Source organism: Haliotis asinina, chromosome 2, assembly GCF_037392515.1.
Source record: "Haliotis asinina isolate JCU_RB_2024 chromosome 2, JCU_Hal_asi_v2, whole genome shotgun sequence".
NCBI lineage: Eukaryota > Metazoa > Mollusca > Gastropoda > Lepetellida > Haliotidae > Haliotis > Haliotis asinina.
The window spans coordinates 46,077,730-46,146,352 of NC_090281.1; the positions used below are offsets into that span (position 1 = coordinate 46,077,730).

A 68,623-nucleotide genomic window follows, 5' to 3' on the forward strand; every position below is an offset into this window, starting at 1 on the left:
TTGAAACTTAAACTCTATCTTCTATCCTGGAAGCGTGGTAGGAGGCGAACCATTTGATTTAGTATATACCACAGGCTTCCACAACGCTCACTTCGCACACACAAACAACCAATCTAAGAACAATTTACGGAGTCTGGTGGAAATCTGTGCATAGTGACACCATCACCCGACATCAAGGAGCAATTGACGGCAACACAACAATTCGGCATGTCTTTGGTGACGTCGAGAAATCAGCAACATGACGAGCTTCCTACACATTTTCTATACAACTAACTGAAAATCGTTCCTTCTATGACGTCACTGCAGGGCACAGGCGACAGAGTTACGTAACCCGTCTGTGGTTTCGTTTGCGAGTGAGAGAGAGGCAGACGGCTTTTCGCAACTTTTAAGCGCTTGGTATTAATTAACTACATGTTTTGTTTTAAAAAAAAAAAGAATGGTGTTCCGTTTATGACAATTCAGAAATCTTTCATATGCAGTGGTAAAAAGAGTACCAAAAATTGAGTTTAGTTTTTCCTTAAAACCCTCAGATATCGACTTTTGGAGTTGCTCGCTAATCTGAAGGACTGTAACCCGATGTTTTCACAGCAGTTCACTTGCACTTCTAGCACAACTTCGATTTTTGCTTTACTGGGAATAGTGAATATTGAAATTTCGCTTTCCCGGACCGACGACCTCTGAAAGTGCTAGGTTAATTAACTCCCAGTTGTTAAATGGTCATAGCTGGTTCAGTTAGCGGCTCCTGTTATTTGTTCCAGTGTTTGCTAACTGATCGATGTGACACCTGCTCTACTGTTCCTCAGTTAACAAGTTTTCATACTGACACACTCCTAAACTGACATATCGTTTCCAGTGCTCTCTCTCTCTCTCTCTCTCTCTCTCCCTCTCTCTCTCTCTCTCCATCTCTCTCTCTCTCCCTCTCTCTCTCTCTCTCTCTCTCTCTCTCAACAAAGGTGACACAAGCGGAATTCAACAAATTTCCTTTACAAGCCCGATTCTTCAGGAAAAGACAGAGCATGAACTCACCACTTCAAAACATACAACTGGTTGCACATGGTTCACGTCATACAGCATTCCAACATGAGTGAGTATGTGAATTTAGTTTCACGTCGCATTCAGCAATATTCCAGCTATATGTCGGCGGTCTGTAAATAATCTAGTCTCAACCAGACACTCCAGTGACCAATAGCATGAACAACAATCTACGCAACCAAGACAGCGAGCCTGACCACCTGACCCTGTTGGTCACCTCTTACGACAAAGAACGGGTTGCTGGAAACAGTTGAAACTGAGATGTTCAAGAGTACATGCTTGAAAGGGTCAATGATTAGAAACAACTCATCCCACGTGGTCTATGTCATCACGCACTCTCATCTGGTTTGTTTGAAAAACAGGAGGCAAAGTCTCGAATATATAATTATTTAGTAGCAACTAAAGCTACTCGGAAGTGCAAGTAAGCGCTCTGGAGAGAATAGTAGCAAACCCTTTGGGACCAATAGTGCATTTAACGGTGACGACCTGGTCATTGAGGCTGAACCAGAATGTGACCACCTCTCCGGGAGCACCCGTAATGCGAATAGTGACATCGGTGTCCATGCTGATATCAACGACTCTCTGCGGAGACATCGGCACCCACTTGTCCAACTCGCCAAGGACGACGACCACGGTGCTGAAATATATGCATGAAGTGGGTACATAGTAATGTTTGTCAGGGAAAGTATGGTTTTCTCTGAGTAGTTAATGGGACCGTGGGATATCCTTGGAATTAAAGCGTTCGTTCGTCACGCAGGTTCGATTGCCAAGATAGGTTCATTGTCTGAAGTCAATTTCTGGTGTCCCCGCTTTGATAATGTTGTGATATGCTAAAGTGGCGTGAAAGGGATATCGATTAATAACTCTGAGTTTTTGTCTGTGCAAGATTGCATATGTGTGAGTATCAGAACTTGATAGAAAAAAATCATTCACGGATGTCGAACGAGCATTCAACACATATAAATTTCATTAGAATGATAACAAATATTTTTCATGATAACATATAATCATTCACAGATTTGATTCGAACTTCTATCCAATGCTCAGTTACGAAAATCTGAAACATTTCCTACCTGTTGATTATTACAAGTCAATACATTGATAACACAACAGTCTCGTTTCCTGGGCTCCGTCCTATTGCGCATCTTAGTGCATTAGCAAGTCCTCAATTTTTTGACCTCATTCAACTGGATATATAAATATTTATCGGTATTATTTGATACATCTAATCACTTTATATTGCAACACTACGCTTCTTTTAAACATTACAAACACGTCGTGCAGCGTGCTCTGTCGTACAGCGTGCTCTGACAATGGCGGTCTTGTATAGCCTTGATATTCTGTCCAATCAAATTGTCCATGACAAGAATGCACAATGAGCGCGTAACAGGCGTAACCAGTGAGCCATATGAAATATGAATCATTTTACGACCTCACCAAACACGTACAGTCTGACTACTTTCATTTAAAAATGACAAGAAATGAAACATGATATTCATGTTTCGGTTTGCTTCAAATTATTTCACGACCGTATGTTACCTTACTTACTTATATATCTTACTTACTTATCGCCCATGGCTATGGTAGGTGAGGTATAGAATAGACAGTAGTTAACTGTTGAACAGCCAGACAGTTCAAGGGGACTGTCATCCGTGAAGATGTCGATGCTGCTTGTGCTTTTATGGGAAAATACTCTGCTGGTGGGAAACTGCAGCAAAAGCGAAACAAATGTTAAGAGAAGATTGTTTATTTTTACAAGAACTTCAGCATTATTTGTGCACAGGATCTTTAGAGTAAAAGTACGTGCTAAATGTCAATAGCAGATACGGTATGTCGTAAAACGTCATGCTGTTGTTCTGCAGAGATGCGTATGGGTTGCGAAAATACCCACGTGTTGCTTGGAGTAGACAGTCATTGTTTCTTTTGACAGTCATCGTTTAGGGTGTGATTGAGGGCGGTGGAGTAGTCTAGTTGTTAATTTGTTCGCTTGTCACGGCGAACTCACGGGTTCGTTTCCACACATGGATACAATGAGTGAATTTCTGATCTACCCCAGCGTGATACTGCTGAAACATTGCTAAAAGCGGCCTAAAACCATAGCCACTCACTCAGTGCACAATTGTTCATGACCTTCCGTCTCACCATCCCCTTTCTCTCACCTGTAGTTATCAATTCAGTGTAGTTGTGAAACCACTGTAAAAGTTAATTAATCCTTTGTATCTGGTAATATTAAATATATTCATTCATTCATTCATTCACCCCAGTAACCAATGTATATTACCTGTAGGTGTTCTGTGCTTTCTGTTGTGAATTACCTGATTCAGCTGTTGAAAGCCTGCATCTGTTGGGGATATCGTGTACCCTGCCAGGAGATCGGCGGCCAGAATGATACCAAACTTCCATATTCCACCCAGGTCGCAGTAAGTGGTGTATACCTCCCCAGAAGGGCCGTTGAAGTCTGCACCAAACGCGAGCTGTAGTAAACAGGAACAAGACTTACCTTCTGGAGTACTGTTTCACAAATGAAGTACTCTATACTTATTATATTGGATCCTTGGGTTATCAGACATACACATGGTCTGGACAGATGACTGGGTCCATTCATTGTCATAATGACATTTCGGTACATATCATTGTGTCAAGTGATTGATTGTGGTAAACCTTGCAATTTATTGACCAAATTTGTTGTCCCCTGTCGCCCTAATGACTTTAGGACTATAATGGAATTTTTGAGTCTGCAAATACCCGAATAATTAACATTATTTAATGGAGTTGTTTGTGTGGGATATAGTTACTTTTGAGAATTTTGGTAAGAGAGGTAACTGGCAGTTGTACCAGACATCTTAAACTTCACGTATCCGGACAATATTTGTGAATACGTGTAAACGAGGTTCGACCGCAGCGCTGAATTATTTTCAGCCCTCTTGCCTTCAACAAAAGCCCATTTTTTTCATGTGTTAAGAAATCACAAGCCAAGACATTGCAACAAAACCTCATCAGGATAAAATATATATCCATGCGAACATATGCTGTATGCAAAAGAATGCTGTATCTTTGTTTCCAAAAGATATATTGTCGATGTGAGATTCTAGCCGAGAAACAAGTTCAGTCAATACAGGGCGGTGGTCAGAGAACCGCCACACAATACTGTCTACGGCATCGACAATGCGTTAACGACTTAGCAACATGGATAACAAAGGAGTACGACTCAATCAACACGGCGAAAACACTATTACGAGGATAGCAAATAAGTTCACCGATGCACTAACTTTCATTTATGGGCGATATACTGAGAATCGATCAACATATTACCCTTCGTATTTGATTATCTATGGCTGTTGCAGGTTTAGACGGTTTGAGAATCTTCCCTTGGGCATTGACACTCCTGCAAAAATAGTAAAAAATACCAAAACCTTTGATGTACTGTGGAATGCATGAGAAACTGTGTTTCTGCCACATTCTAATCAGCGGTTTGATAATATGATTCATAAAAGTTTCAGCAAAAAAAAATCTAGTTTTCAAGTAAGTAACTCTTTTGCCGGCATTTGAATTGAAATCTACAACCTTACCAACGATTGAAAGTATTTGGAGACATCATGCTAAAATTGTTAATGGTTTCGAGCTTTGTCGTGTCCGAGTTTGTGTTCTAAATGATGCAACCCAACGCAATCCAATTTAGCTGTGGGAGTACCGACTTAATGGTCTTACGTTGTATGGAGTACGTCAAGGTTTACTACTTACTTCATTATTATTGATTCGTTGAATGCCCCAATCATATCCCCTGGTCCTACAGGACCAGTGCTGAGGGTAGCTATCAAGGCATTCAGCTCCGTGTTTGGTTCGGATGTTCCTCCTGAAATGATGAATATCTATCATGTGTGACTCTCTTTCCAGCTAACAATTTCATGTTGTCACAACGATGTCACAACGTTATTCTGTGGAATCCAACGTGGTGGCCTGAAGATGTCATACGTCATTTTACGTAGCCTCAAAGTAGTCACTTGACGTTAATATATTTTTGACGGTGTCTTAATGTTATGTTTAACATTACTAGTTGAATAGTTTGATTTGTTTTATTTGTTTTATTTCAGAAGCGAACAGTACATAAGTAACAAAGCAGAAATTCACTTCAATGTTTATTCGTCAATTTGCATGTTGTTTTGGTTTTCTGAAGCTGCCGCTGTACAATGAAGAAAGAGTCTCAAAGTTTTACAGAAGACTCAATCATGACAAGATGTTATAACGTTGTGAAGAGACAAGAGCATAACATTTCTCAACATAAAGTTGCACCGTTGTTTTAACGCTGTTTTCACACAAAATGACGCAATACTAACGTTGTGACAACGTAGAGCTATGACGTTACCAATCCATGACTTTCCCACAACGTTGCATTAACGTTGTGGTTTTGTTGGGTTTCAACGTGACTGGTTAACTTTCTAATACAAAATGTGTGATAAAGACTACACTGTTCAGTGTAAAGTTCAAAGGTTGTGATCAAATACATATATGTGTTAACTATCAACAATGGATTGTTATATATACACGATATTAGCAATATGGCCTCACACAGTGGTTAGGTCAATGACACACACCCACACATGTGTCTTTAGGAACCTATCTATGTATATTAATTTACCAATATATTTATTTCCTGGTTGATATCGCGTCGTCCAGAAGGTGTCTTTGAATGGCCTGATTCCCATGGCGTGAGCGAATATTGATGAGACACCGATCTTCCATTGTTCCAAGCCTGGGTGATAATCATTACTTACACGGGCCTTTGGGAGAACAAATACACACCATGTAATATATTGTATGTCATGAACTATCACAATTACCACTTCATGCTGGCATATTAGCATCAAGGTTGGAAGAAAGAAAGCTAGTTATTAATGTAATCGAAATATCGGATCAAAACGGACTTTTCATCATCTTCACGGTGCCTTGAGATATTTTTAATATTTCCCCACGGTTTCCTTTGATGACCAAGGCGTTATCTGCTTGTCGCTGTGGTACATAAACATATGCGTCATTTGTATATAATGTGGATATGCAAAAAAAACTTGCTGCCAGGGGACACCATCGCCTTCACTGGGACTACCCTGTGATACATGAGATTCAGCAGGGAATCCTCTTAAGTCAAGGAAAGAGCGGCAACGATAAACAGGTTTAACACCACACCTGTTATCATTTATGAAACGTTATGAGTGAAATGCTTTATGGTTGAAATTACATTAATCAATAGCTGTACTATAATGGGACTGTGGCAGTGACTTAAAGAATAAACAATATCCGAGACAATTGGATCATTACAACAGGCAGACACAGAATTACAAGAAATGGGTGATATAGGTGATTTTGGGTTTTTTTTCATTTAGACGAGTTCACCTTTACACCTGCAGTCAGAGAGTAAGCGTACTTCCAACTGACATGATCGCAGATATTAGCTTTTCGGATTTATTAAATTGATAAAAGTCCTCCTTTATGTGTATTCAAGTCAGTCTCTTTACTGTATGTATGTGTACCCTCAAGTGTATCCTCACCTGGGTAACAGCAGGAATCTCCAGGGCTTGTAATATATGTCTGGAGTTGGACATGCAGTACTGAATGGTCACGTTGTTGTCTTCACCTGCCTTTCCCATCTGTTTTAACCACGTCTCTCCCAAGGACACGTTGGTCTGTAGAGCTTTCACGTTCAGAAACTCGTGGTTCAGCCAATCCTGGGAAATATTTGAACAATGTCTACAGAAACAATCTCACCTGAGTGTGGGATATCAAATATATCAATACGAGTCCCAAACAATTTGATATATAACATAATAGAACAAAACTGTTGATATCAGAAGACATGGGGACAAGATTCTGTTTTTCATACCAAACCATTCTTCCAACGTTTTCAGTTTCTGATCAGTAATTAGTTTTGACTATTAGAATAGCAGTTAACAAGTCCTAGCGATGACATTTGACCGTGCCGTAATGTGCAATGTGACGTAGTGTCCAAGCATCCATGTGGAAAGCAGTCCTGGGGAAAATGTGACACCTTATGGATGTCAACGCCTTTTGTATACAAAGCACGACGTTCATTAGGAAGACGTTGACATTCATAAATTCTGAATCTTCACGAGTATCATTTCAAAAGGCTGTTCAAAGTCCTTATCTCTACTGGATGATCAATGATAAAACAAAAAGAACAGCTGGTTTCGACCTACCTGTTCATAAGTGATCAACCCCCATTCTCGTCCAGATTTAAGAAGGTCGTCCCAAAAGGTCTAAGTGTAAAATAGAACAATTAACATATGTTAAAAACCCTCTAACATTCCTGTGTAGATACTGCAGTCAGGCTGGTATAACACCACAATGACGTGCTACGAATATTGACCCAAAAGGAATACAATCACACTCCTTCCCTCACGTATTCAGTAGCTCAGTAGAATGTTAGTCCAATAAATAACTTTTATGTATTTATGTATCCATATAATACCGTCGCCATATGGCAGGACTGCTGCAGAGTGCGGCGTAAAATATTCAACCAACAAAACGCAAGTAGGAACTAGTATGATCTTTCCACGTGTATATACAGAGACGTTACCTGATCGTCGGGAACCGCTCTTATGCCTTCTATAATGAACTTGTACTTCCCACCGTTTTGTTTAGCATAAGTGGTATCCCCCGACCTGTTCAACAGAGATATTTTCTAGCTGAGGCCACCGCCTTTGTTGACTTATTCACAATAAAGAAGCTGGATTCCATAAATCTTGCTTTTCCTAAAGAAGACCTTGCAGTACATTTGGAAGTACGTGTTGCATTCCGATTGGTTGGGAATGGCATTCTAGATGTCATGGATGCCACAGGAACTTATGTCTGTCTTTAATACTAAAAAGATTTTGTCTATTATCAGAAGGCATCACTGCTGAATGTCTTTGGTGGAATTCCCATAATACCATGTGCAGGTTTTTAGGAATCAGGTAGCCACGATGCCATGTATTCGGGAAGACGATAGTCTAAAACTGAAGAAAACTTTACTAATAACACAACTTGACACTTACACACTCGGACACTCGCACTCACGTTACTATAGACAGAACATGCTCATGTATTCCAGAGTACATTTATTCTATAGTCTACCAGACAACACCGCGTCTCTATTACTGATAAAAACAGTAGAAATGAAATCAAGCGAATTTCATGTACACCAACATTGTTTAATAGCATTTTTCTCTTATTTGGAAAGATCCATAGGTTTATTTCTTCAATACGAGGAACGCTATACTGTTAGAAAATACAAAATAGATCTATTGCAAAGGTTTGCACATGTTTAAAACACAAACATCAACGACGACAATACATTTGGGCATTTCTGACGAACCAATTTTCTTGGTTACTATAGGTCATATCTGTGCTTGAGGGTTTCATCCTTACAACGCACTTTCTTCCGTCTTTCCTACCACATCATGGTGAATCGCCTTGATAAATGAACTTAAAGAAGCAGAAAAATAACAAACTCCTCACTTACCAAAATTTGTTGTGTGCAGACACTGGTAATCCAGTCTTATTGTACAACCATCTACAAGAAAACATTCATTGTGAGATATTCAGTCAACGCATTAAGCTTTAACATCAAAGATACTGATGTATTCACTGCATCAGTATTGTGAGGATGAGGAAGTATCAAGAAATACAAGTATACGTAAAACCGTTGCATTTACAGCTTCAAGAGTTCTGTTCATTTGAATCTGGAATGAGCCATTTTAACTCGTCATGTATTGCATGTGAGCGTATCATAAACCAGTGCCTGTTTGTTCCAATGTTTTCAGTAATTCCTTCGTAAACATCAATATTGCACATTTCTTTGTGTAATAGTTGTTAACCAGCTTCTGCATTTCGTATTAACTAACAGGTATTTTAGCAAAGTCATAAACATCATGTTCGAAATCCGTCATTCAATATTTGAACACCAATCAAGAAACTTATTAACACTTGTTATCACATCCTCAGGACTTGAAGGGCATTTCCCTCCGTGTATCTGTATCCTTGAAATAAACTATATCAGTGAAATATATGAAAATTTAAAATTGTGGTCGACAGTTGATGCTAACTCTGGTCAACTTTCGTTTTCTTCTAATTCAAAACACTAAATAGGAAATGCTTTGCTACTTTGTGTGCTTGACTATGGGAACTGTTTAAGTAACAGCTGTGTTTCGATGTGTTTGACTAGCCATAAAATAACTATGTTTCGTTGTGTTTGACTAGCCATAAAGTAACTATGTTTCGTTGTGTTTGACTAGCCACAAAGTAACTATGTTTCGTTGTGTTTGACTAGCCATAAAATAACTATGTTTCGTTGTGTTTGACTAGCCATAAAATAACTATGTTTCGTTGTGTTTGACTAGCCATAAAATAACTATGTTTCGTTGTGTTTGACTAGCCATAAAGTAACTATGTTTCGTTGTGTTTGACTAGCCATAAAGTAACTATGTTTCGTTGTGTTTGACTAGCCATAAAATAACTATGTTTCGTTGTAATTGAATACGCTAATAACAACAATCTATCGTTGTGACAGGATAGTCAAATAAAAAATATGTTTCGTTGTGTTTGAATGGTCAAATAACATCTATGTTTCGTTGTGTTTGAATGATTATAGTAAAAGAAGTTAGCTATGTTTCGTTGTTTTCAATGGCCAACAATTTTCTTTCGTTGTCATGGAATAGTCAAAACAACTTTGTTTCGTTACGGAAGAATAATGACACAGCAACATTAGGAGTGAAAAACGAAGCATGTTCCGTTGTGTTTGAATAGTCGTCGTTCAGTTGGCGGTTTGAACAGCTTGTGGCAATTCTGCTTGTGCAGCCATTTGGTTCTCTGGTAGTACCTCTTTAATACTTACTGTGTAATACCAGTTTAGTATGATAGGACTGTATTGAGGCAGCAGCATGGTAGGTATGAGCTTGATAACTTACTGCATCCCATGGGGAAATATGTCTGGGCGGCCTGTCCATGTCTTTACTCCGTCCCCGACTCCCTTAAAGTACCACCACGAGTCATACTGTATGTATCTGCAACATAACGCATTATCCTTTGTTGGATCTAGCTGTTTTCAATTATATACAACTAACTATACATGAAATAAGATACGCATTAAAACATTTCCATTTGTGTTGTGTCATACTTTTTTAATCGTTGACAATAATGACATGGTTGAAGGCAAAGTACTTTCTTTGACGTTTTCTGAAACGTAATCCTGACGCTATAACAGACCATTTTGAAGGTTCTGTTTCAAAATTAGCCAATAAGCACATAAATTTCAACATAGATTTAAGATAATACTATTGTGAGTGCAACACATTCAACAGTTGTCGTTTCTGGTTGTTTTGAGCCTTACTTTCATGTGATCTTTTCTTATTTACAGTACACCAAAACCATTGCATAACCAGTGTGGACCGGATTTATGTTGTGTAATGTTGTTTTACGCCGCCTGTAGCAATGCTATATAAATTATAGGTCATATATTATAAGTCATATGTTCACACACGTTTCCCCCATTTAACAGACTGGTTGAAGACACATTGGTGAACACACCTTCTGAGAATCTACAAGAACTTACTTGAATGGAATGCCAGTTTGTGGAAAATAGTTAATGACATCAAGTATCGTATCTTCGTAGGTTTTCCCAGATACAGTGTTATAGTAGTAGTATGCTCCTGGTAAACATAAAAAATGTCAACGCAAAAGAACGAAAAAAACGCGAAATAACTTCTCGCCATGCAGACTTACGTTTTTTTAATCAAAAATGACAATTACTAGTTTAGAAAAACTAGTTAACACATTTAAATATGACTTTTACAAAGGTGCTCCTTTGTAACAGTTATTATGTCTCTGTGACAGTTATTATGTCTGTTAAATCGTGGTGATATGAGAAGCGTCAACATTGTTACAATGAATGGGCACCTGATCGGTAGCCTTGTATTATACTCTTCACAAAAAATATGCAAAAAGTTGTTGAGACTGTTGAATTGATTTATCTGATAATATTGATAACATCCACCGAACACAACCACCCTCAAAAACAACATACAGAAACAAATGTGTGGCATGAATCTGCTCCACACGACACACATAGATTCCACACCAAATACTTTAAGGGCTCATTTGGTCAATGCAAAGACGTGTAGAAGCTTGCATTCGTGCTCGTGATGGTCATGCGCGTAACTGAACACTGCTTCACGGTCCAGTACTGACTTGAACTTCAATGTTACACTTTGCTCCAAAAATGCAGTCTATTATTACTCGTACGTAAGTCCCAAAACAATTGATGTATATTTAAGTTTTCTAGGTTTTTAAATGTAGCATTTTTGTCACTTTGATGTATGGCTAATTCTCTGCATAAAAGCCAATGGCTGAGGGGATGGTGTAAATCCAGATAGGGTCCATACAGGTAGCAAAAGTAATGTAAGTCCCCATGGTCCCTATCTAGTATGGTGATCTACCTTCAGTTGTAGGCAATCTATAGCCCTTTTACATCTAATCACTAGTTTTACATTTTTATCTGTGATATTCCAGTTATTTTTACTGTCCTTCGTTAACAGGTTTTTACATGCTATTGATTAATATGTATTTTTGTAATTAATCGTTCTCGTCCCGATATGGCTGATATATTGCCCTTGTGACGATAAATTTTAACTCACTCACTCACTCACCATTATTACTCAATAACATTTCATTTCATTTTGTTAATCGTATGTGCATATTTGTCGATTACACCATTCCATGATTTGCAATTTCAATAATTGAAAATGTAACATTAAAATATGCGTTGCTTAACTTTTTGTGAGTATATAAATAGACGTCCTTGGATCTATTCACTATATAGCAATTATCTGAAGTTTAATTTTGTTGTGAAACAAACCTACTCACCTACTTTCAAATAAAAAACATTGTTCGATTATTTCTTTTAAAAAAATACATATTTTTCCGTTTCTAAATACATCCCAACAGTGTGTTATCGTCATATATAAAAATGCTCATAAACTTTTAATTACATTGCTATTGCCAACATACTCCGGCTTATTGATGGTTGTTTAATATGCTCGCGTTTGAGTCACAAAATATCTAGTGACCCTTTAACAGTGAGACTGAATATCTACAGCTGGGCGGATAGCTGGAGAGGGCAAGCGTAATCAGGCTATGAAGAACCGTGCCAATGTGTTGTACCGTTATCTGTCCAGTATCCGATATAGTTGACAGTCAGGTCAGTTTTGACATAGCGGTCATCACGCTGATAGTAGTGTTGTAGGAACGCCCCCCAGTCCTCCAGGGCCTTGTAGTACAAAGATAATAGTTCAGCAATTGTAACCAAGATTCGAAGGCGAACAGTGATGATGTCTAGACGATATGAACAGTCAAACAAGTTTTTTAATGCACATGGGTAGATTGATATGAAAGCGGGGTCCCGTCTCCCTAAATCTTCATTGTTTTCGTTTTGTGGAACTTTAGATAGCTCAAAATATTTCATAGGTCCCATCAACACAAAGGTGTTTGAGTTTATGTACATTAGTTAACTTAATGTGGAGGAGTGTATATACGTTCGAGATCGGAGATTTATAATATTATCATCCAAAACTGTGTTCCACAGAAGATCGGACGATATTGCCTAGGAGAATACGTTTTGGCTGTAGATTTTGTACAATGCTATGACGTCATGAAGTTGATGATGTCACAAAGCTATGACATCGCTGCACTGCAAATCTAATGGCATTGCTGTGTTCAGAGATGTACACTTTTCATTGAAAGATAACGAAAAATTATTTTGGATGATAAAGAGAATCTCAACCTCGTGCCTACTGATACCAATTATATGAACACTCGTTGATCCTCGACAAGCCTTGTTTTTTTATCAACTCGTGTTGATATATTTGATATCAGTAGACACGAGGTTGAGATTGTGTTTATCAACCAAAATCATTTTTCATTACCTTTCAATGAAAATTGTGACATTCTATATATAATTTCCAGCAAGTAATACGATCTAACATAACACTATTGACATCACCCGATTTTTACAACATATGGTTTCACTTTCTCTTGTTTGTAACGCTTGTTCTAAAATCAGAGTTCAAAGAGTTTCAGAGCATTTTGACACATTGTTTAGCATAACAATACAATGCAATGAAGTTCGTTTAAAAAATGTGAAATATTAACGGTTGGGGTGGGGTGGGGAGTGGGGGTATCACGAGCTTCTTTTTCCATATCTGCATGAGGGATAGTGCTGATACGCAGTTGATCACAGGATTATTATCACATACCTTGTTTACTCCTTGGTTCCCGCAGTACGCGATGGTCATCATCTCAAAGTCCTTAGGTACATCAGTAACTGTTCCAAGGGGGCCCCAGTGAGCGGCTCCCTGTATATCTAATATTGATTTGTGCCACATGGATGATATCATGAACTTACTGGCTGGAGATATGACGAAGGCAGTGGCTGATTGGTTTTTGTTAAATATTACCAGAGGCCCACCAGTAATGCCCTGATTATAATCAGTCATCACTTCTCCCCATCTGAAACAAAGGTTCATCTCAAAGCATTAATGCATTGAAATGTAGACATTTTACACATTGCATGCGCAATATAGACCTAAAAAGGTTTCTTGGTACCAGGTCCCTTATATAATTTCAGTCACATGAATGAATCCACGTATTATCTTTCTAAGTTGCCATTTCATAATGTTATAACAAATATACACATGGAAAAATCTATCGCAACACTTCACATTTATCTCATCAAAAAAAAATAAATCAATTTGTCTGGTTATATTTATCCTCGCTGAATAATTAAATGACAAATTTAAGCACACGGAAAGGAACAACAAACAAAAAATGTTTTAGATGAATAGAATTGGCTTCACGGGATATAAAATCATAGTGTTTCGTTCCTTTGTCCAATTTTTAAGTTACGAAGTACTCACGGCCCGAACTTCCTTCTCGTGTCGCCGGTCATCATACCACCGTATGACAAGAAACCAAGACCAATGTTTGACTTGTCAACCACTTGGAAGCTTGGGAAGCCAGAAATGGTTTCATCTCTCAGACTGGCACTGGTGCCATGGACGTCATCAAGGTATTTCTGTGAGAAGTGAGAAGTGCGTGTGATACATCCAAGGTAACACGTGGGTCTGTACATTATTGACTTTTAAACAGGCAAACGTGGTTGATAGCATGAGCGTCAGTTATGAGGTCACAAGGGACTATAGTGTGGCCAGTGGAAGCTCATTATTGTTAGTTGAACAAAAACGATGATAATTATATATACAAAATGACTACGTACGTACTCACTACTTAATTGCATATCATCAAAACATTATAAGCATTAAAATGGGGGTTTGGATTGCAGATAGATAATTTTCATAATAGGATATATTGGGATGCCAAAGCATATACTGCGATATTTATTGCAATGTATTGCAAGTAGTTTTTTTAACAAAAAGCTACTCATAATTGAAGTACTCTTTTATTTATAAACCCCAAACACAACAAAATCACAATGCTTATTTAAGCTTCGATACAAAAATAACCTTTTAATATTGACAAAATATAAAATATAAATTCTTTCAACTCAAAATGCTGCCATACTGAAGCCTTTGCCATAGTATTGAGGGGCATTACATTAAATTGCTCGTTGTTGGGGTTGGCATTTTCCACCGAACGTATAACTTTCAGTGTGAAAATGGAAATATTCTAAGATTTCCGAGTGTTACGCAGTTTTCCGAATGCATGTCAAAATACTGGTTTTCGATCAGCGTATGGCAAAACGTATTGTTTCCATGTCTGAAACCGGTAATTTTGCACAGTCCTAATTAAAGACAAAGTTTGAAAGCTGAAATCGTAGCGGAAACACTATAAACGTCATGTTCAAACCACAACCTTTAAATCAGTATCAAATATATCACGATTTCTTGTGGATTTGTTTTCTTCATCTATACTCTATTAAAAACCAAAATAACACTTTCCTTTACAATAGGTTTACTTGCTCTTCACAATTGTCAAACCTCCTTAACGTATACTAACTGATTAGTTTTCTTTCAGGTGTAAAAACGTAAACGTTATACCGAAATAGAAACGACAGGTGTCCTTGAACACCCGAAAGACATCTCTGTCAAAAGCCAAGTTTGATGTGCAACTTTGACAATATCATGAGTGTGAGTTTGTTTACGGTCCCCACGTGATATATTCATTCGTATCTCCCTGACGATCACACAACTCGTGCAGACATTTGGCACATTAAGTTAATGTGGCTTTCCTACCCTTACGAATTGAGCATTGACAGACTGGGTGGACTGGGACACTCAGTCACAGTGCTTTGCCCAAGTTTACTTATGTACCCGCAGCTAGATGTTTGCATGCATTAATGTGGCCACCATCTGGTCATGTACCAACGGATTCGTGGTTTTTTTTCGTGTGCCCAGGTTTGTGTGTTGTACGTTAAGGGTTGTGACAACACGGAAAGGGTCTAAATACGTCTACCTGTTTAAACAACACCAGTGGGTAAATGGGTTGTACGTAGTATATGAGACTTGTCTGCATCTGATGGGATCCCGCCTTGTAAAGGAAGTCAACAGATTGCCACTGACCCATCCTGTTCACGCCGCTCCCATTTGTGACGCTGACCAGGGGGAGTGTCCCTTCCTCCACCGAGTACATCTGACCATCAGCCCTGAAGAACGTACTCTCGCTGAACAACCAAGGGACTCCATTGATGTTTAAGGTATAATCATGATCATCCGTTATTGTCAGGGACAGTTCGGGCGATTTTGAAATCGGTATTGTTCGAGTAGCTGTAATAGAATATATTTGTGTTTAATTGTTTATGGTTTCCAGACAAGAAGCGCAGTACAAACATCGGGGAGTTTCTTGTTTTTTTGTTACAAAGCGTATGTATTGTTGCAAAGAATGGGCGAAAATAGTCTGAATTATCCCCAGAAACAATAATGTACAGGTATATATTACTATTTAATTTAATGATATAGAAAAGTAATTTGAAGACGACGATAAAGATATTTATATCAATATTGTCATACCCACGTCAGAACGAACATCAATGTGCATTTAAAACCCATTATGTGAGTATACGACCTTCTCAGAATTATTTCTGAATCACTATATCGACGTAATTGCCGTTTTGACAATTCTGTTAATTAGCACGCTGTTATTGATTATGCGAGGATACAAAATCTCGCCCTTTAATCAACTTCCTCAGTGAGTCCAAACATCTCGGTCTCTATCATTCACATATACGCACTCCATATATATGTATATAAATACCTGCTATACAAATATATATTCCTATATATTTGACTACGACTTTGGGTGGTCCTGCAGTGAAAAGCGACGTGATTCCCAAAACATACTTACGCATAAAAACACTTTGATTGTACCTTGACACCGAGTCTTGTCCTACCTGTACGTGTTTGTCTCCAAAGTGTTCACGTATACGATATGCGACACTTGAAGTCTCTATCTCTTCAATGGGTACAGCTAACACATATAGTTTCTGATTACGTTCATGTGCTCTCGAGAACCAGCACAAGTGTTAATGCGCCCATGTGAAACCTCCACACATCTGCCATTTTTGAAAAATCGCTTTGTCTTATCTAATATTTTGAAACTGACTGTAAATGACTGCACTTACCAAATGCGCCGACAACAACAAAAATAAGCAGGATTGTTGACAGAATAACATCACGGTTTACGTCCATCTTGGCATAAGAGGTCATGTGTCACCGGGTTATCAGACGCCTATCACTGAGTGAAGTGCATACTGATATGTACTGTCTAGGCAAAGACAATGACAAGAAGATAACGCGTCGTGATATCCTACTGGAAAATGTTTGCGAAATTCAGAGCTAAAGCCGTATATAGTTTTTAATGTCTTACACAATTGCTGGATTGAATGTGCCCAGTCAGTGTGAGAGTCAATCATTACATGGCTCTGAAAAGCATTCGTAATGTTCATCAGTTTAGTGCGCTTTTCCGTCATCAGAAATTATATTCACCCAGAGCACCCATGTGGGGAATAGAACACGGTGTGACGGGTGACCGTTTTAGCAACTAAGCTAACCCGATCGCTCCTTATGTTTACCTTTATGAGTTCCATCTAGCAGGACTTCCCATATTCAAATCGTCAGGAAACCTATATAATTCAAACTAGTTTTTTTGTAAACATGATAATGAAACATGATGGTGAAGCATTCGATGCATCAATGACAAAAGTCATGTTCGAACGGAAGTCCCTATTTTGAATGGTAGTGTGTTTTTAAGTATTGTGTATGGTGGATAATTGACTTTCCTTTGCATGTGCTTGTGACGGAGGGATTTTAACGATCATGTGGTATCATCACTTGTTTTACGATGGCCTGTGCTGTTTTTACGATTGTGAAACTGTTCATGTCGATTTTCACTAAAGGTTTTGTTGATCTATCATAAAATGGATAGTATTCTCGACAGAATAAAACCAACGTATATTTTCGCTATCAGATACAGATAGAGATATCGATGCAAATTAGAGAGGCCATATGCAAATGTTAGAGACTACTTTCAAAGTGTAAACTAACATGGCGTCAAAGGTCGACGAGTCGTGTCAGGACCGACGTCCCTGGTTACGGTACTGTCAGTGCTTTGATTTTAGAAAGATTCAGTTTAGTTAGGTTATGATGGATTGAGTGGATTACAAAGAGTAGTATATACAATGACAGTTCTGGACCACTTTCAAGAAATGTCTCTACAAAGCCTTATTTACTAAATAAGGCTTTGGTTGGGCCCTTAGTTCTTGCTACTATTACCCCTACTACTTAACGTGTGTTGGAGGTAACACTGTGCCGTACGGTACGATCAATAATTCTTCTCTTACAAACCCCCTACCCGGCCCATCCCTCAAGTAGTACAAGTTAGGTTCGTCGGCTTTTATATCCACTTTATCTATGTTGTAAGTTTTGACTGACCATATAGGATCGGTGGCCCGCTTACGGCTATCACCCTCGTGTTCCCCCGGCTGGTATAGATACCTCACTAGGGCCCTATCTGGTATCTGTTTCTCCTTCCCACGCAATGGAGCGGCCGACTCTGCAACTATTGATTTTAGTTTGATAGCGTCTGCCGGTTTCTTACCGGTGAGACGGGTGACTTCATGGTTGATTGCCGACACCACCTTGGGTAACCTCGTGACCCATTCAGTCGATCGTTTTCCAGGGGTGACCATCTCCCTAGCATACTGATGGCCGAACAAGCGCTCAGCCAAAGTCCTATTAAATCTCTCAACTATGGCTTGGCTGCGATGGGCTCCGGCCGTGCCACGCCTGACCTTTGTATCGTGTTTGGCTAGCAGTTGTGACACGGCACCCATGAACTCCCGTCCGGGGTCAACTTGCAGCTCTGTTGGCCACGTCAGCGGGCTGCGTTTGTATATGCGTTCGAATCCTCTGGCTACCTGGGCCGAATCTTTCGTGGTCAAGGGTTCGGCTTCCTTGTAACGACTGGCTACGTCCACTACGGTTAAGGCATACTTGTACCTCTTGTCGTGGGGTAGGAACAGTAGGTCTGCCTGGTGAACGCTATTAGGTATGTTAATACCGAACCTCCTTCTAGGCACGTAGCGTGGTGCCGGCAAATAGATCTGCCACAGGGCTTGTTTTTCAAGCCACGCTGTGGCTTCCTCCGGGGGTACTCGCGCTATTTTAGCTAGTTTATCTACTGCGCTAGCTCCTTTCCAGTACCCACGCGGGCTGTAGTAAATAGCCTCAAATTTTTTCATGTCCATACGCGTATGTGTTTATCCCATCAATACCTATCCAACGTTTCGTGTCCATAGGCGACAGGGACGTCTTGTTTATAGTCAGTCCGTATATCTTATGCCCATCACTTCTAAGTGTGTTCATTTTATGTCTAAAGGTACGGGTCTTGAACAGGGCTTCCTTGAATCTGGCGTGTTTGATGTGTTGTTTCACCACATACTTCTTAACCCCCTTAGCCTTCCGGATCTCACTATTGTCGGCTTTCAGTATGGAGTACATCTTAGGTCTCAAACCTATGTACTCGGCTATGGGCGTGCCAGCACACTCGTCCTTCATCTTACCTAGGACCTTTTTATTTACCGTACTGTGTATGGCATGGGTCTTAGGGTAGTCGCTGGTGTCGTATAAATCGAGGTGTTTTTTCATGTCCTCGTACACGTCCTCGGTTCGAATCTCCATCAGCAGGGAATCCGTGTCAGTGTACAGCACTTCACACCTGTCGCCGTACTGTTTCTTGAGCTCGTTGTAGTAAAAGTCGTACATCAGGTGTTTGGATAAATCGAGGATGCTCATCCCCACGTAAACAGGCCGGTTGAATTTTATGTGGCTTTTCTTCATGTGCAGGGCAACCAGGTTGTCTGTGAATATCTTACTACGTTTGAATGCAGGACTGGCTATCAATCTCCTGAGCTTGTCTTCCTCACTCGACCGAACCAGCTTCACGGTCACGCGTTTCCTCAGGTTCTCCATAGTCTTACCAAACACCGAGTTGTTCATGAGCTTGTAGAGATTTTTCTCAAAATCACTGGTGGCTTTTTTTCGTAGGTCTGTGTTCATTCTGATGTAGGGCTCCATCCATGGGCTCTGGTCGAACATGAGCACCCTGTGTATTTTGGTCAGCCTCATACCCAACGACAGGTACAGCTGTAGGTTGCGATAGTGAACGATGTACTTGGTCTTATTCATTAAGTTAGGAACGAGTTTTTCAACGTCTGTCACACGCCCACCTAACAAGTTATGTTGGTACTCAGACATCCAATCTGGGTTAACCCTCATACGTTCGGGGGCCAGGGGGTAGCTGTTGTGCGATGTGTGTAATTCCTTGGGATACTCTAAGTCAACCTCGAGGATATACCCTTTGTTCGAATCTGGTGCAACCCCCATAACATCAACGTGGGGTACCCATTCGAATCCCCCTGTAGGTAGATACTGGCTCATGGCCCAGCCGTACAGGTTGTTTGCGTCGAGATAGAGAATGTGATTGGTTGGCTTGTTAGGATCGTAACCTTTCACGTATTGATTATTTGCTTTCGCGTATCGTTTGGATGCCATGGAAATCCCACCTCGCAAGCCTTTCTCAATGAATAGGTGCATGTCGTAATCTGTGCGCAATTCCAAATTAACTCCGGTCTTTTTAAGCAAGGCGTCCCACGACAGACCTGGGCTGGTGTAATACCATGCGGGGTCGAGTTTATACTGCTTTAAACACGTCCGCCTAAACGTCTCAAACACGTCGGCTAACAGCAGTACATCTGTTCTCAAGTACAGGTCGTGATAATCACCCAGGTTCTTACAACCCAGTTTATTCCATACGTTAGTCGCGTGCGAGTAATCATCTCGTGAGACGGACGCCTCATTCAGCTTGCTATAAAAGCAGTCAATAGGGGGTAGTCTGGTCTCGGTGAACTTGACCCAACTATCCATGTACTCATAGGGGTACACACCCTTCCTCATAAGCAGGGGTCTAGTCTCGGCGTCTGTGTATCGATCGGTGATAGGGAAGGTATTGTTGGCCTTGACCAGACTGTCGAGTGACGACAGGAGGAACTGAAACGAGTCAATGAACCTAAGTCCGTTTAAGCTGAAGGAGATGTATCTCTCCATGTTGTTGGGGATGCACGTTATATTACCATCGATTTTCGCGATGGCCTGCATGATCAAGTGTGAGTCGTACCCTCTCAAGTTGTGAAAGACAACGGGGATGTTTATTGTCTTAGGGTTGATTTTAAGCTTGAGGTTGCACGCGTTGTGAGCGGCGCCTCTATACTTACCAGTTATGTGGCAGTGATCTCTCACCGAATCACCGTTAAGTGGTGAGTCACACACGTGACATTTAGTGCTACTAGCGTGAGCTAGCCTGTCGACTCGGGTCATACGCATGGGAGCGATTTTATACAATGCATTCCTAATAATTTTTTCTTCCTCCTGCAAACACTTTAGAAACCTTTCAGCCGCGTCAGGGCCCCTATATACTACCGGAGCTTTCGTTTCCCCGTCACAACGGACGACAATGTATCCAAACGAACAGGCTTTATGCTCTTGTGTTTTGTGGGTGAAGCTACCACTGGGGGAATCCCCACCCACAACTAAGGCTTCGAAGTCGGCGTATATGATATAAGGTACAGACATTTGGTTCTTGTGGTTACTGAATTTTAGGATATTATCACCTTCCTTAGGCATGTCGACTCGTATGGCCGTCTGCCCCACACCTTGGCAATCCTCCCGGTGGGATTCTAATAAATCAGCTCGACTGAAACCGTGTAGGCATCGTACACAAAAGTGTTTTTCCCCATCGTGTTTCGACTGGTCGTGCAACAACCGGCTGAGATGTTTTATCCACGTGTAGTGATACTTTTCACCTCGTTGGATCATGAATATATTGATAACTTGGCGATCCTTCACCGGGCTGACCCTGTGTACTATTGTTGTGTTACCTTCGTGCCCAAAGACATTTATAGCCAGATTATTCTGTTTTTCTACTTTAGTGATCTGGGATATGGGGGTGGGTTCATCTATACCATCCCAGTTGAGCCCATCGTCTTGGGGATAGCTAGAAAGCCTATCTGAATGAGTGCCAGCTGGAAATAAGGCTGACCTGATAGCTAACCTCAGGCAATCGTTTCCTCTATTCTTAACGTTTACTATGGCATGTTTGTTCCTATAGTAGGGAGGCAAGGCTAGGTATGACCCGCCTCTGAACGGCACGTAGTTAGCTATGTCTAGATAGACATTATCGATTTTATCTACAGCCCACCCGGACCCCAAGTGTGTGTAGCGTTCTAGGTATTCTCGTATCTGCTGAAAACTGGTATCGATTGATGTATCAATGGTCTCTGTATGTGTGGCGACCTCTTGTTGACCTCGGAAGTAAGGCTGAACATACTCAGTGGTACTCCCAACCTGCTTATCGAGCGACATTTTCACTGTGATCTGAAACTTGATACTTCCTAAGTTATTTAGTTCCTGGTTGACCTTATCAGCTATCAGAGGCTTGATATCTGTAATGTCTATGTTTCTATCAACGTGCATGCGCCAACCTCTCAAATAGTTGCCTACAGCGCGCTCAGTGCGCACGAACTGTAGGTCAATAGCTCTATTATGTCGTAATAATTCTACAAGCTGTGGTTTTCTCATACGGGAATACCCGCCTAAACCCAAATCGTGTGCCTCGGCTTTCAGTTGTTTTACAGTGGGAGGTTTTGCTACGGGGGCATGTGATAACAATGCGGTTAACCCGGCTCTCCCCAGGTTTGAATAACCCGTGTATCCAAGCTGTTTTGCTTGAGCTTTTAATTGTGTTACCGTAGGAGGGGCTTCTAAACCTAGTAATCTCAACAATGCTGACTTCCGCATTCGAGAATACCCGATCACACCTCTCTGTTTTGCGACTCTCTTCAGCTCGCGTACAGTAGCCATAGTGTTTACACCTAAGAGAACCAATGTCTAATTGGTTCACAGTAAAGGGAGGTAACCCTTAAGTGGCTGTTTCACGCATTGGAGTCTATCTTGAGCAGTCGCCTACGTTCTTTTATGTAGCCTTTTTTATTCTCGTAGATGAGTTGATGTCTGACTACGTTCGCTCCGTGAGCTTTACATAGACAGTAGTGTCCTTTAACCCCGATACCACACACAGAACACGTGTAGTTAGGACTTCCCATATGGAAACAACAGAACCCCTGATTCCTGCATTTCCTACCACAGGCCTCGGTCTTCCCCATAAGTATGTATTCGCATCGGTATGGAGCGGGTCTCATGTTTACTTATATAGGTATTTTAATTTAATTGCTTCACAACCAACGCAGTAGCTGCTATACCCAACACTATGAAGCCCAGTTCACGATTCATTTGTCCCTTGGATGGTGTGTAGTACTGAGCGAGTGTGGGTTTATTGAGCGGTTCCAATTGTTTACCAGTTAGTAGGTAGTATTCTTTCATTGCTTCATCGACATCGTTGAATGTTTGAACGGCATGGTTTTCACGCTGGAGTTGTTCGTTAATAAAATCGATCCTCTGGAGGCGTTTTTTAGCGTACTCGGCCTGTGCCCTTTGTAATTTCTCAGTAGCGAGATCGTGCCGCTTCCTTTCTTCCTGTATTTCAGCCGCGTGATCATCTCGTAGTTTCGAGAAGAGGAAATTACTCCCGGAAAATGCCAGGGCATTCACTAACGCCCCACCGACCATCATAGCTATCGTGGCCATCCCTATATTTATTTCATTATATTATCAGGTATTATCCCTTGTTTTACTAGGATGTCTTTTGTGGCCATCGCCATACCAAGGTTCATTATGAGCATACCCATATCCTGCAGGTTGAAATCTAGCTTGATAGTTGGTTGTTTAAGCACCATTTTAGTCAACCGAGCGTACCCTACTGCTAGACTGGCGACCACTGTGGCGTGGTATGCGTCGTTGACGAACGTTTTCCCCTCAGACATTATGTATATGATATAAAATATTAAAATTATAACATGATATGCGGGTCGACGGTGGGGGTACCCCCCACACCCCCAACAGTGGGGGTTACCACCTCAGGTACCACCTCACGGTGAGGGTTTCCCTCACGTGTATATAACCACGAGATAGCCAAGGCAGCAGTTACACCTACAGCCAACAACAGTCGGGGGTTGGTCACTTTATGTTGGTTACACCACCGTTTTTTACCGGCAGCTACTCTCTTAGGATTCTTCTGCCTGGTTACTGTTTGTGAAGGGGCCACTTCCCCCACTGGTTCCCTGGTCTCCTGTGAAGGAGTCACTTCCATCACTGTTGGGGGTACCTCCACTGGGGTTTCCTGTGCAGCATCCATCTATACTATTATTATTATTCTTTCTCTCAAATTGACAATGTTTTGCCGTGATAATCGCCGCCGTCACTGGAGCCAACAACATACCATATTTGTGGTACAGCCCGCAGCTGATAGAGCTCACGGCGTGTTCGATAAAAGGGTCTTTCTCGAGGTCCTCCCACAGGTAAAGTCGGCGCTCTGGTGGAATGGGAAGGAAGTGTGATACAATACCGGTGTATATCTGGGTCATAGCCGATCCTATTGTCTTTGTCATTTCTGCTCCGAGCCGGGACTCGTATCTAGCGTACAGCTTATCGATTTCTTCGGCTGACATTTTGTGAATTTTATCCGGAGTGTAGTCTCCAAAGTAATGTTTGGCTTTGCCACCAACAGCCAACGCCACCAGTTTCTCTCGCTTGTCATCAGTGGGGCCTGCCGGCGGCGTGGGGGAGACCCCCAACTGTTCGAGCAATTCCTCACACTCCATCTTATAATATAACAAGTAAGATTTAGTTTTAACTATATAATACCCGATGCAGACAAAACACAGAGAAATGAAGGTTAAGTTGCACACAACAAACACTTCAAATATCATAGCTATGCTTAGCTTTAGCTTAGCTTTGCTTAGCTTTGCTTAGCTTTGCTTAGCTTTGCTTAGCATACTATATATGCTACTGGTTGGTCGGTCTTGAGCACGAGCTTAGCGTGTTTAGTTTCAGCGAGTTGTTTCTTCACCTGTTCCCGTTCTAATTTACTCATCACATCGTTCTCTCTCAAACACTCCTCGAACGAATCCCTGTCCTTGCAGTGAAATAAGGCCACCCATCGCGTCTGCTCCCTGAGGTCTTTCAACACCGAGTTGAACTTCTGCGTTAGCACCCAGACGCTGTGATTTGCATGCCGGCCGGAGAAGGCCAGGTACGATAGCATGTCTCTCTTTTTTGTTATCTCGCGATTAGCGCTGCAGTCGTCCAGTATGAACAGCATCGGTTCCCCTTTAAATTTCTCGTGAAGAGCTTTCAACCAGTCCTGCAGGCGTGTTCCAGGGTCGATTTTGTGTACGTCCGGGTCCGTCATCACCCAAGGTCGCGCGTACGTTTTATTTATGCTCAGAGTAGGGCACATGATAACGATGTTATCGAACACATCCTTGTAGTAACCCTCCAACATATCCAACACGAAAACGGTCTTCCCACAGCCAGTCTGCCCGCACACTATGGCGCAGTGTGGGTCAGTGGGTAGTTGTGGGTACCCCTGGGGGGTGTGGGGGGACTGTTTATTGTTGGGGGGTGTGGGGGGGTACCCCCCATCAGTAGATGGCTTGCACGAATCTCCCATTGTCTATATTAAGTTGCGCGTCCATAATAACGTACAGATATAATTTCAACTTACCAGCGGGTTGAGCTTTCTTAGTAATCTGGATGGTTATCCCTTCGCTGCCGTTATCTATACGGCGCCCGCTACCGTGCAGTTTATCATCATCCGTGGATCGCATGTCCAACCATAGGGCGTACTTGGTGGTCAGGTATTCACCGATCTGCATGGAGCCGAGGTCCAGGTCCTTTGTTATATAATGTTGGGCCCCCACTGGTAGCTTTTTTATCTCATCCCACTGCTGGTGGGGTCTCATACCATGACTGAACAGCTGGTTGGGCACGCCCTCGATGGTCACTTCCACCTTTTCAATCTCGGGGTTGAAAAACTTCTCGCTGTTCCTCTGGAATGGCTCGTAATCCTCCACGGGGATGACCAGGATACCTTTCATCGATCGCGCCGGCACGTTCAGGTTGATATTCCACACAGTGTCGCTCTTATCTCGCACGACTGATCTATGCCTCAGTACGCGATCGTACAGGATAGCCATCTTCCCAGAGTACTGGCTTCGAACCTGCCTGGCCAGCTCCGGGCTAGTGACCATGTCGAACTCCAGAGAGATGTTGTCTATGGCATAACTGGCCTCATCACCGTTCGGCGTACGCACTACTTTGCTATAGTCGTTAAACGTGAGCTCGTATTCGAGCCTATCACCCAGCGCGGCCTGGTAAAACGGCGCGTGTCCCGTGAGCAACTCGAAGTCGAGCGGCACGCAGAATCGATTCCCGTATGCTCGAGCGATGGCCTTTTCACCGTCCGATAGCTTGTCTAGCTGGTCTGGCGTGAAGACATACCCTATGCGCGCCAGGGTTGATTTGCTGATACCCTGGTACACATCATTGACTCGTTCTCCCTCGCTTTTCCAGAGATCCTTGTAGCAGTGAAACACGTCGCTGTCGTCGATGCTCAGCACCTCGTTACCGCTGATCTTGACGGTCGTTTTCTTGATGATGGCTCGACCCACGTTCCACACTAGCGCGCGTTTGTCGTTGTCGGAGGTCAACGTGATATTGAACGCCAGTCGAACAGTGCCTGGTACAATGAGGTCATTCTCACCAAGGTTTGGAAATCTAACCAGCAGAGTTTGATTCTGGTCTATCTTGCTGGGATTGTTGGTGATGGTCACCGACTGTCGCACGGCTCTGGCGTCTAATGGCTCTCTCAATCTTCTGAAAGGATCTAATTTTCTACCGTACATTGTTATATAAATGAAATATATTTTTAATACTAATGGATGAAGACATACCTATGGATGATATGCGGGGCGATAGTGCCCAGGCATTCGATGATGACCAGGAGACCTCATTCTCGCAAGGTGACGAGCTCCTTAAGGGCGCCGTCGACGATTATTACAACGCAGTTGAAAATAAATCCAAACTCAAGCCGTTGGGAAGGAACTATTCCAGGTTTACCCTCAGCAATGGCACGCTGCGTTTGAAGTCTCGCCCGGAGATCGATCTCATGAATAAACGCACTAGAGAACCGCTTGCCTTATCAACATTGGGCAGTAAACATGGGAATGATTTTATCCGCGATGAACTAGGCTTCATAGATTACGGTGGCGCGCGACCTAAGCAGTATCCTCCGAAGTTAGTTCAAGGTCTGGAAGGTATCAGGGACGCCATATCAGATCAAAACATGACTTATGATATTAAAAAAGTGTTGGCCGACTACGAGAACAAACCCTTCCCGGGGCTCGAATTTACCGTTCGGGAACTGCGGGGGTTGGATCTGACGATGCAAACCATTCGCGGACATCTCGCGAAAAGCACGGCCAAAATGAGTGAGATAGACGACCACATCGCCTATGAAAGGAAAAAACTCGGTGAAACTGAGGACGAGGCTCTGAAAGCCCCCATCGAGAAACGAATACGTGATTTGGAAGAGGAAAAGAAGGTCTGGCTGGAGACAGCATCCTCCTTCAAAGAAAAGCTTCGATCCCAGGTCAGCCGTATACGGGAAACCATCAATCAAGTCCTCTACCGAGACACCACGTTAGCAGACAGGATTCGGATATTGTTCCGGGAGCAAGGGATCACCATCGCCAGCATTCTGACTGCATTGGGTTTCATCATATCAACCCTGGTGGTGTCACTGGTGGGAGGAACCCCCACACCCCCCACACCTGGCGGCGGGGGAACTCCCACAGGCGGTGGTGTTAAAGACTGGATAAAAAAACTCGGGGAAGGCCTAGCTAAACTGGCTGGTAAAGCCGCCGAAGCCCTTCCCGGCATCCTGGGTAGCATCGTCTCTTGGTTGTTGGGCGCTCTGGCTAAAACTGCCATGTGGCTCAGTCAAAACATGTGGGCAGCCATCGTTGCCGTGGCGGGTCTGGTGTACGTAGCGGCTAAGAAATCTTTAACCAAATAAGTCCCAAAGTTACCCCACCAACCACCAGGGCTGTTTTATTATCAATATGCTGCTGATAGGGGGGTACCACCACATGAATATGGGTGTGTGTGGGGGGCACATGAACTTTAGACTCCGGGGGTGGCGCCACTATACCCGTTTCACGTGGTGGGATGTGTGGGATATAGGGGGTGTTAATATCGGGGTTGATACCTAACTTTTGGTCCGCCGTGGCTATGACTATTTTGTTGTTATAACCCACCACTTTTTTTACTCTCAGTTGCATATCACTCGGAGCCATGTACAGCCCCACGCCAAACACGTAATTGACTTTCGATCTGGCGTATTCTAACACGTTTTGGTAACGGTCGATGGCCCGCGGGAGATCAACTGGAGAATTGATAGCATCCTCAACGTTGGAAACGAACTGTTTCTGAGCGTCGTAAGCAGTTCCCTTACCGAGGATGTTGGAACGCGTCATCGACTGCGCACCCAACAGCGCCCACACGTACGTTCAAATCGAGTCGTTCAAGCGTATTGTACCAGCACGAGTGAATTCTTTCGATGTTTTTGAGATCATTTTAGTCCAGGCTGTGGCTGCATCAGGATTGGTTTGCTTTATACAGCTGACATGGATCTTTTCATTCGTTGTGGGGCCTGTAAATGTATGACGGTTTGGGTTGTATGAACCATCTTTAGAACCGGCCTGATATGTTCCGGACCTGTAGAAGTACACGAGAACTATACCGAGACCATGGTTCACACCAGGAAGGCGAAAGTCTTTATTCGTTGGAATCTCAAACTCCCCACAAACACGTTCATAAGCGCGTTTATCATAGGGGTTATTCGTCATACTCCACGCTTTATCTTGGGGAAGAGGAGCACTTATTTCCTTCAATATTCGTCTCGTTTGATAATAAATATGAAACAAAATGACCGCCTTACTCAGTTCGTCTATACCGTAGTCTGGTGTCACACCCGACCCTGTCGTCGCACACCACACAGCAAAGTTTAGTTGGTTCTGCCAAAACTGCATTGGGTTTTGATTCCAGTTTACCACCGCCTGCGCGTTATTAACGGACACGATATAGTTTTCAAAGATATTAATAAAGGTTGTTTTAAACCCCGTACTACCTTCCACCACGATTTTCAAGTGTGCTAAATCCATATTATAATATATAATTTATATATTATAATATGTACATAACACTTCCAGGAATAACGAGCGGTGAAGCCGTTCAGCTGACGCACGCGATCGATAACACGTCAGGCCAACTCGAAGTCGCACTCTGCGATATCACCTACCTACCGCAATGGACTAACATCAACGCCAGCAACAATAAGCTGTTTGTCAGTGGAACTCGCAGCCAGATAACTGCCGGCTACTACAGCGTGTGCTCTCTAAACGACGAGGTCTTCAAACCCCTGGGAGCCGAACTCAAGATGAACGACTCAAACGGTACAGTGGTGTTAATCAACAACGGAAGAACCTCCTTGAGGCTCGGCCGACCATTAGCGAGGATACTCGGTATGTCTCCTGACGAGATAAAACCAACAACAACCGTCACAGGCACGAAGTTACCCGACCTAGTACCGTACCGAGAGCTGTACATTCATCTCGGCCAGGTGAGCACAACGTACAACATTCAAGGAGGTCACCCTTCCACTATACTGAGAGCAGTGCCGGTGAAAACTGAGAAATACAACGACGGTAGAACCGAGTCGTTTTCACCACGGCAGTATAAGAGATTAACCCAGGGCAACATACCTGAGCTGACAATATCGGTGTTAGATATAAATCATAATCCTGTAAATATAGGATACCTCAGCTTAACACTTCACGTCAACGTCAACATGTGAAACTAGAACAAGACCGTGACACGCGGAAAGCACTATGTAAAAAATATAATAGAGCTTTCAATATCGTGGGCGGGGCTGACACTACCCTTATGGCAACCAGCATGGGACTAGGGGCGGCAGGTGTTGGGTTGTTAGCTACCATCGTGGCTGCACCTATAGTGCTAGGTATTGAAATAACAGCTCGGGTGGCAGGGTTAGCAGGATTGGCGCTTAAGTTAGTATCACGCAGACTTAATCGTAAGGCATTGAAACACGACGAGATCAGGGTTCTGGCCGAAGCAAAGCTGAACACAGTGAGTGAGCGTATTTCCACGGCACTCTCTGATAGTAAGATCTCAGAAGAGGAGTTTCGTTCAATCCTCTCTGAACTCAAAAAATATAACGGAATGAAACAAGATATTCGATCCAAGTCTCGTAAGTCTGCTATCAGTGAGGACGAGAAAAAAAAGTACATAGAACAGGGGATACAAAAAGCCCAGCAAGCCTTTATTATGAACACCAAAGAGATCGTAGGCGGTTCACGTTAAACTGTTTCATTGATATAAACGTGACATAGGCACAGTGTTACCTCCAACACACGTTAAGTAGTAGGGGTAATGTATCTATACCAGCCGGGGGAACACGAGGGTGATAGCCGTAAGCGGGCCACCGATCCTATATGGTCAGTCAAAACTTACAACATAGATAAAGTGGATATAAAAGCCGACGAACCTAACTTGTACTACTTGAGGGATGGGCCGGGTAGGGGGTTTGTAAGAGAAGAATTATTGATCGTACCGTACGGCACAGTGTTACCTCCAACACACGTTAAGTAGTAGGGGTAATAGTAGCAAGAACTAAGGGCCCAACCAAAGCCTTATTTAGTAAATAAGGCTTTGTAGAGACATTTCTTGAAAGTGGTCCAGAACTGTCTTTGTATATAGTACTCAAAGCGAAGATAGAAGTTCGTAGGCTTGCGAAGATACTATCATCAGTTCCCAGACCGACTGGCAGTGTTAGCGAGAGGACAGCAAAGGAAATCAGGTGTACAATGTCACGCGAACATTAGAGTGTAATTCTTGTTCAAAAGGTTAATTGAAGATTTCTGAAGTCTGTTGTTATTTTTCAAACGTAAGCTAAGATTTTTGTTGACAGTAATTCGTGCTTTAACATACACGCTTACAGGGAACTAGATGACCTAAGACAGTCAGATGAGTGGTCAGTAGAAAATTGGACTAAGTCTTGTAACGTAGCGTATTACTCATATTTGCGACGTCAAAGACATTACACGAACATAAATGAGGTCAAGTGATCTGGTTCATGATGTTCCCAGCAACTAATGCAGGGGATCGGTGCGGTCAGGCACATAGCGCCCCGAATACTACGTGGACGTTACACAAAAAGGAATATCACCTTTGACCTTTTCGCGAGAACTCCCGCTTCTTCATGGATCTGGGAGCTCGGCTCCGAAGTCACACATCTTGTCAAACACTGGTTTAACTGAGTGTGTAATGTAAATGTTGCTGAATGCAACGTTAAACAACAAATAATGAAAGCATTATTTAAAAGACGCAACCACAGTCGAAAGCAATGTTAAGATTTTACTTCCAGGAAAAGATACGTGGTGTTTACTGATTTGACAAAACCAGAATACATTCAACATATACGGGTTTGTCTCAGATGTGATATTTATTGATTCCTGCGATTCGGTATTAACACTCACTAACACACTTACTAATTTCAACTAGTTTCAGTACATACAAATCCAGAAATTATCATTGTGAATACTCGAAGAACATATTTTGAAATGTGGCATTGGATCGAACGGTGATTTTGTATATAAGCAAACTTCGATCGGTCGAAATAGAAAGAGTTATACCTTGAGATACATATGGCTTAAAATGTGAGCTGATTAGGTTGGTCCAAGCGGAGGAAAAGCAAAGCCACTTCCACATGTGCAGAATGTTCTGTTAGTATTTCATTGTTGCGTGATATCTTTATGCATTTAACTTTTCTTCATTTTGGAATCGCTTCAGATAAGGCACAGCAACACTTATCGCTGATAATGTCCTCATATCTAATTTGAATCTGCAAAGTTCTCTAAAATTTGTATTCATAATCCACAGTCGGGAAAATATGTTTCTTTTAGCTATACTAATTCTGTTTCGATTGTACATTTTAGATCTGGTCGGCAGCACCACAAATTTGAAAGAATAGTTCCGATATGATTTAGTTCTCAGCGGCATGTTTGTTTATTAAAGCTGAGAGTGGCACTGCCGACTGGTCCGAGTTTGCAGACCACAGCAGAGGACGCTCCATTCACGTTGAAGGCAACGGATTCTGCAGATGCACCAATGAGGCTGATGATGATATCGTCAGTTACCCTCTGACGGGACATCGGAACCCACTTGTTTAACTTGCCCTGAATGAGCACCTGCTTTCTGAAATTAAAACCCACTTTTAGAAATCTGCATTACGAATGCATCTAACATAACATAACCAGCAATAATTATGTGCATTTGTAGACTCTAATTTCAAAGTTTTAACCGATCATGGCGTAGCGGTCTTCTTTAAAGAGTTCAAAAGCCTCATTAACTCAAAATGAGATGGTAAAGCTGCACCATCTACGATTGCCATTCTTGAAAGAACCTCCGTGAAACCCACCACACAAATGTGTAGTCCTCGATAATCATGATTGTCGTGTATTCACATGGATATGACCAGGGGCGTCAATTAATTCTAAATGAAAGGAGGTTGTTCATATGCTTGTGACACAGGTGTCAGCAGCGGTGTGTTATTATTTGGGTTCATCTTCACATCCAACAGCCTAATTATCAACACAATGACAACCTACGTTCATCTAATAGTGTTTATTATTTCACACTGATCACCTTAGAACCACAGACTATATATGGGAGTAGTATTCATACATATGCACTACGTCAGAGGCTGTCTGTCAGATTGACATATATCCTAAAGACTTCGGCACAAGGTTCCCTTAGGAATAATGAACTCAACAGCCACCCCGGATACTGAAACAGATACGAATGATGGTTTATTCCCTTTAGCTATTATTTATCTCATTGTATCCGTGCTGGTCATGTCTGCCAACGGAGTGGTCGTTCTCGTTGTCGCCAAGACAAAGGAGTTGCATTTGCCAACGTTATGGACCGTTACTTGGATGGCCGTCTTTGATTTCTTCATGGGTCTGTATATTTTGATTTTCGTCGTCCCATCTGCGTTTCTGAAACGATTTGCCTACTCTGATACAATGGTCAGCGTTGCATCTTGTATACAGACGTTTATATTAGGTCAAGCGGTCTTCAACGTTGCACTGACCGTCATTGAACGCTGCATTGCTGTGTGCTGGCCGTTGAGATACATCCACATCGTCACGAAAAAGCGTTTTGTCAAAGGAGTGGCCATCTCGATTTTTCTAAGTATAATCCGTGTCGTTCTGATAACTGTGCCTGACGGTGACTTCTACTTCCGTGAAGATTCTGCACTTTGTGTTGTAGACTTTGATACCTTGCCGAATCTTATGGCATCCGTGGGATTTCCTATCATCACACTAGTTATGATCGTCATCTGTCTCGTGCTGATATTCATCAGGAAGCGAGTCGGTAAGAAACAAGTACACCCTGAAGGCGTCAACAGTCAACCAGAGACTGAGGTCAAATTTCCCTTGATGTGTGTGATGTCAACGAGCGTTTTCTGCATTTCTTACGTTCCATTCACAATAGGTATTATTACAAACTACGTGTCCGGAAAAGACAATGTACCGACTCTCCTGGTGCGAATAATCATGACGTCACTCCTATCCAACAGCCTGTGGAATGTGTTCATCTACACCGCCACCTACCAGCCATTCAGGGAGGCGCTCTTGTATCTCTTCTGCAGGTCGTACTTCAGAAAGAAACGGCAACAAGAGCTATTTACAAGGCGTTAAATCCACCTTAATACGACATTCCGTTGTGCTCTTATCAATTTCAACATACAATTAATTAATACACCTGGGGTTTATATTTTTCAGTTATCCCGTAAACGTAATTAATTCTTTTTTGATTCGATGCTTCAGCGTGTGTTCCAATGACCATCATGTTTCAATGTAATCCTTCTGTTGTTCGTTAAAATAATCATATTTACTCTATGTATGCGTTGGTATTTATTTTGTTACTATTGATACTCCACCTACTCTGTATAATTCTGTCCCAAGGTCAAAAGTCTATGGTGAAATGTCACCAGTTCTTTGTAATAAAAACGTTGAGGTTCAAATCCTTTTGTTAATTGTGTCATCTCTCAACTGCGAAAACATGAATATAAATCAACAGAAGCTCCAGAAAAAATATGTATGTCTTTACCTGAGCAGGATTTGATGAGCCTATCAGTCAGACTTTCGCATAAATTATGTGGCAATGCCTTTATCCAGAACGTATGATTTCCAGACAAAAAAAGAGATAAACATGGGTTGATCTATCCCCTATGTTTATGTTTCCCATGAAAACGAATACAAGCAGTCTTTCTTTTTAACGACTGCAAGCGATGTAACAAGACAGTAAGTCCGCCCCAATCCTACGTGCTTTCATGAGCAACACTTTCATTTGGAAAGATTATTGTTGCAACACTTATCATTATGACGGAACAGGGTTTCCATATTGCATTTCAACAATAAATGTACAAAGTCTTATGAATATTGCTTGAGAGGGTGTTTTTGTATTACAATTTTCACCACCATCTTTCTACTCTCCGGTCCACACTGTCTGTAAACGTGTGCAACGGAGCAAAACACTATGTCGACTTACTCCTTGGAAGCCTGCAATGTCGGGCGTTATCGAGTAGTCAGCATACAGCACTGCCGCAAGAATGATACCATACTTGTTCTGTCCTCCGAAATCTGAATATGTGGACCACACCTCTCCGTCTGGTCCCTCAAAGTCTCCAAAGGCAATCTGTAACAACCACTTTTGTTACGAATCTGACAACGGTGGAATTTCGCCTGCTAACTCTCGACATAACATGATAATTATACAACACCCCTTAAACACGAGGTGTTCGTATGACCTTGCGTGAGGGTGTCTCTACACGGACATGTTTAGGGAAGTAAGGTATCTATCATATATTTGACCCGTGAAGGTCCCGGGGTAGAATAGGCCTTCAGCAACCCATGCTTGCCATTAAAGACGACTATGCTTGTCGTAAGAGGCGACTAACAGGATCTGGTGGTCAGGCTCGCTGACTTGGTTCACACATGACATCGCTTCCTAATTGTGCAGATCGATGCTCATGCTGTTGATCACTGGATTTTCTGATCCAGATTCGATTATTTACAGAACGCCGCCATATAGCTGGAATGTTGCTGGGTGCGGCGTAAAACTCACTCACTCACTTTGATATATTTACCTCATGATCAATGATTTCTTTGATCCGCCGACCATATCACTTATACCGACAGGACCCGTGCTGAGAGTAGCGACAACTGCATTCAGAGCTGTGTTTGGTTCTGATCCGTCTGGAAAAACCAAATGCAAAACTTCATCAGCAGCGTAACAAAGGTAAACATAGACTGCTTTCAAACACTGCCGTGTCGAACCATAACGATTTGAATCTCGTGTTATTTCGAAGTAAACGTTTTGTTCACTTTTTAGCTATGTCGAACTCGAAATTGTAACGCAGGTACCTTCCACTTCAATACAATATTTTAGACGGTATCTTTAAAGTAAAAATGCTTAAGCGTGTTTCCTCAAATTATAACCATGTAACACATTTCTATTTCTTATTTTACGAACTGAACTGTATTTAGCTTCAGTCGTATGAAACAGTGAAGAATACTTAAACAAACAGTTGTCAGTATTTCACATGTCCTTTCAGTAAAACAAAACTAAACATCGCAGAAAGTAGTAAGAAACACAACCATATGTACATCTTGAAGTTTCACATTAATGAGTAATGTAATGATGTAAACATATTCCCTCTTGCTAAAACATTTCAACCACTGCCCATAGCTATGTTTTGCGAATTGTTCAAGGATACTTCATGAAACCCATCTTTCTATTAGGCAATAGGGTCGTGGGTTAGCCAAGTGCTTAAAGTGTCCCCGGTTCGATTCCCCACATGGGCACAATGTGTCCATTTGTCCCTCGCCGTGATATTGCTGGAATATTGCTAAACGCAGCGTAAAACTAAACTCAATCAACATCAGGCAGTGATTCCATACATCTAGCACGGTGATGAGTAAGCGCAATGTTGTAGTTCCAAAATTTCCAAACCAATACCCGTATGAAAGAGTACGACAGTAAATGGGAAATTAGCTAATAACTATAGCGCTGATCTGTATAGATTTGTTTTAAAAAGTTTCCTTACTGAATGGGTTGCCTGGTTGAAATGAGGTTGTCCGGAAATTGTCCTTATGCAGAGCTAAACCAATTGCCCAAGCCAAGAGTGATGTCAAGCCAGTCTTCCAGTGGTTCCAGTGTGATAGTCTCTGCTTGCCCTTGCCGCATAACGGAAAATACGGTTCAGCAGAATCAAATACTCTAAGATTGTGAGCAGCTGAGACAGCAGTATACGTATACCTTCCAACGATATTCAGTAAAAACTAAGCATATGGCGAACTCCAAGGAACTCTCATGTTACTATAACCTTAGCTAGTTGCATGTCCTTCCACAGAACGTTTTTCATTCTGTCATTAAATGCGTCAGTAAATCTCTGGTTTAATAGTCATCGTTACTGTTATGAAGTATTAAGAGGTTTATTACATGACAGTTTTCGTTACCACCTCAAGCCTACCACATGAACCTGAAGGCCAAAGGCCCAGACAGCTAATATGCTAGTCGAGGGATATGATTCGGAAAAAGAAGCTGTCATATCATAACCCATTTTACTACATGCTGGGATTTCATTAAATTATAATGTCGTCTAACTCCGAAATATCTTCACCAAGACTACACCTCATAATCACACCATTTCATGATGGACAACAACTCGAGCAGACGACATAATGCAAGTAACTAAAATACATTAGGCTAAAATAAACTGGAAACGACAGTGATTTGAGCGTTTACATGTATTCTGTATGTTCCAGTTTACTAGCCGGGAATACGGTTATGTGGCGGAAATGCATTTTCGGCCCGGATGGTCAGTGTGTGTGGTTTTATAGAGTGTAAGATATTGTCCTCGATCTTTCTTAACTTTTTGAATAAAATATCTTAAAACTAAACACAAACATCGAAAGCATACCTCTGTACATTTCGTAAAGAGAGATACGTTTGCCATGAAGAGGAATTGATCGAAGGTTACTTTTGACCCTCTGGAAATGGCCAAACATTAGCCTCCATTTCCATAAAACTCGGAAAACACACAAGACTTCTTTACACATATAGCCGAGAATTTATATTATCTGCAAGTTTTAGAAAGGTAAAAATGTGGGTAGCATCTTTGAGTACCTCCCGAAAATGGTGTGTTCCATGCACAGTTCTTATCTTAATGTTTTGTTTTCACTGAATGACACTATTGCTCACCCACCTGTGTTACTACGGGTATTTTCAGCGACTGAAGAGCGTAGAGGGGATACGCCATACAATACCGGATTCTCAAGCCGTTCTTGGCAGCTGCATTGCCCATTTCCAACAACCACTACCTGCCCAAATTAACATGAGTATGAAGTGGCCTCACCACGTCAAACTGCGAGTCTCAAAAGTCCTGATACAGGAAATTGTGTTTCTTCGCAGAGTTTTCTGAGATTTATCAGTAGGAATGTCCTTATTTAGATGCACAGTAACATCTGAAACTCATCGGTCAGCATGTTATTAGCATTGTATTTCATTAAAGTAAGGACAGGCTTTTCACACTCAAAAGTTTCGATACACTACATCAGAATAAACATGCTCCCTAAGAGGGTAGTTTTACCTCTTCAAACACAACCAGTCCCCACTGACGCGCAGAAGACATGAGGTCTTGCCAAAATCGATGAAAGAATAATACGATTAGTTGTCTATAATACAAAACTGTAGCATTAACAAATGTTACTCTCTATAGAGTAAGAGTGCTTCCATCAACGGTCATGTTATTCCTCTAGAGGTCCTTCACAAACTATCATGGTTGTATTTGACCAGAATTTTATTCGGACGATCATTTTCAAGCATTTGACCTAGTGTAATGACTCTGCTGCTGACTATCAACAACTAGACTGTCTTGTCCATACTCATTTTTACAGGACACAATCGCAGCGGGAGTATTTATATTCTCAGGCTTTAAAAAGTAAAAACACAAAAGGAACGGCCCTCACCTCATCAGTTGGCAGTGCTTTGTCTCCATAGGTAATGAAATTGTAAGCGCCCCCATTTTTCTTGGCGTATGTATTATTAGAGGACCTGGGAGAAGTAAAGTGATTGAGAAGCACAGCTTCCTTTATGGAAAAGATGACTCTTTTTCTCAGGGTGTCGATTTCTGTCAGAATACATTAACCGAAACCATGGATTTGAATCTCTATGTTGACATAGTATGACCTGTGTGAGACCTACATAAAAGCAGAACGAGTAGAATTTGGTGAGAACCCACTGCGCTCTTTCAGAACCGATCGCGAGTAGAAATTTACTGCAAACGTCTTAAGAACAATTCATTTGGTTTCGAGAATATTTCCACGGGATACCAAAGTAACTAAGAACATAATGCGGTCGAGTTTAGTCTGTCTGCGAACGGAACTGACCTGGCGGAAACTGTGTACAAACGTATTCCAACTGATGTCCAACTGTAACCATCCCAAATCAAATTTTCATTACACCTGACAGCGTCTTATTAACACATTTTGGAAACAGGCGAAAACACTTCAGTGTAATATCAGAGAACGTCAGAGAATGTTCCAGATTGTATACGCATACAACGCGGCCATCAAATCCCAACGTCTAGATTAGCTGAGTGAGTGAGTGAGTGAGTGAAGCGTTTTGACAATTAGTGTAGGTTCGATTCCCCAAAAATGTTAGTTTTAAAGCCATTCTCAATGATTCTCACGTTTAGTGAAGTCCTACATTATTGTCCTCATTTTGTGCAGTTGATTCAGTCTACTGAATATGCCCTTCCCTGACACAAGACACAAAAAAGGTCATTAAAACATCGGAATTTCACAAGAATATTTTTAAATTTTAAGGGAATAAATCGGAATTTGATACAGTTATATAAAACATATATTGATCTCCATGTTCTATTGTCAGCAAACAGATCTTAATACACGCATAGGTAATGTACGATTATTCCAAACCAGATTTAATCACAAGACACCATGACTTGTATCTACGTGACAACTGATTCAGCAAAAGTACGTGTAGCTGAAAATGTAGCCAAGAGGTATTCTAAACATTGGTTAGTAAATATAACATGTTGTCATCTGGAAAAAATAGCTGACTAGGAGCAAGAATTATCTCTGAAATGTCGTATGAAGAATAAAAAAGAAGTAATGTTATCAATAAAACGTGTCATGTGTTTAAAGTTATATTGCTGGCTTTTTTAACTGGGAGTATATCATATGTACTATGTAAATCACCTAGGTGTCAATATCGTGGTTTCAAATGCATTTTCTTTTAACGTCAAATTCATCCATATCGAGAGATTTAATTCATTCAAAATGCATGATCCTACTTTCTCTTTCTAGGATACATGTCGCATCACAACACATCTCTAGAACTAGTTTGCACAAGGAAAGGATGAACAAACCCACCACTGAACATGATGGGTGAAAACAATTCAGTGTCCACCATAGCACCATATCCTGATGATGACATGCATACAGTGTTAGATGTGGTTTGGGTGTTCCAGTGCTGTAGTGGTCGATGTAATTGTGTCGTAATTAGTGGTGGCTGTGTTGCGTCCCATGTTGTGTCGGTGGCTGTGGTGTCTATATGTAGTGGTGCATGTGGTGGTGGTGCCCCATGCATTAGTGAATGTTGTGGTGTACTCATGTAATGCCGGTGGTGGTGCGCCATGTATTCGTGAATGTGATGGCGGTGTCCGATGTTGAGATGATTTCTCCCTTTAAACAAAATGTAAACCAGACATAGTGAAATAATTTTACCTTGCCAACTAAAAATTTAAGTCTTAGAATTTTATTCAACTTAGGATAAAAGTTGTTTATTCAAATCGTTATTACTCGTTTGTATTCCAAGGGGGTAAGCCCAGCAGTTAGAACAGTGAAACAAGAGCACACGCGGTACGTGATGAGCGTTAACTTTGACCAACCGAACTTCTTCTCGGTGTTTTATTTAATGTGCATACCACCTTGTAATACAAGCAATGAAAGTGATTTGAAATTATGATCGTTTGTTAAACAACTTTCATCCTAAGTTGAATAAATTTCTGAGAATTAAATGTTCAGTTGGCAAGGTAGAATTATACAAAAAGCAATCTTCATTTTACTTTATTCGATTTACTTTTTTGTTTAAAGAGAGATTCATCGGTACGTTTTCACGGCAAACAGACTGTAATCGCAGAATAACACGAGTGAGTCACGAATGCGATGAGCAGTGATAAGCACATCACAGTTTACAACATTCCCACCCATGGACGACAGTTTGTTTTACTTCATTTGTATTGAATGATTCATACACCTATGTCTCTTTGGGTTTTACTTGTAATTTTAAATTTACAATGCGTCATACCTGTATTGCATTAGCCGTTAATTATGTTATAATTATATTCTCTTACATAAATAAGTCTGTAATCAATGAAAAAAACTTGTTTCGTTTTGTTTCAATAAAGAATATTACCAGGTCTTACCTGGCTCACGCTAAATCAGAAAACATGTCACACTCATTCTCTCATCGTATACAGCAATTTAGATATAGATGGGAAAGGTTGATACAGGTTTCTGCATGTAAACGGAGTGGTAGTGTACCCTAGTTGTTCAAGTAAATGCTATGCCTCAAGCCCACTTTTGTGGCCCGTCAATGGAATGTTGCCAAAGCGGCATAAAACCACACTTACTCGTTGTTGTTAAACCAATCTACATACGCGAGAAATGAGATTCCTGTTGCTTATGCATGACTCATTTCTTTCAGACGCAGGAACCCTGGCAAATTCTGGATTTGGTGTTGTGTCCCTCTGACTTTCCGAGGGACCGATGGGATGAGCTTTTGTTTCATGGTGGCTCCATAGTACGTCCGCTCTCCGCGTAGCCCCCCGCCGACTGTACATGGAGTAGGTTCGGCGCTACGGCCTGATTGTACAGTCAGGATGGTTGTTACAGCAACCCAGCTAGTTTAGGGTTGGCACACTCTGTGGCCCCAGTCTTTTCAGCATCCCCCGTAGGCCCAATGCTGACTGCACTTGACTGGTGGATTTAGGTGGTAGTGTAGATAGGGCCCCCTTCGTGCATGCCCTGTACAATGCTATCTATAGATGGCATAACTTATTGTTTACCCACCACTCCGTTCTTCAGTAGGTAGTTCGAGACAAAGCAAGTCCCGGATGGTCACTTTGAGGGTCAGTGTACTGGCCGTCTGCGCGGCCACCTGCTGGTAAACATTCAATATTTCAGTTTATAATTTAGATTAAATTTTGTTTTTCACGTCCCACATATTTATTTGGCATTTAAATCTATGGGGATCGTCGAATAACCGAATGGTTAAAGGGTTCGCTCATGACGCTCCAAACAAACCCTAATGCAATTCCCCATATGGGAATGATGTGTGGAGCCTATATTTGTTGTTTCTCACCGTGATATAGCTGGTATATTGCTAAAAGCAGTGTAAAAACAAAACTCGTGCAGTCTTAATATGTGTGGGAAGTATAAATGATGTAAAATACTATTTACTTTTTGTAGAACCGTCGCCCACGGAAGCAATTGTGCTTTTTCAAACGACCTTTTAAAGAACTTTCATGTTTCAGCTCTTTTATCATGGAGTCATATAATTTGCATTAATACACACAGTACCAATGATATAAAATATGTTTACCTTTATTATCAGGAGCGTAGATGCCATCATCTTGGGGGCGGAAATGGACCCTGAAGTCCCCCAGAGGCAGGACGACTGCGAAGAAGACATTCCATGGACAGAAGCGGATCAAGGATTCTTCTGGAGCAGGATGTGGATGTGGATGTGGATGTTTTACTGTTCGTACATTTTGTGACAATGTACTATGCGTGTCTACTACTGTAAACCCTCCAGTAGAATAGGTAGCCTTGCATACGTTGAGGGAACACGGTTCAAGAGTGATTTTATTATCGCTGGTTTTACGTGTCGGGCTTCAGTTACCTTTGACCGTCTTCAAATCTCAAATTTGAAGAAGGTCAGTTTACACACACATTCTGCGGCAACAATGTTGGTGTTTATGTTCGAGGATTTGGTACTGTTCCATGTTGGGAATGATGACATTTAAAACATTATCCGCACAGCTGGTCCAGTTGTACTTGTTTGTTTTGCTGTTTTGTTTTTGAAAGTTGTGAACTCAAGAAGAGCTGGTTTTGTCCATGGAAATCGGATGTGCCCGACTTTATCGCCGTGCAAAAGTGTTTGTTTTTGCCACACGCTGCTAAGCAGTGCCAACACAGAAACACATCACGAAACAAATCCAACATTAAAACAAAAATGCATCAGTACACGTGCGTATTATAATATCTGCAAACCAGAACTTATAATATAAAAGCCTATCAACATTACCAGATCACATCGCACAGACGTTTAGTTCAATGTATGTACCAAAAAAATCCAGTGATGTCTGTAGATGAGACAAGACATTAAATGAAAAGCTCCCACCAACATCCAACGGTCTAGAATATCACATTGAGAAACTACCAAGCGCCTGTTTAGAAACAGTATCTGCAACCATTCATATTCCTTCACCAGTTGACCATGGTTGGAGCATTTGTGATGGTCAGCGTATCCTTTTTCTGGTGTTCTGATGTCGAGAGATTCTGCTCCCCGTGGATTGGTTGAACTGACATAGAGTAAATGCAATAAAGTCAGCATGCCATCAGAGAGATCTATGTCAATGCAGATGAACTGATTTATTGTGCACAGAGACATGTCTTTTTGTATGGCAGGTGATTATTGCCCGAACAGCTTTGACTTCTAGATGACACATGATATGAAAGAAAGCGAAGAGGAGAGTTAATTGTAAGCTTCTGAATGTATCAAAAGTGAAAAAGAGTTATCTGACATACCATTTGAATAGCCACAACAGGGAAGAAGTTATCATTTCTCAATAGTTTTCTAATACTTTGGATAATGTTATTTCATCAAGTATTTTAGGAATGTGAAGCTTTTATTAACCATAACACTGAAGTCAAAGTGAAAGTGATCAGATTGATAGCAGTAAAACTATTCATGATTAACTTTGAGAATGTTGTCGGGCAGTTTTTTTCTATACTATGTTTAAAATGTGACACCAAATGAATTGTTTGTTTTATATATCTGTACAAAATCAGTTCTCTGTTATGTATAAGTAGTAAAACTACAATGGTGGCCATCTTGGCAGCCATTTTGAATACTGGAGAATATAAAATAATTCCATATAACATTCTGTCACTCTAGAAGTAAACAGGAACAAAAACAATTAATTCTAGTTACACGAATAATGTAAACTTTCAATAAATAAATGACAACCACATATTTCCATGAAAAGTCGGAGAATCGCTAAAATCCTCTGTCTCAAAGCATAAGCTGTATCACATTATATTACCACGACATGACCACACAAAATTACTTGTTTTGTGCCCAAACCCAAAAATTGCGGTCATTTTGATTATTTTTAATAGCAAAAAATATGCCAAAAAATTATTCATCCTTTAGCAATACACAAGTCAAAATGAAAGTGATCAGATTTATAGTAGTAAAACTATTCATGACTAACACCCACCACATAAAATGGCCTGTGAAAAAAACTGATACCACAATCTGAGAGTATTACAGGACTTTTCATGAGCCCAAGACATCACACTAAGCGAAAATAGCGTCAAACCAAATCAGTACTGGGGAGGTTACGGCATCAGATTTTTCAGCTGCCTCCTCCTGGACTATATGCTCTTTTACCGGTGTCAAGCAAGTGTGAAAACCGGCAGCATTGAACACACAACTGCAACAACAAACTTTTGTAGCATTGAAGTAGAAATAGGAGGAAGGTAGGTGTTCAATAAAATAAAGAAGTTGTCATCCATAATGTGCCTTCCCTTTCTTATTATTCATCAATCAAATTGACAATCAAGCAGACTTCATTTTAGTTTCTACCATATGGCAGAAAATGCAACAGTGAAACAGGTAACAAATGTTTACAGCCAGAACCGAGAACAATAACAATGTATAATTAACTTGTTATTTAGCGTTGTACTCAACCGGATTTAATCAGTCAGTCGGGACACAAAAATTTAGCACGTGCAGTTCTAAAATAGAACAGATATTTTCTTAATGATAACAAGAAACATGCAGGATTTCAAATCTGAAATGGACATACACGCTCCGTTACCCTTACGTCACATAAGGTCGTTTGTGACGTCATAAATAACTGATGACCTCATCCCCAATCTTTCGCGAAAAAAAGAAGTCACATGAAGTTACTTTATTACGAAACGTACATTTCAGAAGTAAAATGAATACCATAAACTTTCATAAAATGAAATAAGTATCGAATTCTTTGCACCCTCATCACATGATTAACACATTAGTTCTATGTCGGAAAGAGCAGAGCTGTAAGACGACCGGGAAGCATTGTACTTCTGGCAAATCTAGGAACTCGGTAGCCCCCAGACAGAAAAGTGGAACAATCCTCCACTAGCAAACATCCAGATACTTGCTCTGATCCCATCATGATTGTTACGTAGGTACTGCTGATCTTCGTTGAATTCAAGCACAAAATAGGTTTCGTACACCTTTAACGTCAGATGCTCAAAGTTTGATTGGTGATAAGCGTGGTTACTGGACAGATGATGCATGTTGGCATTGTGTGACACGTCAGGACGGTCTTTCGTCGTTTGTCCCATAAACATTTCTTCAAAAAAGGCGATCCTTACCAATCCCCGAGTAGTATACTTACATCAAGCTGAGACGTACACGAGACACGTGTTTGGCAGGGATGTTATGTAAGTTTATATATTTAAAGATATGCATGTATGCGTGCGTGTGTGAGAGACAGTGAGAGATATATTGTACGGAAACAGCTCAGAGCCTATTTTCCGTATGTCACCTCACTTCATGATCTGTGGGAACATTTGAACACACGCACCCTTCATTATCGTCTTTTTGCCGTATAGGATAAGAATACCGTGACCTTGAACATCGCTACCGTATAGGATAAACTTAACGTGACCTTGAACAACGCTGCCGTATAGGATAAGCGTACCGTGGCCTTGAACATCGCTACCGTATAGGATAAACTTAACGTGACCTTGAACAACGCTGCCGTAAAGGATAAACTTACCGTGACCTTGAACAACGTTTATGAACAATCCCCTGAACTTGGAGTCGTCAACCTTCTGCGGCTAGGACTTAAGCTTAGGAACATGTTAACTTGGTTCTCTGGTAGTGTCTTTTCAATACTTACTTTATTGTACCAATTCCGTTTAATAAGATTGCATTTAGGCGGCAGTGTAGTAGGCATGAGCTTGATAACTTACTGCATCCCATGGGGAAATATCCCTGGGCGGCCTGTCCATGTTTTTACTCCGTCCCCGACACCTTAGAAGTACTACCATGTGTCATACTGTATGCAACACAACAAATTACCCTTTTTAGATCTATGTCGAACTTAGCACAAGCAAAATAAAGTGCGCATTAAAACATCTTCCATTAATGTTATGCCATACTCTTCAGTCTTTGACAATAATGGCATGAGTGAAGGCGAAGTATGTTGTTTAAATGTTTCTGCAATATAATCCAGGAAGCACTTTACTAGAACATTTTGAAGGTTCTGTTTAATAGAAGAAATTAGTCCAACAGCACATAGATTTCAAGATTTCAACATAGATTTAAGATAATGCTATTGTGAGTGGAACACATCCACCAGCTGTCGTTTCTGGTTGTTTTAACCATTGCATAACCACTATGGAACACATTTATGTTGCGTAATGTTGTTCTAAGCACCCGTGGCGAGCCACATCCTCGTGGGCGTGGGGGGTGGGGGTATGGGGGTTGGGTAACGCCAAGAGCTCGCCAAAACCTCCGTAGTGGACCCGGGGGCATATTTGGTCCGCCAACCTGTTGACCGTGGGTTGCCGCCCTGTGTCGGTGGAGGAGTGGATCCTGGTGGTTGAGGGCAATAGGAGCCTGAAACCGTGTTCCTGTTGCTCAACACACCACTTTGGCCCTGACTTCACCTAGACGGGAGGTAGAATTGGCCCGATTCTATCAATCGGCTGGTCACGTCATGCCATGTGCATAGACAACTTTTATTTGGAATCGTCACAGCATGGAAATGTTGATTAAAGATTGTGACAACTTTATTAATTAGAACTTATATTTTGCCTAGAGTCTTGTGCCAGAAGGCGGTGGCTCATGGGCCAATCTGGTGATATAGACCTCTGAATTCTAAGTTTCTTAGGAAGAATGTCATGGGCCGGACCAGCCTGATATTTTTTCTTTTTGATTTCTTAGCTATATTTATGTCTTTATTTCTGGAGTATAGCATCTGTGTAGCTCTGATCTTGCAGTTTGGTTTCCACTGCAAGATCGTCCTTGTTGACACTCGATGGCGGGTGGAGATCAGGGTTGCTGAACATCATTCTAATACCATGGCTAAACGCATTCCCCCTGGTTCAAATACGAATAAACAGAGACATCTTTCAACATCCTCTGATGCTGAAGTCCCTTCAGCAGTAGTGGATTCATGGCCAAGATTCTTGGTCACTGAAACAGCAGATGGAAGCCCATTGAAATTAAACCCCTTTGCTATATCTATGGGTATCAAAGGCATATGTGGAGAGGTAGCCAACGTTACACGCCTGCGTTCTGACTCACTTCTTCTTGAATGTGGCCGGAGGCAGCAATCTGTAAACTTGCTAGCATTACAAAACTTTGTTGGGTTGCTGTCTCTGAGCACAGGACATTGAACTCTTGCAGAGGTATTGTTCGTGACCAGTCTCGTTGTCTGGTGTACATGACAGAAGAAGAAATTGTTGATGCATTAAAACACCAAGGAGTAACTGTTGTTAAACGGTTTACCAGGAAGAAGGATGCAGATATCATTAAAACTAATACTTACATGTTTACGTTTGGACTGTCTTCTCTCCCAAAAGCCATCAAAGCTGGTTACTTTAACATCTCAGTTGATGTATACATCGCAAATCCGCTGCGATGTTTTAAGTGCCAAACGTTTGGACACGGTGCGAGGTCATGCACTCGTAAAGTAGCATGCTCCCGTTGCAGTGGGTCTCATGACAACACTCACTGCACAAAAGACATCAGATGTGCTAATTGTAACGGTGAGCACATGTCATCGTCAAAATCATGTCCAAATTTTGAACTCGAATCACGGATTCTTAAAGTCAAAATCAATAACAACATCTCCTACCAAGACGCCAAAAAGATGATACCCGCAGAGTCTCAGATTACTACACTTCGAACATATTCAGCCACTGTTTCTTCCCCTGTTCATCCTCTTGTAACCAAAGTTTCAACTTCATGCCAGACAGACATATCTTGGGTAAAGGACAAACAAATTACAGTCAATGAATTCACTCAGTCCTATCAAAATGAGCTAAGATCGTCGACATCTGCCTCACAGACTGAACTAGAACCAGAGACACAATCTAATCCAGGAAAGGTGAGTCAGTTGTCAAATAAAGAAAGGAAACAGCTGCGAAGGACAAAGGCTTTCCAGCATTTAGAGGTACCGTCACCATCAACAACATCAGTGACGGTTCATAATCCGTTTGGACGTCTTGATATGGAGGTCACTCCTTCACAGCCAGAACGAGGGAGTAGACGTTCCTCGCGTTCAATACCCGGTTGAACCACCATGAACAGCACTATTAATTTAATACAATGGAATTGCAGAGGCCTTCGGAATTATTTTCATGATCTACAATTATTAGCTCAAGATGTTAATCCATCGGTTTTTAGTTTACAAGTGACACACTTGAAAAGTACAGATAACTTTGAATTGCGTCGGTACAATTCATTCCATTCCTTCTCACCTCCAGGTGATAGAGCCACCGGTGGCGCTTCTATTATCATGAGGCAGGATGTTATCCACAGCCCGGTGCCTCTCAAAAGCAATCTGCAGGCTATTTCTGTCCGTTTCACTTTACAGATCACCTTTACGCTTTGTTCTTTGTATATTTCTCCTTCTACAGCTCTTCAACAGTCCGATTTTCAGGATCTCTTTGACCAACTTCCTCGACCATGTATAATCATGGGTGATCTTAATGGACATAATCCTTTGTGGGGAAGTACTGACACCATTTCAAACAATAGCTTATGCATCTTTAATGATTGATCTGTCACATATTTACATCCTGGTTCGAGAACTTATTCTGCACTCGATCTGTCCCTCGAAGACCCAACTGTTTATAACGAATTTGAATGGTCAGTTCACGATGACCTGTGTGGAAGTGACCATTTTCCAACAATACTTTCCGTTATAAATCCGAGTGATGACCCACCTGCGACAAGGTGGAATTTTAATAAGGCTGACTGGCCATTATTTCAGACAATGTGTGCTGACAACTTGAACTCTGACGTTTTTGTTAATGTTCCAGATGCGATTCAGTTGTTCTCTGACAAACTGAAAAGTATTGCCGATGAAACTATTCCTAAGGCCTCTGCTAAACCACATGTTCGTAGACCATGGTTTACTGACAGGTGTAAACAAGCTAGGAAGTGTAGAAAGAAGGCAGAAAAATATTTTCGCCACCACCCTACAGTTCATAATTTAAATACTTTTAAAATAAATAATGCCAAGGCTCGACGTACTTTTAAACAAAGTAAACGCCAGTCTTGGAAGACCTTTGTATCAAAAATTAATTCTCGTACACCGATGACAAAGGTGTTGAACATGATACAGAGAATCAAGGGTAAAGGTGGAAATTCTAGTGTTCATCATCTAAAAGATGGACCCGAGGTTTTAACTGATAAAATTGACATTGCAAACAAGTTGGGTGAAACCTTAGATGGACATTCTTCTTCCTCAAACTATAATACAAAGTTTCAGAAATATAAAGATCAACAAGAAAAACGTAATATTAACTTTCATTCTGGTAATGGTGAAGAGTATAATGAACTCTTTTCACTACATGAGCTGAATACTGCCTCAGCGCAAGCTCATGATACGGCGACGGGTGCTGATAATATCCACTATCAGCTCCTGAAACATTTACCCAATACATGTCTTGAAACTCTTCTGAACATTTTTTTTATCATATTTGGACAACAGGCCAAATTCCTCCGTCGTGGCGTCAAGAGATTGTTGTACCAATACCTAAGCCTGGTCGGGATCATACAGATCCATCAAACTACAGACCTATTTCACTAACTAGCTCCGTTTGCAAGACCATGGAACGGATGGCCAATAATAGATTAGTATGGATTTTAGAATCCAATAATCTTATTACTAACATCCAATGTGGTTTTCGCACAAATAGAAGCACTACTGACCACTTGGTTCGACTAGAATCATTTGTTTAAAATTCCATTGTTCATAACCAGCATGCTGTATCAATATTTTTCGACTATGAAAGAGCTTATGATACAACATGGAAATATGGTATCTTAAGAGATTTACATGATTTTGGTTTGAGAGGCCGTTTGCCTCAGTTTAAATCACAATTTTTAGCAGGCAGACAATTTCAAGTTCGTGTCGGATCATCCCTGTCTGACCATTATAATCAGGATCAGGGGGTTCCACAAGGTAGTATTTTGTCTGTTACTTTGTTTAGCATAAAACTCAATAGTCTCTCGAAAGTATTACATGATTCAATAGACGGGTCATTGTTTGTGGATGATTTTAATGTTTCATGTCGTGGTAAAAATATGCATACCATTGAGAGACAATTACAGATGTGTTTAAATAAAATTCATAAATAGTCACTTGAGAATGGATTTAAGTTTTCACAGATAAAAACCAAATGTATACATTTCTGTCGGAAATATAAACCCCATAAAGATCCTGAACTGTTTTAGATGGCTCTCCAATTACCGTTGTAAAGGAAGCCAAGTTTCTGGGACTGATTTTCGACAAACATGTGACTTTTTTACCACATATTAAGTATTAGAAGACCAAATGCCTGAAAGCATTAGATCTCCTAAAAGTGATGTCCAGCTTAAAGTGGGGATGGGATTAAACTACCCTCCTTCATTTGTACAGATCACTCATCCGATCAAAGCTTGATTATGGTTCCATCGTGTATGGCGGGGCCTGTCGAAGCAACTTGAAACTGCTTGATTCTGTCCATCACCAAGGTTTAAGACTTTGTCTTGGATCTTTCCGCACTTCTCCTATTAACAGCATTTATGTTGAAGCTGATGAGCATTCTTTAACCCAACAACGTATTAAATTATCTTTGCAGTACATTACTAAACTATATTCGAATCAGACAAACCCTGCATATAACTGTGTATTCCATCCCCTCAATGAGGATCTGTACAACAAAAATCTTCTCTTGTTCCACTTCTAGGGATAAGGATTAAACCTTTCCTTTCTGCTGCTGGCATTGACCTTGAAAATATCTCTCCTCGTCTGCTGTCTTCTCCTCCTTGGCAATGGTTAGGCCACAAGTCGACCTAACCTTGACTACATTTAAGAAATCAGAAACTAATGAATTACAATATAAACACGAATATAAGCAATTAAAAAGTAAATATAATACATATAAATCCATATTTACAGATGGGTCCAAGGATGGTGGGACAGTGTGCCACTGTCGTTGGATCCAAAACAGTATCTTCTCGACTGCCAGATCATACGTCAATTTTCATAGCTGATTTGTTATCAGATTTGTAAATAGATAAATATTTTATGAGTGGTAATTTGGATTAGTAACTGGAATTGTTAGTGGCTGTACCTTCAAGGAGGGGTTGAAGTAGAGTAAAATTATTGTCCTCCCGAGAAGGTACTGTAAGTCCCAAGGCATTCAAAGTTGATTTGAATTCAGCGTCTATTTTGATTGTAGTATCCTTGTCATTTTAATTTTGGCTAAAATTCACTTCATCGCCTGCAGCTGAAGGGATGATATAAATCCAGCTAGGGTCCATGCAGGTAGCAAAAGTACTGTAAGTCCCCATGGTCCCTAGTATGGTGATCTACCTTACCTTGTTGGCGACCTATAGCCTGTTTTGTACATTGTATCGTCCTTTCTAGTTACCCTATTTTAGATTTAGACTGGTTTTAACATCAATGTATCTGTGATAATCTAGTTTTACTCTCCTAGTTAGTTTTACTGTCCTTTGTCGACGGATATTTTAGATTGATTACCTTGTTTTCATCGCTATATGGCTGTAATATTACCGATGCAATGTTAAAAATTAACTCACTCTCTCACTAATGTTGTTTTACGCAGCGTGTAGCAATGCTATATAAATTATAGAACAAGTTATATGTTCATACACATTTTCCCCATTTAACAGACTGGTTGAAGACGCATTGGTGAACACTCCTTCTCAGAATCTACAAGAACTTACTTGAATGGAATGCCAGTTTGTGGAAAATAGTTAATGACATCAAGTATCGTATCTTCATAGGTTTTCGCAGGTACAGTGTTACAGTAGTAGTATGTTCCTGGTAAACATAAAAATGTCAAAGCGAAAGAACGAAAAAGAACATGTAATAACTTCTCGCCATACAGATTTATGTTTTCGTACTCGTAAATGATAATCACAATTTTTGAAAAAAACTGCTGGTTAACACATTTAAGAAAGGTACTCTTTTGTAACAGTTATTATGTCTCTGTGACAGTTATTATGTCTGTTCAGACGTGGTAATGTGAGAAGCGTCAACATTGTCACAATGAATGAGCGTTTCGTCGGTAGCCTTCTATTATACTCTTCACAAAAAATAAACAAGTATTTTTAGTGTAATATCTTTACCAATCTCGATAGCGATTTTACCAGCATGTTAATGAAAGGTAAATATTGAAAAATACATAATCGTTAGTGACTGTCGAATTGATTTATCTGATGACATTGATAACATCAACAGAACACCACCACCCTCAGAAACAATATGTCTATTACATCATTTCATGATTTGCAATTTGAATAAATGAAAATGTAACTACTCTAAAATACGCGTTGTTTGCCTCTTTGTGAGCAAGTAAGCGGACGTCCTGGGATCTATTCCTTACATGATAATTATCTGAAGTTTAATTTTGTTGTGAAACCAACCTACCCGCCTGCTTTCAAATAAAAAACAGTTATACATATATGTTTTAATTTCTTAAAACATCCAAACAATGTGTTATCGTCATAAATAAAATGTTCTTAAACTTATAATTACAATGTCATTGCCAACACACTACGGCTCCTTGACGTTTGTTAATGACGTTTTGGCAGATAGCCGGATAGGGCATCCCAAATCAGTTGACCAACGCATACAAGCAGGCTATGTAGAACCATGTCAATGTGTTGCAGCGTTATCTGTCCAGTATGCAATATAGTTGACTGTGAGGTGAGTCTTGACATAACGGTCATCACGCTGGTAGTAGTATTGTAGGAACGTCCCCCTTGAGGACTGGGGGACGTGTAATATATTTCACATATAAACTTGTAGATGGCTGAGGCAGCAGCTATGTAGGAGAGACATCTCGCCCCATTGACATTAGGCTGAAACAGCACAAAACTTCAGCAGAGACATTAGATATAAAGACAGTCCTTTCCGTCACACTCCACTGGCTGGCAAGCAACAACCATCATGGCATCGAACATCCATGATTGGCGACGTCAAAAATGTTAAGAGCTATGAACATCAACAGGCTAGCCCCACAGATGAACAGAGACCAAGGGGTTTACCTACCCAATGCCTGTGAAAACAGTTACACGGAAGGCTTCACCAATCACCTCTTAATCCACTGTTACAGAATCATCTCACCCCTTAGTATGTTATCCCAGCTTTTGTCTATCGTTAGATCATCAACCCCACCAAGTTTCGTGATTTGAGATATTTGAAAATATTAAGCAAGAATGATTTTGTGTGATACATAGTTTATTTTATTCTCGTGTACTCGCGTAATAACATATATTCATATGTATGAAAAGGTGGTCAAGTGATCTGTAAACTTCCTAGCAACTAGTCTCTGTCATTTAAAGGAGCTCGGTGTTGTCAGGTGACAATGGTTAAAAGGTTCCTAGTAACTGCTCTCTGTCGTTTGAAGGGGCTTGGTGTAATCAAGTGATCAGGTTCATGAAGTTCCCAGAAGGCAATCTCTGTTGTTTGAAGACGCTCGGTGAGGATTCGGTAGTAAATTAATACAAGACACTTACTCATTTCAGCTGGTTTCAATTTATACATATCCAGAAATTATCATTTTAAATACACATAGTAACATATTTTGAAATGTGGCATTGATTCGACCGGTGATTTTGCATATAAAAAAAAAACTTTGATCGGTCGATAAGGAAAGAGTCATATCTTTAGATATATGTGGCTTAAAGTATTAGCTGATAATGTCCTCATATCTAAGTTGAATGTACTTGTTCTTTGTATTCATAATCCAGGGAAATAGGGGAAATACGTTTAGCTATACAAATTCTGCTCCGATTATAGATATCAGATCTGGTCGGCAGCACCACAAATTTGAAATAGTGGTTGCGATAAGGTTTTGTTCTCAGCGGCATGTTTGTTGATTAAAGCTGAGAGTAGCACTGCCGACTGGCCCGAGGTTGCAGACCACCGGAGAGGACACTCCATTCACGTTGAACCAGAAGACGACGGATTCTGCAGCCGCACCATTTAGGCTGATGATGATGTCGTCCCCGATGTTGATGTCAGTTACCCTCTGAGGTGACATCGGAACCCACTTGCTTAACTCGCCCTGAATGAGCACCTGCTTTCTGAAATTATAACCCACTTTTAGAAATCTGCATTACGAATGTATCTAATACAACATAACTAGCAATGATTTTGTTCATATTTAGACTCTAATTGTAAAGTGTTGACTGACAATGGCGTAGCAGTCTTCTGTATAGAGTTCGAAAGCCTCATTAACGCAAAATGAGACGGTAAACCTGTCACTACCATTTACGATTGCCATTCTTGAAAAAAAACTTTCGTTAAGCCCACCACGCAAATGTGTAGTCGATGTTTTTTTTTAGAAATATATCATTGACAGTTTACCATCTTTCACCACATACATGTACAGTTGTAATTGATAAAGGTAACCCAAACGGAGAAAATAAAAAAAGGCGTACTTCACGAATCAGTTGCATTAGTTTATGTTTAGGGATAAAAAGACATATTTTAATTCTGTTTACTTTACCCGTGAATTAACGTACAAGCTGGCGACAATCATAATTGTCGTGTATTTATGAATACCACCGGGAACGTCAGTAAATTCTATATGAAAGGGAGGTGTTGATAAGCTCACGACGTGTGTGTCAATATTTCAATACAGGTGTGCCATTACACATGATCATCTCCATCATCACATCCATTATGAACACGATGATAACCTGCGTCATCTACTGATGTTTATTAGTTCACAATGGTGTCTTAGATGATTAAGTTAGAACCGCAGACTATATTATATGGGGACATTATTCATGCTTCTACACTGCATCAGAGAGTCAGACTCGTTCATATCCTACAGACTTTGGCACAAGGTTCCCTTGAGAATAATGAACTCAACAACCACCCCGGATACTGAAACAGACACGAAAGGTAGTTTATTCCCTTTAGCTATTATTTATCTAATTGTATCCGTGCTGGTCATGTCTGCCAACGGAGTGGTCGTTCTCGTTGTCGCCAAGACAAAGGAGTTACATCTGCCAACGTTATGGGCCGTCACTTGGATGGCCGTCTTTGATTTCTTCATGGGTCTGTATATTTTGATTTTCGTCGTCCCCTCTGCGTTTCTGAACCGATTTGCCTACTCTGATACAATGGTCAGCGTTGCATCTTGTTTACTGACGTTTATATTAGGTCAAACGGTCTTCAACGTTGCACTAACCATCACTGAACGCTGCATTGCTGTGTGCTGGCCGTTAAGATACATCCACATTGTCACGAAAAAGCGCTTTGTCCAAGGAGTGACCATCTCGATTTTCCTAAGCTTCATCCGTGTCGTGCTGATAACTGTGCCTGATGGTGACTTTTACTTCCGTGAAGATTCTGCAATTTGTGTTGCAGACTTTGATACCTTGCCGAATCTTATGGCATCCGTGGGATTTCCTATCATCACACTATCTATGATCGTCATCTGTCTCGTGCTGATTTTCTTCAGGAAGCGAGTCGGTAAGAAACAAGTACACCCTGAAGGCGTCAACAGTCAACCAGAGACCGATGTCAAATTTCCCTTAATGTGTGTGATGTCAACGAGCGTTTTCTGCATTTCTTACGTTCCATTCACAATAGGTATTATTACAAACTACGTGTCAGGAAAAGACAATGTACCGACTCTCCTGGTGCGAATACTTATGACGTCGCTCCTATCCAACAGCCTGTGGAATGTGTTCATCTACACCGCCACCTACCAGCCATTCAGGGAGGCGCTCTTGTATCTCTTCTGCAGGTCGTACTTCAGAAAGAAACGGCAACAAGAGCTATTTACAAGGCGTTAAATCGGTCTTAACAAGACATTCCGTTGTGCTCTTATTAATTTCAACATACAAGTTAACTTATTAATCCACCTGTCGTTTATTTTTTCAAATATCCCACATAATTCTTTTTCGATTGATTTCAATGTAATCCTTCTGTTGTTCGTAAAATAATTATATTTACTCTATGTGTAAGGTGCATATATGTATTTTGTTACTATTAATACTTCACCTACTCTCTATAATTCTGTTCCAAGGTCAAAAGTCTATTATGAAATGTCTCCATAACCTCATAATAAATACGTTGTGGTTCAAATCCTTTTGTTAATTGTGTTACCACTCAACCTAAAAACATGAATAAGAATCAATAGAAGCTCAAGAATATATGAAAGTCTTTACCTGAGTACGATTTTACGAGCGGATCTGTCAGACTCTGATTCACAACTTTCACATAAATTATGTGACAATGCTTTCAACCAGAACATAGGATTTCCAGACAAAAACAGAAAGTGTGAACAGTTCACTTGTCACGAGGGGATCATGGGTTGATCTTCCCGCTATGTTTGTTTATGTTCCCTGAGCATAAGGGACCAGTAAAAAACGTATTATCATACCGAAAACTTCAGTGTTAATTTTGAATTGTCTGAAGCATTGGGTATTGGCTCAATAATAAGGAGTATGACGTCTGACTTTCTAAGTAACTTTCTACAGACTGCCAACATTACAAACACGAGATCTCTGGAATTCGAAAAATGGACAGAGGGTCATGTCCCGTCAGAGATTATAGTACGTCATTTAAAAAGGGAGTTCAGTGTCTGATATTAAAATATTCAAGACTCTCGAACTGTAATTTCGGTGCTTCAAAGTTAGACACAGAGGCGACTGTTTTGATATACGTACCCCTGAACCTTCAGGACAGGCGAGACATAGTATAGACAAAAGTCCACAGTGGTACAGCCACTCATGGTAAGGGGGTCAGCGTCTGTCAGTGGCTGGATCTTGCTGGCGTTGTTGTAAGGGAAGATCATGGAACTTGGGAACTGGAAGAGACACGAGACATCTACCCCAGATAATGATCGACTATTACCTTACCGTAGAAACCTTTGTGCTGTGAGTGTGTCTGACATATAATCAGAGGGTTTAGGACCATGAAAACGAATACAAGCACTCGGTTTTTTAACGACTGCAAGCGATGTAACAAGACAGAAAGTCCAGCCCAATCCTACGTCCTTTCGTTGGGCAACACTTTCAACTGGAAAGATTATTGCTGCAGCACCTATCATCATGACGGAACAGGGCTTCCAAATTAATTTCAGCAACAAATGTACAAAGTCTTATGACTATTTCTTGAGAGCGTGGTTTTTTTTATTACTATTTTCACCACCATCTTTCTACTCTCCGGTCCACACTGTCTGTAAACGTGTGCAACGGAACAAAACACTATGTCGACTTACTCCTTGGTAGCCTGCAATGTCGGGCGTTATCGAGTAGTCACCATTCAACTCTGCGGCAAGAATGATACCATACTTGTTCTGTCCTCCGAAATCTGAATATGTGGACCACACCTCTCCGTCCGGTCCCTCAAAGTCTCCAAAGGCAATCTGTAACGACCACTTTTGTTACGAATCTTACAAAATGTAGATGTCATAATTATTTATAATTCAATAATTGAGAATATATTTGGCGCGCCCTTCCAGACTTTATATCCTGCCCAAAGCGCACAAAGGATGCTCAAAGCGCAATCTGTTTTTGTAATTACCCCAAATCACCCAAACTGCCTGTGAGGTGCTAGAATGTTAATAGTCACATGACGAATCCAACCGGGTAACCATTTTCTGTTGGACGAACATTTGTAATTTTGAACTCACATGTCTAAGACGAGACCAAATGGATCACATGTATTTCGTTGTGGGGCAGGACTGAAGTCACAGAAACTCTCAGGAGATCAACAGTTAATTTTAGTGAACTTGAACCTACCCTTCGAATCCTATTGTCTATTGCAGTAGCAGGCCGAGATGGTTTCAGAATAAGGCCGTCCGCATTGACAGATCTGCAAACAAATGTAGAAAACGTCGATTTAGTTGCTGGGTAAAATATAACAAAAATTGTCATTGTAACTGTCATCAAATTTGATTTTGTTCTCACAAGTTTAGTCTGGTGCCTCTGGTCCAGTTTCTGTGGTAACGGTGGAACGTTGCAACATTCCTGCTGCCATAACATATGCAACACCCCTTGAAACATGAGGTGTTCGTATGACCTTGTGTGAAGGTGTCTCTACGCGGACATGTTTAGGAAAGTAAGGTATCTGTGATATATTTGACCCGTGAAGGTCCGTGGTAGAATAGGCCTTTAGCAACCCATGCTTGCCATTAAAGGCTTGTTTAATGGGATCGGGTGGTCAGGCTGACTTTGAGGACATATGACATCGCTTCTTAATTGAGCAGATCGATGCTCATGCTGTTGATCACTGGATTGGTCCAGGCTCGATTATTTACAGAACGCCGCCATATAGCCTGTGAGTGCGGCGTACAACAAAGTTCATTTACCTCATGATTAATGATTTGTTCGATCCGCCGACCATATCACTTATACCGACAGGACCCGTGCTGAGAGTAGCGACAACTGCATTCAGAGCTGTGTTTGGTTCTGATCCGTCTGGAAAAACCAAGTGCAAAACTTCAATAGCTGCGTAACTAAAGTAAACATAGACTGCTTTCAAACACTGCTGTGTCGAACATTAATGTGTCGAATCTTGTGCTATTTCGAAGAAAAAGTTTTGTCCATTAACAATCCTTCGGCATATTTTTACTTTTTAGCTATGTCGAACTCGAAATTGTGACGTTGGTTCCTTCAACTTCAACACAATAAATTTTGACTGTATCTTTAAAGCAAAAATGCTTTAAGTGTGTTTCCTCAAATCATAACTATGTAACACATGTTCTTCATTCATTAACCTGAACTGTATTTGGCTTTAGTCTCATGAAACAGTGAAGAAGGCGACAAACAAACATATGTCAGTATTTCACATGTCCTTTCAGTAAAACAAACTAACCATCCTAGAAAGCAGTAAGAAACACAACCATATGTACATGTTCTTTCTGTATACACACATACATCTCTTAAGTTAAGTGAAGTTTCAAATGAATGAGTAAAGTAATGATGTATTTATAGTCCCCCGTGCTAAAACATTTAAACCAATGCCCACAGCTATGTTTTGCAAACTGTCCAAGGATACTTCATGAAACCCATCTTTCCATTAGGCAATAAGGTGGTGGGTTAACCAAGTGCTTAAAGTGTCCCCGGTTCAATTAAAACGTAAAACTGAACTCAATCAGTATCAGGCAGTAATTCCATACATCTAGCACGGTAATGATCAAGCGCAATGTTGTAGTTCCAAAATTTGCAAACCTACCTCAATACCCGTATAGAAGTGTACGGAAGTAAATGGGAAATTAGTCAATAACTAAAGCGTTGATCTGTGTAGATTTGTTTTAAAAGATTCCTTACTGTATGGGTTGCCTGACTGAACTGAGGTTGTCCAGAAATTGTCCTTATACGGGGCTAAACCAATTGCCCAAGCCAAGAGTGATGTCAAGCCAATCTTCCAGTGGTCACTGCCAGGGTGATAGTCTCTGCTTGCCCTTGCCTCATAACGGAAAATACTCAGACAGTTCAGCAGAATCAAATACTCTAAGACTGTGAGACATCAGTTTACCGTCCAACGAAATTCAGTAACAACTAAGCATATGACAAACTTATGTCGTTATAACCGTAGCTAGTTACACGCCTTTCCACATAACCTACTTTAGTTTGTCATCAAGGCGTCAATACATCTCTAATTTTATAGTCACCGTTATTGTTATGAAATATTAAGAGGTTTATTACATGACAGTTTTCGTTACCAGCTCAAGACTACCACATGAACCCGAAGGCCGAAGGCCAATGGCCCAGACAGCTGATATGCTAGTCGAGGGCTAATATGACTGGGAAAAGGAAACTGTCATATCATAACCCATTTTACTACATGCTGGGATTTCATTATTTATAATATCGTCTTACCCCGAAATATCTTCACCAAGACTAGACCTCATAATCCCACCATTTCATAATGGACAACAACTCGAGCAGACGACATAATGCAAGTAACTAAAATACATTGGGCTAAAATACACTAGAAACTACAGAGTTTGGAGCATTTACGTGTATTCTATATGTTCCAGTTTACTAGCCGGTGTGGTTTTATATGGTATAATATATTGTCCTCGATCTGTCTTAACATTTTGAATAAAATATGTTAAACGTAAACACAAACATCGAAAGCATACCTCTGTAGATTTCCTAAAGATACATACCTTTGTCATGACGAGGAATTGATCGAAGGTTACTTTTGACTCTCTGGAAATGGCCAAACATTAGCCTGCATTTCCATAGAACTCGGAAACACACACACACAAGACTTTTTTACACATATAGCCGAGAATTTATCTGCAAGTTTTAATAAGGAATAATGTGAGTAGCATCTTTGAGTAGCTGCAGAAAAGGGTGCGTTCCATGCATGGTTCTTATGTTTTTGTTTTTACTGACTGGCAATGCTGCTCACCCACCTGTGTTACTACGGGTATTTCCAGCGACTGAAGAGCGTGGCGGGGATACGTCATGCAATACTGGATTCTCAAGCCGTTCTTGGCAGCTGCATTGCCCATTTCCAACAACCACTGCCTGCCCAAATTAACATCAGTATGAAGTGGCGTCAACGCGTCAAACTGCGAGTCTAAAAAATCCTGAAACAGCAAAACGTGTTTCTTCGTAGAGTTTTCTGAGATCTTTCAGTAGGAGTATCCTTATTTAGATGCACAGTAACATCTGAAACTCATCAGTCAGCATGGAATGAGCATTGTAAATTAAAGTAAATTAAAGACAGACTTTTCAAACTCAAAAGTTTCTTACATCTTTATTCGATGCACTACATCAGAGTAAACATACTGCCTAAGAGGGTAGTTTTACCTCTTCGAAAACAACCAGTCCCCACTGACGCGCAGAAGACATAAGATCTTGCCAAAATCGCTGAAAGAATAAAACGATTAGTTGTCGGTAACACAAAACTGTAGCATTAATAAATGTTATTCCATATAAAATTTACATATTTGAAAAGTGCCTGTATCAATTTCCATGTTATTCCGCTGCATGTCCTTCGCAGACTATTATGGTTGTATTTGATCAGATTTTAATTTGGACGGTGATTTTCAAGGAACTGACCTAGTGTCCAAGTGTAATATCAACCACTAGACGTCCTCACCTCATCAGTTGGCAGTGCTTTGTCTCCATCAATAATGAAATTGTAAGCGCCCCCATTTTTCTTGGCATATGTATTATTTGACGACCTAGGACAAGAATAAAATGATTGAGAACTGTAGCTTTCTTTATGGAAAAGATGGGCCAGTTTTCTTCTGAAGGTGTCGAGTTCTGTCAGAATACCTTTTCCGAAACCATGGATTTGAAACTCAAATTCTCGATTAGTGTTACTGAACGAGTCATTGAAACACTGCACAATTATACGAACCGAATATTTAAACATGTCGGCTGTGATGCTCCAATCATCACCAAAGATCCAAAACCCAGTTCCCAGGACAAATGACTATGGCGTAAAATAACTCTCAGTCAGCCAATATTCATCGTAAATATTCATGGCGTTACCGGCCCCTGGAGGGATATGGCTTCCGAGTAAGTCAGTGTCGTTTTTCTCGAGTACAGTTATTATAGCTGACAAATATTTGGATCAGACTGACACCTACCAAAACTTGCTGTGAGCCAGAACAGGCAGGCTAGTCTTGTTGTACAGCCACCTGAATATCAAACAAAAATATGTGAAGAACGGTCAGTGTGAGCAACTTTGTCCAGACAGACCTGTTCATCACCAGAATGATATATAGGTATTGTTGTGACATTACATGTACATCCAACCTGCACTGTGGTTGATTTCAACAAATAGTTTCAGGAAACACATGTTTCATGCTTAAACATTAATACGTGTGTGTCCAAAACAGAATTTAAAATAAGTAGTTTTTCCGTTCTATCCATAGACGAAATAATATACATATGGAAATTAATTAAGCAACACCAAATTCAAAGACACATAAAAACTTAACAAAGTTTAACGAAGTAATTTTGATGATTGATTATTCAATTTTGATGTATTGACATACAGCATGAGCTTTTCATGGGTTGATATGACGCGCGTGAAGCTTGCACAGCGCACGTGCATTGCTTTAACCTCAACTTTCGAAAAATGCACTTTTTCCCTGGGGTGTTTACAAGCGCAGGTTGTCGATTGCATTCGGTTTTTCATTCATTTCAATGTCATGGCACGTAGGAAATTATCAGAGGCCACTCGTTGGCAAATAATCGGCATGAGGAATGCTGGTATGTCTCTAAGACAAATCGGGACTCAAATCGGACGACATCATTCCATAATTTCAAAACTTTTGAAAAAATACCGGGCCACTAATGAAGTTAAAGACCTGCCTAGACCAGGAAGACCCAGGAAGACCACAGTCCGGGAGGACAGAGCTTTACTGAGACTTGTACGGCGCAGGTCCTTCGACTCGAGCTCTCGGTTGAGACAGGAGTGGCTTCCAGGGAGACCCATCTCGAACAGGACTGTTCGGAATCGTCTGAAAGCTGCAGGATACCGGGCAAGGAGGCCAATCAAGCGACCCAGACTGTCTCCAGCCCATAAGGCAGCCCGACTGGCCTGGTGTAATGACCGTTTGCACTGGAACATTGCCTCTTGGAGGAAGGTCCATTTCTCAGATGAGAGCCGGTTCTTGCTGCACATGGTGGACGGTCGTACTCGGGTCTGGAGGCAGAGGAACACAGCAATGGCTCCACGGAACATCCAGGAGACTGTGGCCTTTGGGGGAGGTTCCGTTATGGTATGGGGGTGCATTTCCATGAACTGCAAGTTGGATATCATTACCATCCGTGGCAACCTTAACGGTGTTCGTTACCAACAGGAGGTTCTTGACAGGGCTGTGGTACCTCATTTTGAGAACCATCCTCTGGCAACGAGACCCATATTTATGGACGACAATGCTAGACCTCACAGGGCGCATGCTGTAAATGATTTTTTGCGGCAAAATGCAATTGACAGAATTCCATGGCCTGCCATGAGCCCTGACCTCAACCCCATTGAACATTTGTGGGACTTTATTGGCCGTCGTGTGAGGCAGAGAGACCCACCAGTCCATAATCTCAACGAATTGACGGCTGCCCTGCATGAGGAGTGGAACAGGATCCCCCAGAATCAGATCCGGAGACTCATCCAAGGAATGAGGAGGCGTCTGGAATCGGTGGTGCGTGCGCAGGGAGGACACACTAGATATTGATGAAAGTCGGTGTGCAGACTCTCAGATGACTGTTCTTTCTTTCCATGTGACATTTGTGTTAATACACCTGACAACAACGTCTGTGGATGAATAGTAAATTGTGTCCATTTTTTCATGAATTTAAGACAGTTTTAAGAATTTGGATTTCGTTGCAATAAAGCAAAGTCTTGATACTTTTTCCCTTTAAGTTGTTTGTCAGAGATCGTCTGTTGAATAAAAAAGTGTCAAACTATATCAACCCGGCATATTTTGATTGTCAGAACACTTCAAAGTTGCTCCAATAGAAAAAATTGGGGTGTTGCTTGATTAATTTCCAGGTGTATAGATTTCAACATTGTCACATGCCTTATAATGTCGATATAAGCCTTGCAAAGATTTCTATAACTTTACATTAGACATTTATGGTTGACCCAAATTGGTGCTTGTAACACGTTTACTGATGAAGAAGCAAGCATATGCATGGAGAGAAAGCGAGGTAGGGAGTATTGCTGAGAGAATAAAATGTGTCCACAAATATGTAGCATTATAGTTTCAAAAGTGTACACTTGGCAACAGCCATGAAGTGATTTCTGGTCCGTTCTTGCCACTTCGTTCTTTCAAAAACATCCATGACGTTCTGTCTTGTCATATCATGTCACGCCATGCCATGTTTTTTTCTGCCTGAGTATGCTAATTTACACATTCCCTTGTGTCATACCATCTTACACATTCCTGTCATGCAATGCTTTCTTACGCATTCCTATCATGCAAAGTGTCATACCATCTTACACATTTCTGTCATGTGGTGCGTTTGTTTCTGCCATGTTCTCGTCACGATATGGCTGAAATATTGCCGATGTGACGTTAAATATTAACTCACTCACCCATTCGTTTCTGCCATGTCATACCGCCTTACACATTCCTATCATGCAATGCTTTCTTTTCTGCCATGACATACTGTCTTACACATTCCTATCATACAATACTTTCTTATACACTTTGTCATGCAGCCTTTTCTTTTACCACCGTTATTCGGTGGTTTCTCAACAACAGAAAGTGTGATTGCACGTCTCCTTAACGTACTCCAGTCCGCTGGGAAACACGTCAGGCCTAGGCTTCCACTGCATTATGGCGTTATGGGGATCAACGTAGTACCACCAATCGTCATACTGGAAATATCTGGAAATATATGTGAAATACTATGTCCAGGATATTATTTAAAAAGTGTCCATTTATTTTTTTCACAGTTGTTCACTTTTAAATGATGATGTATACTGTAATCTGGATATGTTCGTGTTTTAAATCCCCATTTTATATATTCTGAAAATGATACTTTAGGATGGTGCAATTTCTTAATCTTTTAGCATAGCATTTTAATTCAAAATCGTATTTCATCATTAAATAATTTTCCTATTTTGTAAAAAGCAGTGATCAAAAACATTTGTTCACTAACAGCTTCAGGCACGTGCATTATTGACAAGATGTCCCTTTTAATAAGGTCTTTTTACAGGCTGTAAATCTGGACTGCCAATCCCCATTTTGATAGTTTTGGAATGATATGTAATCCCACAATGCACCTTCATTTCTGAATTTTTTAATGAGCATTTTTAATTCAAATTTCCTTTCATGGTTAATTATATTTCCTTTTTTGTAAAACAAGCGGTTAACACTATTTCGGTTTTTTTTAATTTATAAATTTGATATTCAATATCTGTTTTGAAGTCTTACAAAAATCAGGGTTTGTTAACATACCTGACTGGAAGACCAATCTGCTGGATGTAACTGACAACATCCAAAACAGTGTCCTGGTAGTTCTTTCCTTTCTCTGACTCGTGGTAATAATATGCACCTGTAAAAATACATTCCATTAATTGAGTACCTGGTTGGCCGACATGTCACAGGTTTGTTCATTGGCTGTTCACTGGCGTATTTGCAAGAATGGAAAAATCCTGGAATTGTCAGCAATTCCAAACTTGATTACGTACACAAATATCAAACAACTTCGAGTATTTCCAAGCATGGATTGATTTTGAGTGGGTCTATATCAGAAGCATTCGTCATCACACATTGCAGACCATTGTGACGTCATCAGTTAACATAGCATCACGATGAAACGACGTCACTAACTACTAACAGTAAACAGTAAAGGTATTTGACATGGACATACGTCAGACAGGTTATTTCTGTTGACTATAAAGTTGATAAATGATTTGGGATGATAAATGTGATCTCTCGTGTTTTTCAAAGTGAAGTAATCACATAAACATGGCTACTATTATTCCTAATTTAGATATCAAAGAGTTGTAAGAGATATCAGATGTTGAAGAACATGCACTTACCGTTGTCAGTCCAATATCCAAGGTAGTTGATTGTCATATCAGATTTGACAAACCCTTCCTTATGCCCATACCAAGTCTGAAGTATTTGTCCCCAGCTTACAAAGGCCTACATGCATAAAAAATATTCATTCATTCACAACAGAATTCTTAGTAGATATTCCATGTATAAAAAAAATATGTCAGTCATTTGAAAATATATTTTCACGAGGCCAATTTTGAGAAGAAAGGACATGAAACAGTCTGAAGATGAGCCTGCTTTCAGTAATGCCCAATCAGCGGTTTATGTTTAGCCTTGAACGTAAAGTAATGGTTATGAGAGTGATGATGTAAGTGTGGAGACTTACTTTGTTGATTCCTTGGTTGCCACAGAACATGATGTAACTTGTCTCAAAATCTTTTGGCACAGTGTTCACACCTCCCATGACGCCCCAGAAGACGTTGTTTTTGCCTTTGTGGTTGTTCTGGTGATACATTGATGATGCCATGAACTCACTTGCTGGAGTTATGATCAGAGTGTTCGCCGTCTTAGATCTGTCAAACAAGGCTAGTGGGCCGCTTCCGTGGCCGTAGAGAATGTCAAATGTTGTGTCGCCCCATCTGAAAAATATTCCAGTTCCATCATTTCAAACTAGTAAACACCGAACAGAAAAACAGAGTGAGTGAGTGAGTGAGTGAGGTTGTACATCGTTGTTAGGAATATTCCAGCAATATCACGGCGGGGATAATACAGAAAAATACAGAAATACAGAATTCAGTTTTAAATAATTACATAATAAAGGGTACATTTAGGGTTTCTTTTAAGTTTCTGTGAAGATGTAAAAACTATTTTCATACTGTCTCGAGTATTTTCTCCTAGTTTCAAGTATTTGGTGAGGGGTCGATTTTATATAATTAACTGTAAAACATAATATTAACCATGAACATATAACTGAAAAGACAAAAAGAAATCTGAATAAAGTAGAAGTGAAGAAATGCTTGGAATAACAAAAAATATCAGGTAAAATAAATAGATAAATATACTTTGCCAAAGTGGTTCCATTGTGCTTTTGTAGTTTTAATGTCGTACTATTATACAGACGGTTCGTGTTCACCCATCATCGAGCTTACTGGTTGGCTTCCATATTCTGGCTACCAAACTGATTTCCAGCAAAGTACAGGTAGCCCATCGGAACATCAACCTCTTCTAATGCAATGCTTGGAAAACCAGAAATCGTCTCCGAGACACTGGCAGCTGCTGTGTTATTGGAACCGGTGATGAACTTCTGCAACGTGACAATCACAGAACCATTCCATGAGATATGGCTAAGCGCTGATGCAGCTTTGAATCAGCCCGAAAATCCAGAATTCAAGTGCCACTGACGTACGTGTGCCATTGGATGATAATATGAGTACGAATATTTGTCTTGATGGTTGGATGTTCGTATTCTTCTAAAGTCTTTGTAGTGATGCGGCATGCTGCAATTACCGATGATAATATATATGAGAATATTTAGGCTTCAGTTTTGGATGTTTGTATCCCTTATCTTGACACTATTTCTGGGGTCACATGTTGGATAGAGTTTGTATGTATCACATAGGATAGTCATTGTGAAACATAGAAATACTTGTCTTGATATTATGTCCTACCTGCTTGAACAACACGAACGGTAAGGCCGGGTCGTTGTAGGTGAATATGCTTGGATCTGGCTTGTACTGTACAATGCTGGCCTCGATCTGAGTGGACCCTGCCTGGTACACAAAACTGTTGGAGTTCCACTGTCCTATCAGGTCGACGCCACTAGACTGGCTGTGCTTGACCAGAAGCAGCGAGCCATCGGCAAAGGAGAAAATGTCTCCATCTGCTCGGAAGAAGTAGGGGCCGCTTTCCAGCCAGGTTTTTCCTTGGACAACGACGTAGAAGGAGCCGTCACTGGTGTCGACATTCACAGCAAAATCTTGTGCTGAAGAAGAATTCACATGGTCGACGGAAATTGAGTGAATGAGTATGGAAGGGAGAGCCAGCGAGATTATTTCTATAAGAAAGGTAAGATACTTTATAGATGACAACTTCTGTATTATATTATGATGCAGTGTTTCGGTATATGGTCTTTTACCGGTGTCAATCAAGTGTGAAACCCTACCAATCCCCGAGCAGTATACTACATTACACGAGACATGTGTTTGGCAGGGATGTTATATGAGTTTATACATCTCACAATATGCATGTATGCGTACAGGTGTGTGTGAAAGAGAGAGAGAGTGAGAGACTGATTCTACATAGACAATTCTTCATGTCACCTCAGTTCATGACCTGTGAGAACATTTGGACACACTCACCCGATTCTCAACTCTTGTCTTCATTACAACAAAACCGTATCGGGCTATATTTAGTCGTCATTGTGCAGTAGATATGAAAATATCAACTGGAGTATCTGTATTTTATTTATCTTTCCCTCAAAGCTAAAATAGATATGAATATGTTTGTACCATATTTGGACTCACCTGTGCAGACATTTGACGCGGTGAGGATAGCAACAATCACAAGCAGCTTCATCTTTGTTCGGACATTACACGTTGAGTGAGACTACCTGACACATTGAACAATCTCAGAGAAACCTTGAATCATTATCTATCAAGGCTACATGTTATCACAGAACGACCTTACGTTTATCAGGGTTCGATATCTGGGTTCGATTTACAACACGCAACATTGTATACATATAAACATAAAGTAGTACCAGTAATCACAAAAGTACAACATGAATTCATTACAGTAAGTGACAATCCTTGGGCAAGGCATTCAACAAAATAACAGAGGTCATTTAACCTTGAGTGGATTATGAATGTCGGCGAAAGAATTCTTGCACCATCTTGCTCAATATAATCTTCTGCCGATTTGACTGACATGCATTGAATGCATTGTAAGAATGCCAATGTGTTCAAATCTTTACCAAATGTGCTTCAGATACGTGTACCTTGGCACCAACTACAGACAGGAAGAGGTTTGAAGAGTAGCAACTCCTTGAGTGTTTCTGGCCACCTGATCGGATTGGTCGTCTCCATGGGTTGTTGGGGACTTGTTATTCTCCAGGCATTTTTCCGGCTCGTCGAGTTTGACATAGTGATCCTTGCTAACATCTTGCCATTGTTTATACTCGTAGCAATAGAAATGTTATGCAAAGGACATTTAGGACAGGCACTTGCTGTTACCTTGCCTGGTCCTCCAGATTAACCGTATACACCAACAACAATTAGAGTTCACAAAAGCAGCCAGGAAGGCATTGTTTTTCAGGGGGACTCGTCACTGTCGTCGTTTTGCCGTATGGGATAAGCTTATCATGACTTTGAACAACGTTGACGTCAAGGATAAGCGCACTACGACCTTGAACAACGCTGCTGTGTAGGATAAACATACCATGACCATGAACAATGCTGATGGACAATCGCCTGAACTTGGAGCTTGTCAACCTTCTGCAACTAGGACTTCAGATTAGGAACACGTTATCTTGATATTCAATAATAATGACAATAAGGTCGCATAAGGGGGTGTGGTCAAAGCAAGCCCTCTCATTGGTCGACGCTTGCTATCGTCCGCCAGTTGTGTCAACGTCGTTTAGTTGAGAGTCAAAATCGGCCTCAATCAACTTGTAGAAATAACGAAAAAGAACTGGTAGGTGTCACGAGTGGTGATTGATAGGCCAGTCACCCATGTTTAGACGAAGGTTTATTCGCCTGACTGCGATGGTAGCGTAGCGATCGGCAGAGCAAGCGGATGGGGTACACCGAAGTTTCCGGCCTTGTCTAGATATATTATACCGTGAAGCATTTTAAGTCGTGGGTCATC

General features: G+C 40.9%; 2 protein-coding genes across 3 annotated transcripts; both read right to left on the reverse strand.

The window, feature by feature from the left end:
* Nucleotides 1–1,403: 1,403 nt before the first annotated feature.
* Nucleotides 1,404–16,809, reverse strand: LOC137272585 (uncharacterized). 2 transcript variants are annotated; one of them, XM_067804975.1, is made up of 17 exons: nucleotides 16,712–16,809; nucleotides 15,547–15,857; nucleotides 13,992–14,149; nucleotides 13,332–13,584; nucleotides 12,241–12,346; nucleotides 10,634–10,730; nucleotides 9,990–10,085; nucleotides 8,546–8,596; nucleotides 7,622–7,706; nucleotides 7,242–7,301; nucleotides 6,576–6,752; nucleotides 5,669–5,810; nucleotides 4,774–4,885; nucleotides 4,345–4,417; nucleotides 3,348–3,506; nucleotides 2,598–2,740; nucleotides 1,404–1,669 (listed from the first exon to the last, which is right to left on the reverse strand). In XM_067804975.1, exons 1-17 carry the CDS (start codon nucleotides 16,794–16,796, stop codon nucleotides 1,438–1,440), a joined length of 2,340 nt encoding a protein of 779 aa, XP_067661076.1. In that variant the 5' UTR covers nucleotides 16,797–16,809; the 3' UTR covers nucleotides 1,404–1,437. The 2 variants fall into 2 exon arrangements, with proteins under 2 accessions (XP_067661076.1, XP_067661077.1); XM_067804976.1 differs by lacking the exon at nucleotides 16,712–16,809 and adding an exon at nucleotides 16,435–16,500.
* A 35,718-nt stretch (nucleotides 16,810–52,527) lies between these two features.
* On the reverse strand, nucleotides 52,528–67,413 carry LOC137273807 (uncharacterized). Its single transcript, XM_067806666.1, has 17 exons — nucleotides 67,282–67,413; nucleotides 66,427–66,740; nucleotides 65,908–66,062; nucleotides 65,145–65,397; nucleotides 64,801–64,906; nucleotides 64,214–64,310; nucleotides 63,545–63,640; nucleotides 60,890–60,940; nucleotides 60,394–60,478; nucleotides 60,102–60,161; nucleotides 59,702–59,878; nucleotides 58,605–58,743; nucleotides 57,644–57,752; nucleotides 57,075–57,147; nucleotides 56,552–56,698; nucleotides 55,998–56,137; nucleotides 52,528–53,396 (listed from the first exon to the last, which is right to left on the reverse strand). The coding sequence occupies exons 1-17, from the start codon at nucleotides 67,331–67,333 to the stop codon at nucleotides 53,171–53,173; spliced, it is 2,280 nt and encodes a 759-aa protein (XP_067662767.1). The 5' UTR covers nucleotides 67,334–67,413; the 3' UTR covers nucleotides 52,528–53,170.
* Nucleotides 67,414–68,623: the final 1,210 nt, after the last annotated feature.

Excerpts from the sequence above, each read along its gene's own strand:
- LOC137272585 (XM_067804975.1), bottom strand. The coding sequence starts at position 16,796 with ATGACCTCTTATGCCAAGATGGACGTAAACCGTGATGTTATTCTGTCA. Across the intron at positions 7,707-8,545 it reads TCTGCACACAACAAATTTTG|GTCGGGGGATACCACTTATG; the intron begins GTAAGTGAGGAG and ends TCTGTTGAACAG. Across the intron at positions 3,507-4,344 it reads TAGATAATCAAATACGAAGG|CTCGCGTTTGGTGCAGACTT; the intron begins GTAATATGTTGA and ends TGTTTACTACAG.
- LOC137273807 (XM_067806666.1), bottom strand. The coding sequence starts at position 67,333 with ATGAAGCTGCTTGTGATTGTTGCTATCCTCACCGCGTCAAATGTCTGC. Across the intron at positions 66,063-66,426 it reads CGTTCGTGTTGTTCAAGCAG|AAGTTCATCACCGGTTCCAA; the intron begins GTAGGACATAAT and ends GTCACGTTGCAG. Across the intron at positions 63,641-64,213 it reads CAGATTGGTCTTCCAGTCAG|ATATTTCCAGTATGACGATT; the intron begins GTATGTTAACAA and ends ATATATTTCCAG.